This window comes from Hydra vulgaris, chromosome 01 (genome assembly GCF_038396675.1).
Source record: "Hydra vulgaris chromosome 01, alternate assembly HydraT2T_AEP".
NCBI lineage: Eukaryota > Metazoa > Cnidaria > Hydrozoa > Anthoathecata > Hydridae > Hydra > Hydra vulgaris.
The window spans coordinates 71,206,499-71,278,587 of record NC_088920.1 but is presented as its reverse complement, the minus strand read 5'-3'; the positions used below and the strand labels follow the sequence as shown (position 1 = coordinate 71,278,587).

At 27.9% G+C, this 72,089-nt stretch overlaps 3 protein-coding genes and 4 long non-coding RNA genes across 9 annotated transcripts; 6 read left to right on the top strand and 1 right to left on the bottom strand.

Moving 5' to 3' along the window:
• The first annotated feature begins 6,120 nt into the window (after positions 1 to 6,120).
• Positions 6,121 to 6,609, top strand: LOC136074690 (uncharacterized). The gene has a single exon (XM_065787030.1). The coding sequence runs from the start codon at positions 6,121 to 6,123 to the stop codon at positions 6,607 to 6,609; it is 489 nt and encodes a 162-aa protein (XP_065643102.1).
• A 7,186-nt stretch (positions 6,610 to 13,795) lies between these two features.
• LOC136075573 (uncharacterized) lies at positions 13,796 to 15,244 on the top strand. The gene is made up of 3 exons (XR_010636021.1): positions 13,796 to 14,441; positions 14,641 to 14,737; positions 14,933 to 15,244. It is a non-coding gene; the product is annotated as an uncharacterized LOC136075573 (long non-coding RNA).
• Positions 15,245 to 18,894: 3,650 nt separating this feature from the next.
• LOC136074689 (uncharacterized) lies at positions 18,895 to 21,111 on the bottom strand. Its single transcript, XM_065787029.1, has 3 exons — positions 20,374 to 21,111; positions 19,054 to 20,263; positions 18,895 to 18,965 (listed from the first exon to the last, which is right to left on the bottom strand). Exons 1-3 carry the CDS (start codon positions 20,791 to 20,793, stop codon positions 18,895 to 18,897), a joined length of 1,701 nt encoding a protein of 566 aa, XP_065643101.1. The 5' UTR covers positions 20,794 to 21,111.
• Positions 21,112 to 21,628: 517 nt separating this feature from the next.
• LOC136075572 (uncharacterized) lies at positions 21,629 to 22,636 on the top strand. Its single transcript, XR_010636020.1, has 2 exons — positions 21,629 to 22,062; positions 22,424 to 22,636. It is a non-coding gene; the product is annotated as an uncharacterized LOC136075572 (long non-coding RNA).
• Positions 22,637 to 45,978: 23,342 nt separating this feature from the next.
• On the top strand, positions 45,979 to 48,450 carry LOC136074688 (uncharacterized). Its single transcript, XM_065787028.1, has one exon. The coding sequence runs from the start codon at positions 45,979 to 45,981 to the stop codon at positions 48,448 to 48,450; it is 2,472 nt and encodes an 823-aa protein (XP_065643100.1).
• Positions 48,451 to 49,533: 1,083 nt separating this feature from the next.
• Positions 49,534 to 50,735, top strand: LOC136074972 (uncharacterized). 2 transcript variants are annotated; one of them, XR_010635618.1, is made up of 5 exons: positions 49,534 to 49,670; positions 49,757 to 49,837; positions 50,026 to 50,097; positions 50,271 to 50,434; positions 50,607 to 50,729. It is a non-coding gene; the product is annotated as an uncharacterized LOC136074972 (long non-coding RNA). The 2 variants fall into 2 exon arrangements; XR_010635617.1 differs by having other exon boundaries at positions 50,271 to 50,735.
• Positions 50,736 to 54,998: 4,263 nt separating this feature from the next.
• On the top strand, positions 54,999 to 60,380 carry LOC136075571 (uncharacterized). 2 transcript variants are annotated; one of them, XR_010636019.1, is made up of 3 exons: positions 54,999 to 55,499; positions 55,575 to 55,755; positions 59,959 to 60,380. It is a non-coding gene; the product is annotated as an uncharacterized LOC136075571 (long non-coding RNA). The 2 variants fall into 2 exon arrangements; XR_010636018.1 differs by lacking the exon at positions 59,959 to 60,380 and adding an exon at positions 57,705 to 59,200.
• The last annotated feature ends 11,709 nt before the right edge of the window (positions 60,381 to 72,089 follow it).

The following is a 72,089-nucleotide window of genomic DNA, read 5'->3' as shown; positions in this document are numbered from 1 at the left end:
TTTAGGTAGATAAAACCTAAAATCTAAGACTTTTACAGGAATGGCTCCCTAATTTGATTGGTCAAAATATTTGCTCCGATCTAAAGAATATATTCATAATATTTCACATGTTCCATATATAACATATACAAGTCACGATATCCGGCAAACGAGAAAAAATGTTTTTCGGAGTTTGTGAAACAAAATTTTTTCATCCAATCAAAATAGGGAGCCATTCCTGTATTTAACGGCTCCTCAATTTAAAACCTTTTGGCACTTACGAACCAGGCCTTGTCGGGTTTTGTCAAGAACCGAAACCGCTCGCATTTTAAAGCGATTTGTAAAATACGTAAAACTGCTGAAAGCATTTTACCGCAATTGTGAAATAATTGATTTTTAGTTAGAAAAAAAAAGTTTAATAATTTTTTTTTTAATTAAAAATGATTTCAAGAAAATAAAGTGTAAGTTTATCATAGTTAATTAAATGTTCATCGTAGTTAATTAAAAAAAATACACAAAAAAAGAACTTATGATTAACATAAACTATTTAAGTTAATCATAAGTATTTTTTTGATTAAAATATTGCCTGATCATCGATTGGCAAGACCCAGGGCCGAATTCATGGGTAGTGTGAGAAGGGAGTTGTCGCCCTTCCCGCAACCCCCATCCTCCTTAAGAAGAGGGAAGAGTCAACATTAGAAATGTTGACTCTTCGCTCTTTTCAAGGACAAAAAGTCAAAAAAAAAAACTTTAAAAATTATGAAATAAATTACTGTTTAGGGTCAAAGTTGCTTTTTCGAAGTTTTTCTATTGTCAATAATTTTTTTAAATTGATCATAAAAAGAACGTCGATTAGAAATGTTGAACACGTTTATGAGTAGTTGACGAATATTTTACCAAAGTCAAGTTTTTTAAGGTGGTACCAGTGTAAAAGCAACTTTTTTAACATAAAATTGATAACTATCAATAGACTTTAACTCTTTTATATAAATAAACAAAAAAAATATAAAACAGTACAAAAAAAAATTTTCTCTTAGTGATGATGTCATTATTTATGCGCATAATTAGTGTTATTTTACCCCCAAAACTGCCTATTCTCTTATATAATATAACTAACTCAAAAATTATCACAGCTGATTGAAAATTTGAACATGAATTCTTTAATGTATTTAGAATGTTGTCTATGAAACAGAGTTTTTTAAAACATTTTAAATTTTACCAGGTTGACAATCAAACTTTAGGATTTAAAAATTAAGGGAAGCTTGGGATCAAAACATGATAAAAAGATGTGTTTAAAAAAAAATTTTTTTTGCTTCATAGACAACATTCCTAATATGTTCATCTTTAAACTTGCAAAATTTTAGCCCATTATCTATTTTCAGTGAAAAGTTATTTTTTCTGAAAAATGAGGATTTAGCTAGAAAAAAAAAATTACAAAAAAGCTAAAAGAAGTTTTAAAAAGTAATATATTGTAGTTATATGGTAACATAAACTTAAACATAAACGTACAGTTTATAGCTTAATATAATGTTTAAGAAGAAGTCAAACGTCTTGAGCGTTGTTTAGCAAAATTTTGAAGTCAATTGCTTTTATGGTTTAGGAGATATCGGAAAAAAAGCGCTGCTAAGGTCGTTGTTAAGATCTATAAAATGGGGCAAATTTTATTAAAATTAAAAAGATTTTCAACTTTTTGCAGAACGCATATTGAAATAGGCAGATTTAGAAATTCAAAACATTCATTTTAGTATTTTTTCAAAATTTTACCTAAAATAGCCATTTTATACCCTGGTACCACCACCAATAATTTTTTAAAATTGATCATAGAAAGAATGTCAATTAGAAATGTTGAATAAGTTTGTGAGTACTTGACGAATATTTTACTAAAGTCAAGTTCTTTAAAAAAAAAATTGTTGATAGTTATTTAGGTTTTGCTTAAGCACTGTTTAAAACTGTAAAGCAGTATAATATTGTAGTTATAAGTAAAACTGTAAAGTAGTATGAAGTTGTACTTATAAATAAATGAAACTTGTAACAACTATTAGAAAGAAACAAAATAAAATCAGATCTTTTTATTGCTTCTAATTTCAACCCAAAATGGCGCGATGAATGATGATGAATGATGAAAATTAATATCCGGGTCAGATTGCAAATTTAGTGGCGTGAAAACGACTGAAAATTTATTTCCGGGTCAGATTGCAAATAATTGACCAGATTTGGTTACTCAAGTATTTAAACTCAAATTACCTCCTTAATGATATTTATAAAAAATTATTCAAAAATATAATATTTACAACAAATACTTAAGAAAATAACGATACTATTTAGCATAATTAACTTTTTCTTGTTTCTAAAAATCTTTTCCTGTAATCACGATGATTTTATGAATCTTTCTTTGGTAACGGGAACTGTAACATTGCTCACAAATAAAATGTTACTTAGTTAATAACTATCGGATAAGAAAATTTCATACAGGCTTCATTTGGAAATAAAAATTAAAGACACATGTGGCTGCAATATTTACAACTTAACATAAAATAATTATTACACTTAGTAAGGGTGGCATCGTTCAATCCGCCTTAAACTTGTTTCTAGACTAAAATTTCTTTAAAAAAAATGAAAATGGCAACTTATTTTTAACATTGCTTATGATAGTTAATTGTTATTTCCTTATGACATTTTCTTTATAAGGGGTTTTATGTTTACTATGGTTTCCAACATAATAAATATTTAATCTTTCTATACTTTTTCTAAATATCATTATTTATCAAATGGATAACATTTTGAATAAAAACAGAGTCACTTTGAGAACTTTCAAAAAATGGAAGCATAAAATAACCAAAAATAAATTGTATTATATTACAGTTTAGTTTTGGCTTATTAATAAAGCAAATAATAGATTTTTAAAACGTTTTATAAAAAATAATTATAATCTATTTTAAAAAGTTTTTATTTGTAACTTTTCTTTTACTGTTAAAACTGCAAAAAGTTAAATAATAGAAAGAAAATATTATTTTTATGATTCTTATCGCGGTTTGAAAATAACAATTCGGTACTTGAAACTTCTCTAGTATTAGTAACTTAAGTTACACACAAAAAGTTTTATTGTCATTTTTTGTGTAAAGCATCTCATCTGTTGCAGGCAACAACGTCAAACGCCAAAGAATGAGTAACTTCGGGACTGCATTTTGCAGTCCCAAAGTTACTTATTCTTTGGGATTTCATTTTGCAGTTTCGTTAGGTTATTAAGTTTAAATTTTGTTCAATGTTTTTGTCCAAGCTATTTTTAAAAGAGTTTGTACTTTGCTGCATGACAACATTATCTGGTAGTGAATTCCTAATCGAAGCAACTCTATTGTTTAGGAAATGATACTGTTGAGCACTGTTCTTTATGATTTCTCTGCGGTATTGTAAACGTTGAAGAGACCTTCATAGGTTCATTGTGCCAGACTACTTTATTTTTAAAATTCTTTAGTTTGTATTTTTGAATTAGAACTCCCCGTTGGCGTCTCTTTTCTAGTGATGAGCATTTAATTGCAGAACAGCAAATAGAGTAATTAAGGTTATGAAAATTGTGTGGTATCTTTGAAGCACGTTTTTGAATTTTTTTTTCTAAAATTTTAATACCTTATTTATAATATTTATTTATCGCATGCTCTAAATGTGGTGGCACATAAACTTTATACATTTCACTCCATATAGTAACATTTCCAGATATAAATGTATTTTTTAGAATTCCAAGCATTCGATTAGCTTTATACAGAGCCGTACCAAGGGCGGGGCCGGCCGGGCCGCGGCCTGAGGCGCCAAAATTGGGAGGGCGCAAACTTTAATAAATTACAAAAACAATAATCAGTTTATGAAACTAATTTTCACGGCGTCGCTGCTGTTGAACAGAAAATTAATTAAAATTCCGCCTCTTGACACAAACTCTTAAATATTAAAGCTCATATACTGAACAAAAAAGCGCCCTATAACACTAATATACCGTTGATAACTTTTGAGCATTATAATTCTATTATGAGTCGAACCCAAAAGTTATCTGGTGCTGAATTTAAGAAGAAAAGAAAACAGCGCCAAGAAAGTGACGAGAAACTACAAAACTGTTTCAAAAAGTGGTTGGTAACAAACTCAGTGGAGAAACAAATTATTTCAGAGGATATTTGTATTGAAATTAATGACAATTCAACAGATCCTATAATTGACTTTAATTGAGTTCAGATCATCATTTGGAATTAATTGAAGAGGAGATTTTCATCAGCCAAAGTCAAGAAGAATTTTGCACAACTGATTCAGAACCAACCAGGGAAGATGAAAATGCCTAGCTTTCAGGCCCAGCTGAAATGGACGAGGATGAACTTCATTCAGAAATCTCAGAAATTCCAGTGGCCTCGGAAGAAAATTTTCAACATAGGGATCCAGCAACATAGCCTAAAATAACGGACAAAACAAGATGCTTTTTAATTGAGCATAGGTCAGAGCAAGACAGAAGAGAATTTTTCCCAAACACGCTGTGTGATTTTGACAACAGAATGCGACACTTCAGCTCAAAATGGTATGAAAAAATTCATCCCAATGGTAAAAAATCTGTTCGCACTTGGCTGCAGTACAGCAATAAAAAAGATTCTTTATTTTGTTTTTGCTGTTTATTATTTTTAACAACAAAAACCAACAATTTCTTAGAAATTTCTAAAGGGTTTTGTGACTGGAAAAAACTAAACCCAAGAATTCCTGAGTATGAACACAACAATGAACACCAAAGATGCTATTCTGATTGGAAACTCTTGAAAAAAACCTCAAGGAAGGAAAGACCCTGAATTCTGATCTCTAGAGAGTTATTAGTGGAGAGATGAAAAAGCGGAGAGATATCTTAAAAGTGATTGTTGATGCAATTTTTTTCTGTGCCAAGAACAATCTTGCCCTTCGGGGAACAACAGAAGATATTGGTCAACAAAACAGTGGCATTTTTCTGAGCTTAATTGAGTTGATTAGCCATTATTATCCTTTAGTGGCTGAACACATTGCGTCCGTTAAAGCAAAAAAAACCACAACATCCTACTTTTCTCCTTGAATTCAAAATGAGCTGATTGAGTTACTTGGGCAGAAAGTCAGGAAAGAAATTTTGTCAAACATCAAAGAAGCTAAATACTACTCTGTTCTGTTTGACTGCACTCCAGATACCTTCCACAAAGAGCAGATGACTCAGATCATCAGGTATGTCCGCATCAGTGATGAAACCTGCACAGTTAAGGAAAGCTTTGTGGACTTCATTGAATCTCACCAAAAAATCGGAAGAGGTCTTGCAACAAAAATAAGTGAAAAATTGGAGAAGGATGGTCTAAGCATTTCCGATTGCCGGGGCCTAGGCTATGACAATGGAGCCAATATGTCTGGAAAATACAATGGCGTCAAAGCTCACATCCATTCTCTTAATGAGTCAGCAAGATTTGTTCCATGCGCAGCTCAACACTTTAAATCTTGTTGGTGTTCATGCTGCTGAGGTTTCCCCACTCATGATTACGTTTTTTGGAAAGATTCAAGCTATCTTTAACTTTTTTTCAAGCTTCACGTCAAGATGGGAAAAACTGATGAAAACGTTGACCATCTCATTAAAGGGAAATAGTGACACAAGATGGTCTACCAAAAAAGAAGCAATTACACCATTGCACAGACAAATCAAAGATGTTCTTCAAGTTTTGGAATCCATTATCCACAATCCCATGACAAATGCTGTCATAGTTAGCAGTGCAAAAGAACTTCTCATTCATATTGATTTCAGTTTTTTGTGTTTGTTGGATTTCTGGTGTCATATTCTTTCTCTAATTGACCGGAAAAACTAACTGCTTCAGTCAAAAACCATTTCAACTGACATTGCCGTAAAAACAATTAAATGGTTGAAGGCTTTCATTCAGAATTTTTGAGATGTTGGGGTGGACAAGATTATCAAAGATGTCACAGAAAAAGCTAACCAGAGAGGAATTGATGGTGGCTTTCCAATTAAGAGGAAGCGCAAAGTGAAGCGAATAGCACTTTGTGAAACTGAAGATGACTCTCACCTTCTCACAGCAGAAACAGAATTCGGATCTCAGTGCAACCTTGTGTTTGACAGCATTATTACACAAATAGAGTGGCGGTTTGAGGCTGATGTCTGCTGTATCCTCTGATTTTGGCTACCTCAGTGGGCATTCACTCTCTAAAAGTTCAGTGGATGAACTCAAGAAAAAAGGTGCAAACTTATCTCAAATTGACAAGGCAGATTTAGATTCTTCCGATTTCCAGTCAGAAATGGCAAGCTTTAAATATCAAGCTGCCGCAATGATGGACAACTTTGAAAAATCTAGCCCGATCGACATTTTGCAGCTCATTTATAAATATTCTTTGACCGATGCTTATCCCAACACAACAATTGCTATTCGCATCTTCCTCACCATACCAGTCACAGTTGGTAAGTGTGAGAGAAGTTTCAGTAAACTTAAGCTCATAAAACACTATATGAGGTCAACAATTGGCCAAGAACGTTTGTCTAGTTTGGCTATGATTTCAATTGAAAATGAAGTGGCAAACAACATTGATTTTGATGATGTCATTAGTAAATATGCCTCAAGAAAAGCCAGAAAAGTGGCATTGAACTAAAGTTTGTGCAACCATAATGACAAATTTTACTTATAACTTGATGTGATAAATTTTGTGATCAATAAATCATTTTTTTCGTTTAATTTTCTTCTTTTTTTTTTAAGGAGGGGGAGGGGGAAGGGAGGGGAAGAGGGGGCGCAATTTTCTTTTCTTGCCCGAAGCGCAAAATTGGCTCGGTACGGCCCTGGCTTTATATGATGCTTTTGTGACTTGATCATGAAATTTAAGATCAGATGACAATACCATACCTAAATCTTGTTCAGTTGTTATTACTTCAAGTTTAATTCTCTGGTGTGTGCTAAGGTCATTTATATAGTAATCAAATTTTAGTAAATTGGAACTCCCTAAAATATGCATTACTTTACACTTGCTTTTGTTGAGTTGCATTTGCCACATTCTTATCCGTTCTGTAATCTAATTAATATCACTCTGCAGTCGTTCAGTCTTTTTTGCTTTCAATTGTGGCAAGTATCTTTGTATCATCAGCGTACATTTTACAAACGTTGTTAATCTTATCAGGCAGATCATTAACGTATATAATAAACAAAATAGATCCCAAAACAAAAACCTGAGGAACATCGCTAGTGACAGGAACCCAATCAGATATTGTTTCTCCTAAAACAACGCATTGTCGACAATTTGAAAGGAAAGAGTTTATCCATCAAGAAAGTTTACCTACAATTAACCGTATTTTTCCAGTTTAAATAATATAGGTTTATGGGGTACTGTATCGAAAGCTTTAACATAATCAAGGATTATGACATCTCTCGATTTTTAATTTGATTTTGCAAAGGCTTTTCAAAAATTTTGCAAAAAAAATCATCAAAAAATGCAAATAAATCAAATGTCACAAAAAAAAAGATATTTTTTTGTGACATTTGATTTATTTGCGCCAAATCCGTGTTGACAGGTAGACATAAGATTATTATGAGATAAATGTTCTGTAATTTTATCTCTAATTATTTTCTCAAGAATTTTACAAGTAACAGAAGTGAGGGAGACTGGTCAATGGTTTGCTGGATCTGTTTTGCAGCCTTTCTTATATAATGGAGTGACATTGACTGATTCAGTAATCAATGCATTAATAGGGCTTGATGATGAACGTTTAGAATTAATATAGTTAAAAAGCTTTTTTGGATTGCGTCTATCGTTTGCTAAATATTCTTCAAAGATTCTGATTGCTGAACGAGTATACTTTTTGAACTGATTGCGAACTGTATTATAAAGATTAACTAGATATGGAGCTTTCCATTTTATATTTCTATTTTTGTACCATAGTTGTTTTTTTGTTTTACTTAACTTAATAATGTCAATTGTGATCCAAGGTTGATGTTTTTTTTGTGTGTTTTAATATAGGAGGTATGAATTTAGCACATAGTTCATGATATATCTGTCCATTTTTTGTAGGAATCAATAATACTTAAATTTTTAAACGTAGCAATCCAATCATAACTATTAAATCATATAGTTTTGCATAGATACCTTTTTATAACATAGTGTTCAGAAAATAATTAGGGTTAAGTAATTTGATTTTTCAATGATGAGATTCCATTTGAGCAGTAAGTGACCTTGTATTGCATATTCAAGAGGCGGATCAAAGGTTATTTTACTTATTTTATTTGGAGAGTCTGTTATAACAAGATCCAATGTGTTAATGCATTTATCTTTCTTAAATATAAATGTTGGTGAGTGTATGCATTGATACAAAAACTAATTATTGAGTGTGTCAATAAAATTTGCTTCAATTGGTTTGCTTGATCCTTTGAAGTTTGTCGAATAGTCATCATTCCAAACAATGTTAGGATAATTAAAATCGCCTGTGAGTAATAGTCCCGAATAATCAGTTACTACCGATAGAGAGTGTAATATGTGAGTAATAGTTCCGAAAAACGGTTACTATCGATAGATTTTTTAGCTAAAGTTGTACAATTGTTAATTTCTTTAGGACATTTCTAAATCATTTTTGGACGGTATATACAACCAATCAGCAACTTGTTGCTTTTACCGATTAGGAGTGAAAGCCATAGTTGTTCAGAATGTTTAAAAGTAAAGCAAGAATGAATTTGAGAAAAGCTTAATTCAATTATGTTTAGGCAAGTTCTTGAATAAATAGCAACTCCTCCTCCATAACCATTTCTGTCATGTCTGAAAAGATCATAATTTTTATACTCGGAGATGATATTTCATTAAACCATGTTTTGGTAATAAATATAATGTCTATAGATGTTGTGAGAGCAGTATAGATAGTTCAAGTAATTTTTCTTTGTTTTAAAGACGTAGAATTTGTATAAAGACATTTAAGCTTGAGCGAGTGATTATCATTTGAGCAGTTATTATTATTATTGATAGAATTTATAAAACGTTGCTTTTTATTGTTTACTGTAAAGTTTTTGCTAAAGGTTTTGTAGTTGTTAAGGTTTTCGAGCGTTCGCTGCTGTTTTGGTATCAATGAATGTATGTTTTTCTTTTCCGTTAAATAAACGGGGATCTGTGAGACATCAACTCAGTGGACCCGGTCACCGCAGATGACAAATCTAAAGGGCTGATCAAGAATACCACTTTTGCGTAGATCTTCATTAGCCTCCTGTCTTTTTTTAAATAACTTAATAAATTCAGCTTGTTCAGCTATAGATCTATCAGGTCGAATGTAGATGTTCTTATACATACCTTTACAAAGGTATTTAGCAGCTGCAATTACTTGGTTGCGTGCATTGTTATTTTCAAATTCAACTATATTAACTGTGATTTTACACTTATTTTTCCGTTTGAACTAAAAACTTTGACATTGGCATTGAGACCTAGTGAATGTTAGTGAAACTTCTTGAACTCTCTTTTCTTCTTTTTTTTTGAAGTAGATTACTTTTGTTTGATAAGATGTCAGCAAATGTGGCTTTTTTGGATTTATTTTAGCTAATTTTTGAGTTTTCTGATACTGCTTTTATAATTGATTTTTGAGTTTTCTGATACTGCTTTTATAATTGATTTTTGAGTTTTCTAATACTGCTTTTATAAAAGATTTTGGGGTACCAGGTTTGGTAAATGATGATATCCAGATATGAAGGTCACGTTGATTGAGCGGTACATTTCGCTATCTTCCTATTTTGATATTTTATTAACAAAAATACTGTAAGAAGTTTAGATGTGTTTTTTTCCGCGAAGCAATTTGACGCAATGTGGCGCAATTTAACTTTTAACACTATAAATTATGTAAGCTAACCCAGTCGGCATATCTAGTATTGTAAATACTCTGAGTATTGATCACGTATAACATACCGCCAGCATATTTTGAAACCCTATACAGACTCAGAATAGGCAGAGATATGCGCAATCTGATTCGCTGATTTTGAAAGAGAGGCTTTGGCGCGTATGTTCAAATCAAAACGAATGTCAAAAAACGTATTGAATAATAAAAGTGAATTTGAGCAATTTCATAAAAAACCAAATAATAATAGCAAAAAAAAATTATGATTTTTCTATCCAATTTTGTGCAATATAGTACAAATACTTATACAAACCCTCACAAATTAAAACATCCGTGATTTTCAGAATTTTCTCTTAAAAATAAAGATTTTAAAAAAATAGTTTTTTTTTCTAATTCTATGATATAAAAAAGACAACCATTGTAACAAACTATAAACCAGATGGTGAAACATGATTATGCTGTGATTCTCATACGATAGATTTTTTAAAAGAGTTTTAAAATTTACCTACTAATATGAATAGACTATTATTAACTTGGTAAATTTTTTTCAAATTAAGTTCCCATTTATCCAATCATTTAGCAAGAAAAGTATTTTGAAAAAATAGCCTAATTTTTTTTTAGAACTTTACACTTATTACTCCCATATATAAATCATATACAACACTAAAAAAATTTGAGAGTATTGCTTATTGGTTGTTATAGCTACCCCAGATGATTTGCAACACTCTTAAATTGAAAGCAATAGTAAGCAAGAGCAAATTTAGATATCCTTTGGTAATGTATAGTAATAAAAGATCACAAAGCATTGTAGCATAATAAGCTATTAGAAAAAATCTATAACCTGATGTCCACAAGTGTGTTTTGATATAGTAAACTAATTACCAAAAGCAATAACTCTCAACTTACCACACCTTTATGAAAAACTAAGTATAAAAAGGTAGAAAAAAGAAAGATTGCTAACATGCAAGTTAATGTTGTTGTTTATTTCAATTTCAAAACTCAATACATGTTTGTTGATATATAGCTTTTAACCTGAACAAAATAGTCGTTATTATATTCTATAAATAAATAGCAACTGATGGTAAATAATATTAAATAAAGCAGCAAACTTTGATAAATTTTATATATTTATAATGCTAATAATTTATTTTACATTATATACTCCAGAAGAGAAAGAAAATATGTCTGCTTTAAAAAAATTAGAAAAAAAATCTTAAATAAAATGTACTCCGTATTTAAAAATTTTATTTATAGTTTTATTATGTAATTTTTAATATAACCAATAAAAACAAGTGTTCTTTTTTTAAATTTCTGTGAATATCTCTTGTTTATTAATATAAAATAGAAATGCGTTATGTTTTATTTTGATGTAATATTAATAATTTTTTTGAAAACTTGCTTCTTCAAATGTAAAAGCTAATTTTGATGAAGTTATTTTTATTACAAAAATTGCCATAATTCACCTTTATTTGGTTAAACTTTTTGACTTTAATACTCAGTAAAGTTTTAATGTTCAGTGAAAAAACAAATATCACTTTTTTTGTTAAACTTTCCAATAGATTATTATCCAATTTATTATTCAAATTATTTCCATTAGATTAATATCCAATTTTCATCCTATATAATATATATAAAGAAAAATATTGATGTACGCCTTATCAGCCTTCTCAAAATTTAGGTTGAACAGTAACTTCTTCAGGGTTCGTAGATTAATATGAAACATGTAAGCTAGTTTGGCAAAACATCTGTAAAAATTTTCTTTTTCCAAAATTTTAAATGTTAAACTGTTTATAATTAACAAGTTGGTATAAAGATGCAGTAACGAGCTTAGAACAACCTCTACCTCAGCTTAAAATTTATACTTTGCATATTTTAAGTACTTTACCAGTAGTCTGGTGCAATTGCATATAAACTTTGTATTGAGCATGCTTTATAGAACACGGACATTATATTTGATGAGAAACACATTAAGAAATCTTACAAAATTGCACACATGCAAATTCAAGTGAAATATTTCAAAAGTTTATACATACAAAACACATTTTATAATAGCAAAAATATTCATAGCATGACAACTTATTTTGTTCTTTTTTTTGATAATTTTCTTTTCTTTTTTTAATTACTCTTTTTTCATTAAAACGATCGATTTTAATCACTTGGTTTAGTTTTTTAAATTTTTTTTTTTTTTTTTTTTTTTCAATTACTGCAATACAAAAATGCCACAATCATTTACCATAATCCACTTTTATTTATGCCATAATCCACTTTTGTTTGGTTAATTTATTTGACTTCAATACTTTTTCTTGCTTTTAATGTCAGTGTTTATATGTAACTGTACAAAAATTACTGCTCTGTAGACAAACATAAATATCACTTCTTTTGTTAAATTTTAAAATATTTTATAACTTAATGCAGACTGCCAAAATTTTTATAAATTTAAAAAAAGTTTTTAATGGTTTAACACGATGTTTTATTAAAGTTACGTAATAAAAAAATATATCAGCCTCCTCCAAACTATGGTTGAAACAAAGCATGAAAACAAAATCTCCTCAGAGCTCATATATTGACATGGAACATGTAAACTAGTTTTGCAATTAGTACAAATTTTCTTTTTTAAAAAACTTTAATGTTCAACCCTTTATAATAAACATGTAAATCAGTTTATAAATAAAGGTCTTCACCAGTAGTCACGAAAAACTGCATATAAACTTTGTATGCAAAAGTGCTTCACTATTAGTCTCGTACAACATATTTATATATTTTAATTATGTATTTGAGAATACTTTAAGGCCAAGAGCATATTTTAAGAGAAACACATTTGTAGATTTTTTCAACAATTTACTTCAACACATTTTTTTTTTTCGTTTCTTAAAATTAACAATATAATCTTTATCACCAAGATAAACTTTATTTAAATTTTTACGAGTGAAAATTCTCTTGTACAAATAGATTTTGATACATTTTAAATACTCTGAAGAGTACTAAAATAAAATGAATTTCCTGTGTTGATAGTAACACATGACTTGTATTGATAAACATAGTATATCATTACTTTGAAATTTATTTCAAAAATCTGTTTGTTTTGAATTTCATTATAATTTTTAACAAAATCGCACTTGCCTCTCTTTCAAAATCAGCGAATCAGATTGCTCATTTTTCTGCCTATTCTGAGCCTGTATAGGGTTTCAAAATATGCATACCGCCATTGATACCAGAAAAATGCGCATTTAGTTTTAAGTTTCGAACTCGAGTTCAATACCACTTATTTATCAAAAATACGTATTTATAATATTTGATCAAAATCGGATATGATATCGAATCCGATTTTGATCAAATATTAACAAATAAGGGGAAAAACGAAAATCTTCGCTTATAAAGCGCATGCTATTTTATTGACATTTCTGTTATGCTATTACCTTTTTTGTTCTGTTTTAGAAAATTTAAAAAAATAAGTTAAAATTTTGAGCCAACACTGACACTTTAATTGTTGCTAAACGTTAAATTTTGTTATTAGGATTGCAGTTCTTTTATCTGTTTTTTGTTCTTTATTCAATAATTATTTGATTTAAGTTAGATATGATTATAATTTGATATTTTATTACGAGATATATGTCTTTATATATAAATATATATGAACCTTTTTAGATATTTTCATGTTATTTTTAAATTTTTTGTTCACACAATTCAAGTTATATATGTTTATAGTTTGCATATGTGTTTATATTATGTTCAAAATTAAAAAGTTTTTGATAAATATATGTATGTGGTAATATGTGTTATATAATTGTTTTATAAATGAATTTTTAAAATAGTATAAAATGTATCTATTGTGTATATAAATATTATAAGAAGTGTTTATATATGTGTTACAAATTTAAATAAATATATTGTGTTTTATAGTTAGTATTTATGTTTATATTATGTTGTTTCCATGACATAGAAACAACATAATATAAACATATATACTAACTATAAAACACAATATATTTATTTAAATTTATATAACATATATAAACACTTCTTATAATATTTATGGACCATGTTTTCAAAGTGTGTGACTTGGCTAACGTGTTGAGCAAGATTTTGCATAAAGTTGTTATTTATGTTACTAATGTTGTTACATTTGGCTTACCTTTATGTTGGTGTCTATTGTTAAAAATTATAAGTGGTTTTATTATTGAAAGTCACTGCTTTTAATCATTCACTAAAAGCCACTCAAGAAAAGTCATTTTGCCACATATACATTTTGTTTATATCTTAATTTGAATTTTTAGAACCATGACGTACCAACATGAATTGTTTTCTAAAAGCTAACATGAAATAACAATACTTAACAACTACTACTCTCTTATCATGACATCTTATCACTATCTGTTATATTGATTTGTGATTCATATATGTTTTTCTTTGTATTTACTTATCCATTACATTTTTTTATTTCAGATTTATCATATGATGGATTTATGCAATATAAAAGAACGAATATATGTAAATTTTTATGAATTTTTTAAAAACATCTGCTAATAATTAGTCCAGTCAACGTTCAAACTTCAATTTTGCATATGTCATCTTTAAGTAGTTTCTAGGCTTTTCTAAATGTGTTTCTTATTCACATGGTTTTACAAGCAAGGTATGCAAGCAAATTTGAGCTGAAAGTTTTTTTTTAGCCTTTAAGGAGAATTGGCGTTACACTTTTTTAAATTTAATTTGTTTAAATATAGTAGTTTTAACAAATAAATGTTTGTTTGTTCTTTGTTTTTTTACTTATTTGTTTTCAGATTCTTAAGAACTTGCCAACTTATCTAAGTAAGTTTTTTTTTTCTTTTTAGTGCAATTGGAAAGAGCTGAAAGTTATTTTTTAAAGCAATTGAAAAGAACTGAAGTGTTTTTCAGTTACTTCACACGGTATAACTGATACTGATTTGAGTAAGTTTACTATTTTGTTTTGTTTTATATTGGATTTATTTGATATTTGATATATGTTATATTTGATATATATTTTATGTATTTAACATGGAAAACTGACTGTAATTTGTTGACACAAAAGTTTATAAACATAAATCTGCCTATATTTCAGTATATTTTATATTTCTCTGTATCTTTATAAATATTCTTTCTTAGAAAAAATAACAGACTAGAAAAAATAAATAAATTTCTTTGAAAGTAGTTGAAAAAAATGATGATGTATTTCCATATTTCATTGTGTAAAGTGTAATACCACTTTTTAAAGGTATGTGAATAGATATATAGGGGAACATGGGGCAAGATGACGACTGTTTCGAAAAACGCCTGTATCTTAGTCTGTCCAAAAAATAAAATTTACCTTTAGCTGGTGATGTAGCGATGTAATAAATCAAGTCAAACGAGGATAATAAGTTTTTTTCTCAATGTCAGAAAAACTTTTTTAATACTTAGCTTTCGTCACAAAAATAATATTTAAAAAGAAACCATTGATAAATCTAGTAAAATTAATCTACTTCCCTTTCAGCTAAAGTCAACTGTCATATTTAGTTTTGCTTAAGAGATAACTGTAGGTTGTCATCTTGCCCCATTCGTCATTTTACCCCATGTTCCCCTATATATATATATATATATATATATATATATATATATATATATATATATATATATATATATATATATATATATATATATATATATATATATATATATATATATATATTTAAATAATTAATTTAGAGTAAAATATACTGATTGGCATTGCTTCATTTTTTTATACAAGATTGTGCATTTATTATTTTTATGCATTAAGGTAAAAATAATTTTGTGCATTGTAGTAAAGATTCTTTTTTAATTAAAAATAATTGATGTAAATAAATGTTGTTTCATATTTTTGATAAACGACTAATGTATGTAAACATATAAAAAGATATGGATTTCAATAAATCTTAAGTTTAAATAAAGTCTTTGATTAGAAAAGATCATAATTTGTAAGATTCTTTTACGTTCATTTATTCAGTTGCAACAATAGTAAGATTACTGGTAATATGTTTAATGATAATAGTTAAATTGAAATAGATAGTATTAGGCTCAACAAAGTTATTAATGTAAATGCTTATAGGCAACTTGAAAATAGTAGTCAAATGAAAAAAATAGATCATTTCCAAGAAATATTTTACGATTTGCTTGCTATTTTACGGTATAATTGTTTAAATTGTTTAACTATAATTGTCCCTCGATTGTTCAAATATTGTAATAAATAAAATCTTTTCAGTCCAATTATTTAAGTTAATAAAATATTTTATTAAGTTGTGGTGTTATTTGCCAGTGTTACTACATTGTGTTGTCTAGCCTTTTTATAATCTTTTTTAATTATTCTGTAGTCACGGAATATATATTTTCTGTTATTATTATCCTAATTCTACTAACAATACAATGCAAATAGTACTTTTGTAATTAAAAATTGTAATTTTTTTTTTAATTTTATTTTTTAGGTATTTTCAGGCTTTCCGTTTCTGGTACCTGTGTTGTGACAGATTTTAAAAAGAACTCAACTGCCCAGCTAACACATGCTTAATTGGCCCAACGTTGGGTTAACGTTGGATTGGATGACTAACGTTGGCCCAACGTAGTGCCAACGCAATGTAGATTCAATGTAGACGCAATGTAACTCGACGTAGATTTTCATCACATTGGCTCTACGTTGGGCCAACTTACTTTGAAAAACCTACGCTTGCGGCTTATCGAGCTATTCACGCAAAGCATTTATATATAGCATTACAATCTCCATTTTAAAATAGTTTGCTTTTTATAATGGCATCGTTGTAAATTAATAGAAAAAGTAAAGTAATTTTTGAGTGTTCTGCAAAGATATTAGAGCGTTGCGTGCAAGAAATTGTGCAGCTACACTTACAAAGGATTCAATACAATATCTATAATATTATTAGTTTCGTCATAAATCTTAAACCAAGATTTCTGTTGTTTTTATCAAAAAATTTATTGTTAATTTTAGATAATATTATGATCTATTTAGACTAAGTTTTAGTATATTATATTTATATATATATATATATATATATATATATATATATATATATATATATATATACATATATATTATATATATGTATATATGTATATATATATAAATATATACCTATATATTATATAGGTATATATATAATATATATATTTTATAGAATACATTTATAATTGTTGTAATAAATAAATAAATATATATATATATATATATATATATATATATATATATATATATATATATATATATATATATATATATATATATATATATATATATATATATATATACACACATAGGTATATATGTATATTATAGTATATATTATTATGTAGGTATATTATATACTATAATATATATGTATATATATATATATTTAATATATATATATATATATTTATATATATATATATATTTATATAGTATATATTACTGTTACCCGCAGTATCAGGAATTTGCTAAATGCTAATATTTATATTTATTATTTGCTATTTATATTTGTTATATAATATTATTTGCCAAATAATATTATATATATATATATAGCAAATAATATTATAACTATTAGCATTTAGCTAATTCCTGATACTGCGGGTAAAAGTAATATATACTATATAGCTCTAGTTTATGTATTGAGCACTCTTTAAAATATACATAATTATACATGATAATATAAAGATACTATCTTTAATATTTACATATATAGGCTTGCGTATATATATATGTATATATATATATATATATATATATATGTATATATATATATATATATATATATATATATATATATATATATATATATATATATATATATATATATATGTATATATATATATATATATATATGTATATATATTGTATATATATATATATATATATATATATATATATATATATATATATATATATATATATATATATATATATTAGGGGTATTCAAAAAAAGTGAATTTTCAAATCTAAAAAACCATACCCCCTAAATTTGGGGCAAATGTATAAAAAATGAGCCTCGCAAAGTTTGAGCGCTGTCCGATCACTTTTTTCCCCCCCTCAAGTTAAAAATTTAGGGGAAAATTGACCGAAAAGTGTTAATTTTCGGGCTCCTTGAGGGAGGGGTAATTTTTTTTTTTTTCAAATTTTTTTTTTTCTGCTATATGTATATAGGCCTATATTTTTGTTTAAAAATATATGGTTTTCTTCCTACTTCTCAAAAACCTATGTTTGGTGGTATTGAAAATCTGAATTTTTGTAGTTAAAGTTAGATTTATATATATATATATATATATATATATATATATATATATATATATTTATATATATATATATGTATATATATATATATATATATACATATATATATATATTTATTTATAAGCCTTGTGTGTATTAACATATACACACAAGGCCTCTCTAACTATTCCCAAGACATACCAGAGGGAGCAACCAACTTCATTTTGCCAGAAAGAATGAACAGTTGTTGGTTGTGACCTCAGCAATGTTGTTTATCTATATTGAAAAAAACACTATTTATCTATATTGAAAAATCAAAATGAGCAAGAATAAATAAAATTATAAATTTATATTCAAGTTTTATAACAGAAAAAAAATTTAAAAATCTAATAATAATCAAGTTTAACTCTTTATCTTTTTTCGCATCACACCAAGTCCATCATTAAACTTAATCTTTGAAATTGTACCGGATTTTTGTTCTTGTGATCTGAATACAGATCGAACTTTGTCCACAGTTAGCAATCTGTTGTGCTTTTCAGTTTCATCAGAATATCTATGAATATACTGCCCCATCATACCTATTGACCGTTCTGAATGGTCATTTACAAAAATCAAAGTTTCCGCATATTTTTGAAAACTTTTGAAGCATGACTGAGTATGCCAATAGTTTGGTGGAAGTGAGAGCCAGTCTTGAACTCGTTGCTTATCAAACCCAATCATGTCAAAAATCAGGTAAGAAAAAACATCAACCAAGGCAGACAAGGATGGTGGTTTTTTCCCAATTTTTGTATTCATTTTATAAATTTCCTTGATATCTTGCTTTACTTTATTCTCAGGCTTATAATAGTCAGAGCTAGGCAAATGACAGAATTGCTGATGCAATTTTTGCCTTCTCCTCTGATGCTAACTCATCATCTAGCAAAGCTAAAGGTATCATTGTTGAATCCAAATACCAACAGTGTTTATACTGAGACTCTAATACAGCATCGACAGCTATTGGGTTTGTACATACCTTCTTGTACAGATGCATTTGATGTATGGCAAACAATAAATTCTGTAATAAGCTTAATTTCAATTTTTAGTTTATCATTTTCCTGAACAAACGTAAGTTGATTGGATAAAAGCCGAAGCTTTAGATAATAAATTGCTTTTCCTAAAAATCTTGCATGATGAATAGCACCAGTTTTTCTTACTTTATATGTTATAGGGGATAAGTACGTGACAACTAATTCTGCAAGCTCACTTCTATCATCTCTTATAATACCTGGTTTACTAACGTATGCATTGCAAAATGTTAATGACTTCATAGCTGCCTTTTCTAAAAAACTGCTTTTAACCTTATTCCAATCAAACCGTAACAGTAGAACTGAATTATAGTTAAAATTAGGTTCTTCAAAAATATTTTTAAGCTTTTTGAAAAGAGGATTATCAGGTCCACTAGTTTCTTCATTGGTCACTAATTTCCAAAAGTGAAGCATTCTTAATTCAGTCACATGATGCCTACATGCTATTTGGAGGAGATACTTATCCAGTTCTTGAGATATTCTGGAAACTGATCCTTTATTCGTCCCAGTGTTGGATGATGTTGTATCAAAGCATATTCCTCTAGTTTTTGACATAAGTTGATACTCCTTAATTAAGTTCATTACACCTAAGAACTGATCTTCACCAGTGGATGATGCTAGTGGAGGTACTCCAAGTAGGTAAGTCTGTCCATTGATGTTAACTAAAACAGCCATTCTATCCCTCTTTAACATTTTTCCTTTGTTTAGCTCAAACAAGGTCTTCCCATCAAAATGAATTATACATGGATATGGAGATGCGTCTATGGCTGCTTTAACATCTTCTTTTGAAATTTTTGCCATGTTTTCATTTTCTTTTTTCATTTTTCTATATGCGGTAGATTGACTGCTTTTACCTTCTTTAAGATCAACACCTGATTGATATAGAATTGCATTTGTTACCTTCTGTAAAACATTTGGTGATATATCACAGGCTGTAGCAGTAAGTGAAACATTACCAGCAAAAACATCTTTTGGAATTTTTGCAATTACTGTGTCTGGGTTTTCAGAGACTTCTATATGATACCAATCACCTGGCTCGAAATCAGATTCAATTGAAGAATCATCGCTTAGAATTGTGTCTATAAGTTCAACGTTGGGTACATCATCACTCAAAATCTTAGGCTGTAAACGATTTTTCTTCCTGATGCTTTCTTTTGCCTAATTAACAGAAGAAATGTAGTTTTAGTTTTTAATTTTAAAATTAGTGGAAAAAAGAATTAACAGAGCTTGAGAAAGAGCTAAAGTAATTAATTAAAAGTATTGAATACCTTTTTTCTATATTTAATATCCTCTGAACCAATAACAAACTTTCTTTCATTTTCCTGATCTTCAAGAAATTTTAGATCTTCAATCTTGTCTTTTAGTGATCTTTTTTTATCTTTACTGATTGTGTCTTTGAGATTAGAATTACCAGCCCAAAAAAGTTTTTTTATTTCAATCTCAAACTCGTTTTGTTTAGCCAAATCACCACTATTTCCCCTTTTTGCATTTTTTTTCAAGTTGGAATAGGACTTATGCAATTTAAAAAGTTTTTTAACTAAACTTAAATCAGTTAACACATCAAATCCAGCTTTAATCCAGGGTCTCTTGATTTTAGACAAAATACATTCACAACAACTCTCCGAACATCTAGAAAAATTTTTTTTAGGGGACAAGCAATAATACTTGATATTGATACAGATCGACATTGTTGGTTATATATTAAATGTTGAAGTATATCCAAGCCTGTTGGAAGTTGTATATCTAATTAGAAAAATTTATATTTTATAAATAAAATAAATTTTTTAGCAATTAATGACTCATTATAATTCCAATATTAATAAAAATGTTTATACCTGATATAGCTGGTTTTGCCTCTTTTATAATAAAAAGTTCCTTTTTCATTGACCTAAGTTGTGCTTCACTCATTTTTAATGTTTATTGTATGTACTAATCTGTATTTATTAGAAAAATTCAAAGTTTTAAACTATCAGAATTTACACGAAAATATATGTATATAACATTAGGCATAACAGATAATATATTTTAAAAAATACCAATTTTCATGATTTTCAATATCACCAAACATAGACTTTTGAGAAGTAAGGAAAAAACCATATATTTTTAAACAAAAATATAGGCCTATATATATATAGCAGAAAAAAAAAATTTGAAAAAAAAAAAAAATTGCCCCTCCCTCAAGACGCCCGAAAACGACCACTTTTCGGTCAATTTTCCCCTAAATTATTAGCTTGAGGGGGGGTCAAAAGTGAACGGACAGCGCTCAAACTTTGTGAGGCTCATTTTTTATATATTTGCCCCAAATTTAGGGGGTATGGTTTTTTAGATTTGAAAATTCACTTTTTTTGAATACCCCTAATATATATATCGTCGCTGCAAAACAAGACTCATTCAAAGTTTTTAACGTTTGTTATATTTACTTTTAGTTAGTAATGTGAGTGAACAACAGAATAGCAATTTGCCTATGCGAAGAATGTCACCTGGTTTATTAACATTAATATGTCTCGACGTAAATAACATATTTTTTGCTTTTAAATTTTAAATATTACATATTTTTTAGTAGTCATTATTACACTGTAGAGTATAAAAAAAGCCTCCAAAAAATACTAGATCTAGGCCTATAAAAGTATTAATCCACCGCTGCGCTCCTCAGATGTTGCTGTGGTGTTAACTGACAATATATTTTTGCCATTGCATACCATCTTTATAACATCTTTAGCAGGTTCTACTTGAAAGAGCTTCAGTGTACTTTTAATAAAATATTTTATCTGATCTTATGGGTTTATTTTTAAACTTTTCAGATTATTTATCTTGTTTTGATTGATGGACGAGTTGTTGAAGAAACAGTGAGCAACATTTTCTGTTAATTGATGGCTACAGAAGTGGATCAACAAAGTAAACAGTGAAGGTCGAGGAGGACAAAGCAAGGGATGAAAAACATGAATCTATTGTTTATGGTTAGTGATCAATAAATATTAAACATGATAATAGTTATGTTGTATAGGGCCATTCAGTTATAACATAAAACAATTTACTTATACACATGTAAGTTTTAACTTATACTTAAGTTATAACTGAATGTAACCCTATTTAAGGTTTTAACTTTTAGGAAACCCAAGTTGGCTTTACGAAAAATAGATAAAATTTGGTTTAAATGTAAATAGAATGTAATTGGTTTCATTTGTTGTCTTTTTAATGATTGCCCAACAAATTACTTTTAAACTGTAGTTAATCTATTTTTTAGGGCTACTAAAGTTTTTGAAATGTTTTAACACAAAGTTATTTAATAATATTTAAATGTATTTTTTTTACGACAAGGTGCAAAAGATGTTTCAAAAGCGGAAGTAAACGATTAAATGAAGTCGTGGGTTCGTAAATTGTACGACCGAAAAAAGTCAGATGGTGCGAGGATTGATTATGCATGCCACTCGGAACTTTGGGACAAAGGCAGTGATGCAAATGGCGAAGATAATGTCTAGATTATTGTATAACAGTTTTAATATTATCTGATATACATTTCATTTTATTGAATATGTTTTGTTTTTCACCTTGAAAATAAATTTAGCTTGAATGAAATAACAAACACATTTCAGTTTGCATTTGATTAAAACAATTTAAATAGCTTTAATAATACGTCGATTGCAATTGGAATCTTTTTAATACATTAAAAATAAACAAATTTAAGAAATTTTATGTTAACAATGACCTAACTAACTGCGTGCTAGTTACAAGTAGCGTTTATAATTCACTGAACCTAATAAAATATATATAATAAAATAAATGCTGGCTAAACTGCATTGGGCCAATGTAATCGGGCCAATGTATGCCCGGCGGCCATCAAGGAATCGGCCCAACGCTGGATGCCAACGTTGGGCCAACGTTACAAGAAGCATTGGGCCAATGTTGGCCCAACGCTGGTGTGTTAGCTGGGTGATGTTAATGCGGTCTTCGTCGTTAACTATAAGCAATGACGTTACTGAAAGGGAGTCAAAGTTAAAATATTTATAGATAAATTTGTATTTAATTTTTTAGATAATATATCAAGTTATTAATGTGTTTTTATTGTTATTAATGATTTAATAACTCATAACCCGTATTATGAGTTGCTTACTGCTAGTCATTATCATTATGTTATGAATTCATATTAGTTAATAAAATTGTATTGAATATTCTCTGGTTATCGTGTTTTATACGTGTTTAAATGCGAGTTTGATACTCAGTAGGCGTCGTATTGTATACCTGTCTACGCATCTGATGTCGTATTGTATACTGTCTGTATACGCATCTGATGTCTATTTTTAATGCGCGTTTGACACGATAAAATAGCTAACAAATATTCGTAAATAATGCGTATTCTGGAAAGTTTTAAATGCGCATGTAATACCAGGAAAAAATCGTATTGAATATTCTCTGGTTATCGTGTTTTATACGTGTTTACAAGAGTTTCAAATGCGAGTTTGATACTCAGAAGGCGTCGTATTGTATACTTGTCTTTATACGCATCTATTGCATATTTCTAATGCGTATTCGACACGATAAAATGGCTAACATACATACCACATCGATACGTATTTAAACGAGTTTCTAATGCGCATTTACAACTAAATTTGCCGACTGGGTAAATTTCGCAAAAGTTTAAAAAAAAAGATACCGTCGCGCACAAAAGACTGATATTAAAGTTAAAGGCATATGGAATCACTAGTCTTATTTTAAAATGGATTGAATCAATCCTAACAAATAATCAGCAAGTAATATTTAAAGGTGAAATTTCATCTAGCTGGGTCGACATTTAAAGTGGTGTGACGTAAAGTTCAGTTATTGGTCCGTTCCTTTTTGTTATTTACATTAACGACTTACCTATGACAATGAAAAACTTCACAAAGTTGCAAATGATACTAAGATTTTAGCAAGAGTGGATTCTGATCTGTGCGTGAGAAAAATTCAAAATGACTTAGACAGAACCTTCAAATGGGCTAAAGGTTGGCTATTAAGATTTAACGTAAATAAATGCGTTGCCATGCATTAGAGTTCAAGTAACAAAATAAGTACCCGTTCTATTAATGGTGTTAAACTGCTGAAATCGAAATCAGACAGAGGTTTTTGTATTATTTTCAATACAAATCTTAAACGAGAGGAACAAGTCACCATGGCAATCGGTAAAGCAAATCAGACGCTAGGTCGTGTAAAAAAATAATTTGCGAGATTTTACTGTAAACTTTTACGTTTCATTTATTTTACATTCATTCGTCCTCTTTTAGAGATTGCTATTCCAATTTTTTCTCTGTATCTGAAAGGAGATTGTGATGAAAGATTGCAATGTAGGGCAAAAAAACTGGTACCTTCAATAAGTAGCCTTACATATTAAGATTGTCTTGTTTCTTTAGACTTAACCACTTCAAATATGAAAAAGAGGTGACTTGATTGAATTATATAAATTTGTTCATGGCATTTAAAATACAGAAATAAACAAAAACATTTTTTATTTGTAAATAAAAACTTGAAAGGAAACTGTTTTAAGTATTATAAAGAATTTGCCAGACTTTGATCAAGAAAATATTTCTATTTCAATAGAATTACAAATCTGTGGAACTCGCTTCCAAATGAAGTTGTATCTGCACAATCGGTTGATAATTTTAAAGTAGTTCTTGATTGCTGGTTGAGGAACAAATAAGCATAACAGTTGTCAAAGGGTGCATGAAAACACACTCTCTGGCTTTGCCAGCACAGCAAAATCTACTACTAACTCTGAATCTGTCTTTTTATCTATTTTAAACATTAAACAATGAGGTTTTTGTGAATTACATCCTAATGATTTTTAAAAATTCATGGTATATTTATTATATTATTAAGTTTTTATATATAAATAGTAAATCCAATGAAGAAGTAAAGAAACTAAACTCAGGTAATTTTTCAAATTATTCTAAGTATTGCGCAATAAAGACTTCATAAATGACTTAAATTGTAAAAATATTGGAATAACGTTTATTTTTATATAAAACAGTTGTTTTATATAAAAATAAACGTTATTCCAATATTTTTGGAAGTGAAGAAACCTGACTTAGATCTATTTTTATTTCTTTTAACCAATGAGGTTTTTGTGAAAAACATATTATGATTTTATTTCTTGTAGTATTAAAATTTAATTATGATTAAATATACCATTAAAAACTGATGTCCTTACTGATATATGATGTCTGATGACTTCCTAACTTAGATGTCTTTTTAGTTGGTTTTTGATGTTATAGTTAAAATGAAATGATTAAAAACAATATCTTTTAACACTGAGAAATTAGAAAAGAATTTTTATTATTATTTCTTAGCACTAAAAAATATTATTTTTAATGCTAAGAAGTCAGATAAAGTATTGTTAAAGTATGTTTGATAAAGTATCTTGATTTTAAGTGACCGCATACATGCCACATATGGCATATATTTTTCTATACCTTTTCTTTTTTCATTTTCCTCTTTATTTTGAATCTTTAAAACCATGCGTTTAAATAACTCCACCTCCATTTCTTCATAATATTGTGTGCTATGTGATGAAGATTTTGACCAGTCATTAGTTTGTTATATACATCATTTTTTAGAGAAGAAAACTGTTGTCCAGTTTTTCGAAATTTCTGACAGTTCAAAAACAAAATGTGATATTATGAGCTTTATGCTTGCATCAAAAAAGACATGTTCACAAATTATTCCAAGTTAAAGTTAGGAACCTTTGCTGAAAATGTCTGGGAAAATAACTTGTTTTGTTGTGGGCAGGTTGAACTGTCGCTCATAGTGGTGGTCAATAACACTAACTATAGAGTTTAGAAACTAGCTATAAATAGTACTTCAGGCAAAAGCCAATAATTTAAAATAGTATCAGAAAGTCAATTATTTAAAAACTGAACATTTTGATTACCTTCGAATAAATCTGCTTTTAACGATAGGACTGTTTTCTTTGACCTTATAGATATGAGACTGTTACTAAAGTTCTTAACCTAGTGCAACATAAAACTTTAAAACTTATTTATTTAATACTTGCTATTTATGTAGTTATTTTATTTCACTAAACTTTAGCAAGGCGTCCTTCATATAGTACATAAGGCGTCGTTCATATTTTACATAAGGCGTCGTTCATATAGTACATAAGGCGTTGTTCATATAGTACATACTCCAAAATTGCCGGATTATTATATAGAGTTATTATTACATTAGATTATTTTATTACTACTAGTTTTATTATAAACGAATATGTTAATAAATTTGATTATTTGAAAACATAACTAAAATATGAATATTTTGATATTATTTTTTAACATGTTGAACAACATATAACTGATGGCAATCATTTAATTAAGGAAATTGAAAATTTTTAAAAAAAGTTGTAATTAGTTTTAAAGTCTTTTCATGTTCCAAATTAAGTTGAATGTAGTAAATTACTTACATGTAATAAATCTTTTTTCTTTTATGTTTAAAAAAAAGAGGCAAATATAATTCAAAAACGACCGAAATAAAGGAATAAATAGTGAGAGTGGATAAAATGAAGAATGAATAATCCGAATCATAATCATTTTAAAAACGATAAATATCTAACAAAAACTGTTGTTTAATATTTTTGATGCACTAAATAAAAAATATTTATATTTAAATTAATAGTGTTTTTTGCATTTCATATTTGTATGATTAAAATTTAGAAATTTTTCATTAGTTTTTATGGTAGGTTGAATGTCTCCAAGCTATCTTAACGCTTCTAACGTATTTCAAAGAGTAGACGCAATAACTGTGTCTACTCTATTGTTCATTGCAATTTGCAATTAAGTTCTGATGCAAAATGATTTTAAACATTTTTGCATCTTAAAACTAAATTTTTTTTTTCAGATTCTTTAAAAAGTCCTTGGCCTGATCAATACTATGCAGACTGCATAGCATTGACAGAATAATGCAGTAAGTACCTTAATTTTTTGATTTTATATGAACATAACCGTTTTCCAAAACGGGTTAAAAAAGAAATACCACTTTAAGGTGAATTTGAACATTATATAATGTTTTTATTTCTTAGGTTTGCCTAGAATCTAGTTTTGATATGGAACTTTTGTCTTTTTTTATGTGTGTGTTATTAAGAAATACTGGGGGGGAAAATTTAAACATTAAGAAATAAATGTTTTTCAATAAATACGTATTAAATTCGTCTGAAAACAAGACTTTAGGACGTCTCAAAGATTTTATTTAAATAACGTCCTAAAAAGACGTCGTTTGGCATTGCCATATAGCATAATGTCTGAACGTGTTTTGATTACGTCAAATAAAAGATGTCTTAATAACTTAATAAACTTATTTAAAAACGCCAAGACTTGGTTTTACGACGTTAATTTGACGTCTATAATAATTTATTTTATACAATAAAATATAACTAAATTTAGTTATTTATTAATTTTAAAGCAGCAGTGGTGCAGTAGTTAAAGTGTAAACCCATAACAAAAAGATTCGAGGTTCAATGTCGATTCAGCTCAATAATCGACATAGGTCAGGAAAGAGGCGCAAACTTCTTAATTAAATGCTACTCTGCGCTGCACTGTGATAACAACCTAACTGTCTTATCCCAGTTTCTGGTTGGAGCACCTTTAAAAATATACGCCCGTTTTAATTAGAAAGCAATTTTTATTATTTATGGTCTAGTAAGTAAGGCTTGTTTAATACATTTAGAAATAAATATTATAAAAAAAAAATGTGTATGCTATATGTTGCTTATATGTTTTTTCTGTATTTTTATTTTATCTTTATTTAAATATCGTTCTAGTTTCTTTAGTTTTTAATCGCTGTTATTTTCGATTTTAATTATTCATTAACAATCTATCAAATATTAACTCGAGTTGCTATGCGCTGCAATACACTGCACTATATTGAGTACGCCATAAGTATTTTGATGTTGTATATGATTTCTTAATTTGCGTATGTGTAAGAATCTAATTTAAAATATAAACATACTTACACATTGGTCAAATAATAAACAGTTTTTCGAATAAACTAGAAAATCTACTTCTTTTTTTTTCTTGCACTCTTTTACTATAAATATAAGTCATAGAATAAACATGATTAAAATATAAAAATCAAAATAAATATATTAATATGTTGCACAAATATAAATAAAAGATCATGGTATTTTTTTTTTTACTACTATTAGATTGGCTAGCAACTTTTTTTTGGGTAATATAAAACTAATTTTTGATTACTGTAACAGAGTTATAATTTTCCTGTACTTTACTATGTTTTTTATAACATGGATAACGGATAGTTGTCACCTCTGCTTGAGCTATTTGCGACACCATGCACAGCAGTAGTTATCTATACATTGCTCTTTATTCGTAAAAAAACCGGAAGTATGAAACAAACAACCACAATCATTATTGCAATCAATCCAGTCAATTAATGAAACATTTATCGGTGGTTCGTCAGCTCCACATAAAAAAGCAAATGTTGTCATTTATGTTTTTTTTTTGTTTTAAAGTCCTTTTTTCCAGATATATTTTTAGATTTTTTTATTTGATTTGCCTTTTCTAAAGTTTGGTCATATCTGCTTTTGATTTTAAAAGGCCTTGCACGTGTTAAAGCTGGTTGTCCAAGGAGCTTAGGAATTTTTTGAAAAACCATTTGACTCAAAGATGTTATTTGTTAGCATTATTGTAGCTACTCTCACATGCCTGCTCGTCTGCTTTTGACGTTGGTTGATTATGGCCTGCAAGAGGTGGTGAAATAATTTCGTTAGGTGGTGCTAATCGTTGTATAAGTTTTTCTTCTGATATAATTGGCTATTTTTGTAAACCTTCAACAGGTAGTTGTAATTTTGCAACACTATCTAGTGATGTTTGCGCTGGTAGTGCAACAATGAGTGTAGGTTGCGTTTGTGGTAGCAGTTCATGCATAAGAGTTTGCAGACCAACATATAAAGCTGTAACATTTTGACACATTAGCAATGTTTTAATTTTTTCAACGGCAGCAATATTTCCAGTAAAAGCTGCACTAGGTTGGCCAGCAATAAGAGAGGCCAAATCCTTAAGAACAACCATTGCGCTGTTGAATCTTTCCACTTGAGTTGTTTTAGGCATTGCAAATATTGCTTGTGTCACTATACTAGAGACAGAAGACACAACCGTACAGTAGAAGACTCGGCAAAAACTCTCTTTTCCACCTATAAAAATATGCGCAGAAATGGGATGCTTAATTAATATTAGGATATAAAATTATAGCTTACAATATTTTTTTTTATACGTCTTTATATAACCTACAAATTTTAAAGAAATCAAATTAAAAATAATAGTAAAAAATAAAAACTGTTACAAGTTATGCATACCTGGATAAAACTAAAAGTGGTTCATGTAAAGGTTCGTTGTTAAATTTCTATAAAGCAAAGAGATGTCGACACGGAACTCCCACTTGTTTTGGCATGCCACAGGAACATTTTCAACCTTCTATAGTGTAAAATGTTTGTGAATTTTTATTATTTAACGACCACTTATTGCTGATTTTAACAACATTATTATTTTTAGAATGTAGAAGTTCTATTTCTTTAGAAATTATTCCTGTGGTGTGGTCTGTACAGAGTTTGTAGTATTCGGAAACGTTTGGTTGAATGGTTATAGGTGTTTTCATAATCATTTCAAATTGGCGATGACGAGTTTCAATCGAACGAACTTCCAATATGATCAATAAAATTTTATGAAATCGTGCAATGATAAGTGAGCATATCCTAAAACACGTTTCAGCGTGCTATGAAACCATTCAGTTTTGTTATTTTTTTTGTTTCCAAGATGCATTGTGTTGATTCACCAAATGATATATTTTTTTTTTTAATAGGAACCCAATTTTGCAAAATATAGTCGTGGAAGTTATTTGATATTTGTTTAATTTTATCAATTTCGTTATAAAAATCATTAGTTGTTTTTGAATTGAATAAAGTTTCCTAGTGATCCATACAAACTTCTTTATTGTGTACTTTATTTAAACCGCAAATAAATTTATCAGCAGTCTTTAAGATATGAAAGTAACAAATATTATCATGAATATTTGGAAAAATTGTCTTAATAGCGTTAATTTCGGCTAAATCTTAATCGACGATAAAACATTGAAACCCAGTTATATTGTTGAGTTCAGAAAATATTTGAAGAAATTTTTTTAAACGAGATTGGTCTTCTTTAGCAAGAATATCAAATCCAACTGGTTGCCCCAATCCATTGTTATTCTCCACTAATAAAGTGTAAAGAGATTTACGCATTTTATTTGTTTTATAAATTGCGTCCATTTGACTCACTTCTTTAAACTTTGAAAATAACATTTGCTGGTGTACAGTTTGAAAAAGGAACACTTCGAAAACGTTATCTTTTCCTGAAATTATTCGACTAATTAATCTGGGTTGTGAGAGTGCACTTTGAAAAGCTTCATTAATAGAGCCAACACCTTTTAAAAGTTTTTACTTTCTATTATACAAATCTTTTACACATACATGAGAGCCTTTTTTGTATAATACATTAGAAACAAGTGTCGGATTGCTATGCATTAGAAGCATGTTGTTAATTTCAGCTTGTCGTTCAAGTTTTGGTTTGCGATAATCGTGGTTTAGTTGATATAACTCCGAAGATTCTTCATGATTACTCTGCAATAATCAGCTCTTGTAACAACAAATTTTTAAAAAGCCGATTATACGTTGCTGATATTTTAAACAAACATCCTGATGCAACGACGTGTTTCCTTTTCTTCTTTCCTCGGGTTTTAAAATCACCAAAATGTGTACATTGCCAATTAAGTTGCCAATACTTATTTTCCTCCGGCAACTAACTATCCATTACAACCTGTAAAAGAATGATAATTAAATTTAGGGAAATTTTATTAAAAACTATACTGTTATACTTCATAATGAAAGTGAGCCTAGTTTTGGGCCTGAAGTAACTTAGAAATAATCACAAAAAACTTATCATAAACATCTAAATATATTATAAAGTAACCCTGGCTTAACTTGTGCTATAATGTAATAAACACACTAAAATTGCTAAAAAACGCTTTGGCATACAAATTAAAAGTTTCTCAAACATGAAAAGATCAAAAGTTTTGCTTTTAATATAAATAATTTTTTCTTTTCAAATGGTAAATATCTAAGTGCTTTGGTGCACAAAAGCTTTTCCCATAAAACGCATTGTTGCGTAGTTTAAACTCTAATCTTATTGGAGGTATATGCTCGTTAAATTTAGGTTTATTTTTTGAGTTTTGTGTTTGACTTTAGCGGATGATGTTGGGGATTAGTATGGTCTCCAAAAATGCAGCAATAGCGGGTGCAGTGGGTGCTTGATTGCATTTGATTTTATCCAATAATGTTGGCAACTAGTATGGTCTACAGTGACACTGAAATACCGAGTGCAGTGGGTGTTTTTGCATTATTTGCCTTGCAGAGATGTTAGAAATAAGGAATCTCTGTTAGGCAAGATATCTTGTACTTTAAATCTCAATAAGTACAATGGGTGCAAATAAAGCGTTGAACAAAAGTTGTAAAGTGCTTTGTGTGTCAATTCAAAAAAAGAAGAAAATAATTATTTTAAAACAAGGTAATTTACTTAAAAAAATTTGTTTTAAAACATTTTAATGACATTATGTATTTTTGAAAATACATAATGTCATTAAAATAAAAAAAATTTAGTCAAGCTAAAATAGGAAAAAAAAAAAGATTTTTTTTGGATGGATATATAAAACATTTATCAGATTTTAATTTTGGTGTTCAAAGTTAATAAAAATATTTTTAAATTTTAGATGAAAAAGTCATTATTTATTATCATAGATATATTGGCAAAAAATGCATTTTGACAATTTTTTCGATGATGAGCATAAAGGTATCTATTGTTACTATAACTATCATAACGTTGACTCAATGCAAAAAAGGTTTTAACTGACATTTAGCGAAACCTTGTTTTGCAAAATTTTTTCAGCAAATATCAACAAATTTTTGATACGCATCGATTTATGTAAGACAACTTGACTTTCAAACTGTGTTTTTCCGTTACGTAAAAATGTCAGTTAAGTAACAACCTTTTTGTTTAAAGACCGCAAAATGAGGTAGTAAAGTGCTTGCCTCCTACTCAAAAGATTTCAGGCTTAAGGTGGTAGACCACTATTAAAAATCGAAAAAATCATTCTTTCAATTTTAAAGTTTTTAAGTAATATAATTATCGTAGATTACGAATTTCATATTAGTTTTAAATAAAAATAAAGCTAACCCTATTAAAAATCAGTTTTTAATAATGCGGTTTAGGCATTTTCATAAATTTGTCCGTAGCAACAGATTGTTTATTCCGTTGCTATGTAGCTAAAAAGGAAGTTATCCCACAAAATACCATAAAAATTAATACAAAAAAACTTCATTTGTGGTGACTGCTACTCTAAAACTACTTTTTGTTTATTATTAAATGCTTTTGGTGCAGTGTATTACATGGTTTTCAACGGATTTCTTTATTAAATGTCTAATTACTTTACAACGACCACAACTTTCTTAGGCTAATTTTCTGTCTTCTATACTTTGGTTAAATAATAACTAAAATAATGGGAAATAAAGATAAAAGAAATAAAATAAGGTATAGCAAGAAACGTAGACTCTTCAGAGGAAACCAACATAAATCATCAAACGTTGTAGCTGAAGAAAATCTATCTAATTTAGAAGAATTACAATTCAAATGTAGCTCTGCAAAAAAATGAAGATATTGTCATCCTGTTGCAGTAGTAAATCTTCCGTCAATATTGTAAATAATGACTTTGTTAATAAAAATAATTTTTCTGCTAATGATGATCAGTCCAATGACTGCTATATTTTTATGAACACTAACATTTTAGAAGAAATAATTACTGCCATAAGCTGCTGTCCAAAATGTTCTGCAAATGTTAATTTTAACCATGATGCTAAACTTAAAAAAGGTTCATCACACTGTATTTTTTTTTCATGTGCATCTTGCCAATGGGAGCAAAAGTTTTATCCTAGTAAAACTATAAAACGAGTCTTTAAATGCTTTAGTTTGGAAACGTTGTCTAAAAGATGTTTTTGTTGGAATTGATGTATAATATTTAGGTTGCTGTTCTGCAATCATTAATTTTAATGATCGACTTAATGGTATCAATAGAGTTTTTGAAAAACTTTATTTAAAACCAGGGCATTATTCTTCAAGTTTTTTGGCATCGTCTGATTTGAAAAGAGTTAGAAATATGGAAAAAAAATGTAATGAAAAGGGAAAAAGCAGGCGAAAGCAGTTAAGAAGTATTCGTAAGGGACAAAGATGAGGAAGAAGAGAGTTTCTGTTATGGTGCATGAGAATTTTAGTCTTTTTTATTTATTTACTATAAACTTTTTATTTATTTACTATAAATAAATATTTAATTAAGTTTATAATTTTTATAATCGCAAATCAAAAGAAAAACTTTTTTTTTCTAACTGAAATACTACTTTAATAATAGTATTGTTTATTAATATTATCACTTTTTTTAAACATATTTTATTTTAATTTTGTGTTAGTTTTACTCCACAATACGTTTATAATAAGATAATAATTTTCAATAGGTTTTTTTTTTGTGTTTTTATATTTTATTTGAAGTGTTTAATGTTTTTTTTTTGTTTAAATGTGTTTTTCTCAGTTCTTTAAATTTCACGACTTTGCGGTAATTATCTCTTGATTCTCTTAACTGATTTTCCTAAAATTTTCAGGAGTTGTTCCTTTAGTTATTATGGATGTCCCCTACCACTTTTATTGCATTATGATAACTCGATAAAAAGATATTAAAGTCCAAATATGGTCAAAAATGCCCCATTTTTGTTTTCGAAGTGTTTTTTTCATTTAAAAAAAAACTGTTTAATGTTTTTCTTTTGTTTTGGTACAGGATCTTTTTCATTATATTAAAGGCAAGTCTGAAAAATTTCAAGTTGATACCATACATAGTTTCTGAGATATTCACCGCAACGAAATAACCCTATTTTGGGGTTTTCGGGACCAAATTTCTCAAGCCATTTATTAATCAAAAAAAAAAAAAATGTCATTAAAATGTAAATTTTAATCAACTTATATAAAAATAATTTCTAAAATGTAATTTTTGAAAGATTTTTTTTTATTAGTGGTCTACCACCTTAATCTTAATGTATGCTACTGGAAGTAATGAGCTTCATTTGTTTCTCTATGCAATAATTTCGTTTAACAAAGTTTGGATATGGAAGTTGATGAATGAAAAATGAATGAACTTGGAGGAGTATACTAATGAAGAAACGTTTTTACGTACTTTTTCATTGCTTATATTTTTAGTAATTTTAACATCAGTACTTTTAATGTAAATAATATTATAGTTTAGAGCGGTAATAGCCACTCGGCGCTAATCCATTATGAATCTGTGCCATATGTTTAAGTATATCACTATGAAAAGGCACAATAAAAGAGCTGAAAAAATTATTATACCTAAATATTACCCAATACAATATTTTTTGATTTGTTTCCCTGCTTTGTTTCATATTTTTTATATATTTTAGAGTTCCTTTCTTTAGGTGCTATTAGTAAGGATCAAATTGCACTAATTTTAAGATCGGAACCAAGTTAATCTAGGTTTGGAAAAGAAATAATAATAACTGTTAGATTTGCTTGATGAAAGAAAAATCATGTAACATGATGGTTTATTAGTAGTTTCTGACTACCATACCGCATCATCATCATCTACCTTCTCGTCTTTGTTGTATTTATTTTGATGACATTCTTGTGTAAAAAAAAAGTAAAATAAGCTGAATGGTATTAATTTGGTTATAAATCAACTTTAAATAAAGTATTATTCTGATTCTATTTTTTTTTTCTTTTTTTTTTAAAAAAAAAAGCAAGATTCTTTATTAAAAATTGCGGTAGCGAAAAGAAATCTAAGAATAGAACTTTTTACAACAATGAAAACTTATGAAAAGTTAATATTTATTATAAAAGTATTTATCTAGAAAGTTTTTTTTTTTTTAATACTATTCATGTTTTTTTGATCGACAGCACTTTTTAATACATTATAAAAATTAGCAATATTTAGATGTTTGAATAAAATAATCTTATACGTAAAAATTTCGTATAAACCGTCATTAAATACATCGAATAGCATCCGCCCCCAGACCTAATAGTTACTTCAAAGATGAAAAACAAAGTAACGTCTAGGGCAATTTAATGTTATTTCGCCCACCCCTCAATCTCTTTGATTGCTTATATGTCCGTTAACACACACGCTTCATCATCACAAAGACATTTATTTAGAGCAGCAAGTCAACCTTTATCAGCATCATAACAACCAACCTCAGAGGAACCGTAAATAAAGAATTATCACTTAAGGAAAATTTGTTAATTTTTGCTAAGTTTTTGCTACCTTCAACCTTGCCGAATTCAAACCAGCTAATGCGACTCTACCGAATTAATTAGTTATTGTGCATTTGAGATTATAATTTTATTTTGCTCTCCACATTTAATTCTCTAATTGTAATAATATTTACAATCGTTTGAAATAATAGAATATGCATAAAGTCGTTTTCTGCTCAACCTCCCAAATTAACTTTTTCTCGCCCACAGAATAAATATTTTTTTTTTTTTTTTTTTTTTTTTTTACAACAATCATTATTATATATTTCAAAAACAAATAATATTTACATGTCTCCAGTTTATATAAATGTCCACCACAAATATTTACAATACCTACCTTGTATACACACGACGTCTTAAAAACGTCTAAAAAACGTCTTTTATACGTCTAGACGTCTTAAAGACATTTTTTAGACGTCTTTAAGACGTCGTGTGTTTACTAGGTAAAGAGCGTTAAAAATGCTGTTTTACGCATGCGCGTTTGACATTTTAACTCATGCGAGTTAAAAAAATAAACTTAAAAACTCGTGGTTTATAATATAAAGTGCTGGATATTAACCCATGCATTTAAAAAATATACGCAAGTCCGTCGCACCACAGGGCTACTAGGAACTTGTTTGTCGTTGTCGTTGAAGATATATATTATTTGTTCAAAATATATATTAACATATATTAGTAGTACTATGTAGTTGTAAGGAAACTCGCAGAAGACTAAGAAAAGTGTTTTTTTGTATTTTAAAGGTTCTCGACTTTTCATCGAGAACCTTTAAAATACAAAATAAACTAAAAATTTAAAGAGTAAATCTATAAGACACACATTAATTTTTTGAGGTCTACTGTTCAGTAATATTTTACTAATTTAGTTGCTAATAATTTTTATTTATTTATTTTTTTTAATTTATGTTTTATTTCTTTTTTATTTATTTGCATTTTGTTTTTACATTTTATTATATTAATTGTTCTCTTATATTTAATACATAAAATTGTTCTCTTATATTTAATACATAAAATTGGTTTTGTTAATTATGAGATCTTTTAGTTTTTTCTTCAGGGCAATAAGATTATCCAATTTAGTAAGTTCTATATTTTGAGGTATTGTTTTGTTGTATAAATAGGGGCCACGGTATACAATTGAAAATCTCTAAAATTTTGTTGTTTTTTTATGGGCAACGTAAAGTTTCCGGTTCCTCGTGTGATATATCTGTTGGCGTTGGTTTAAAAAAGTTATTAGTAAAATGAGTTGGGACAAGTCCGAGTTATATTTGAGCATAAATTTTAGAGCATAAATAATATTATATTTGAGTATAAATAAAACATTTTGGTAGATGTTAATTTGATAGATATTTAAAGCATTTAAGTTTTTAAGTAAAGGATCGGCATGAGTGAATTTATCTTTATTATAAATCAATCTTGATGCGTGTTTTTGGTGTGTATATAGAGAACTTAATTTAGATTTATTTGTACTTCCCCAGGCAATATTAGCATATGTTAGATAACTTTGTATATAAGAAAAGTAGAGAATTTTCAGATTCTTCTGGAAAAGTATAGTTTTGACTTTGTAAAGTATGCCGATACTTTTTGATATTTTTGTATTTCATGTTTTTATATGGGCTTTCCAAGAAATCGTTTCGTCAATAATTATCCCAAGAAATTTAATAGTTTCAGTTCTTTCGATGTTTATGTTATCAATTTTTAGTAATTGTAGCATGCTTGGTATTTTGTTTTTTTGCTGGTTGGAATGAAACAAGATATATTTTGTTTTTTCTTGATTTAAAGATAATTTATTTATGTTTTATTTATTATGTTTTATTTATTATTTATTATGTTACCAAATGTTTAGACCCTCAAGGTCATCATTTGCAGATTAAAGAAGATATATTGTGTCATCAGCAAACATTATTGCATCGAGTTTTTTTAGTGATTGTGGAAGATTGTTAATATAAATTAAAAATAAAAGAGGACCAAGAATGGAACCTTGGGGAACTCCACATTTTATTTTAAGTAATTTAGAGTATTTATTATCGTTCGAAATAACACGTTGTTGTCTGTTGCACAGATAACTTTTAAACCAATCTAGGCTAATATTTTTTATTCCGTATTTTTCCATTTTTTTTAGTAAGATATCATGATTAATTGTGTCAAATGCTTTGGATATGTCTATAAAAGTTCCTAATACAAATTGCTTTTTATTAAAAGAATCACTTATGCTATTAACAAAATCTAAAATTGCATGTTCTGTTGAATGTTGTGCTTGAAAGCCGAATTGCTTTTTATTTAAGAATTTGTTTTGAATTAGATATTCAAATAATCTATTGTAGATTATTCTTTCAAGTATTTTAGAAAAGGTAGGAAGTACTGAGATTGGTCTGTAATTGTTTATTAGAAATGTTTCACCGGTTTTAAAAATAGGTACAATTTTAGCTACTTTTAATTTATCTAGTCAGTTCCAGTTATAATTGATGATTTAAATATTTCGAAAATAGGTTTGCGTATCTCCGAAAATAGATTGGCGACGATATTACTGCAAATGTCATCTATACCTTGTTTGTTTTAAGAGAGTTTATTGCATTTTCGAGTTCATCAATTTTTAGTTCTTTAAATATTAATTTGTTGTTGACACTAGTTAGATAAGTTTCAAATGAGTTGTTTGGACAATTGACTTTTGAAGCTAGATTTGGGTCTATGTTGACAAAAAAAACTATTAAATTTTTCTGAAATTGCATTATTATTGTCATACTCTTTATTATCTATGACAATTTGAGCAGGTAATCTATTAATTTTGCAGGTTTTTATCCCAATTATTTCTTTTATGATATCCCAAGTTTTCTTAATATCACCATTTTTGTTTTTTATTTTATTTGAGTAATAGTTTTTCTTTGATTTTTTTTTTAATTTTTTCAAACAAGTTTTTATACTGTTTGTAAACGTTTAGGTTTGCCTCATTTCCATTTTTTAAGTATTTAATATAAAGTTTTTTTTTTGTTTTTTTTTGAGGATTTTTTAATACCTTTGGTGATCCATGGACATTTTAAGTGTTTTTCTTTTATTAATTTTACTTTAATTGGGAAATGCATATTATAGTTTTTTAGGAAATATTTTTTGAAGTTATTATTAGCAGAGTTAGTGTGCCCAAGATTGCATTCTTTCAGCCGACATTGAGTCTATAAATTGTTGAATAGCAAATTTGTTGATTTTTCTTTTATAAGTTTTAATTTTACAAATATTATTAGATTTTATATCTTGTGTCAAGGAGAAGAAAATAGGAAAATGATCAGATATATCTGCCTTTATTATTCCTGCCTTTAGAAAAGTATCAAATATTGAATTAGTTAAAATATTGTCTATTGCAGTGATTGAAGTTGGAGTTACTCGAGTTGGTTTGTTAATAATTGGGAAGATGTAATGTTGAAGCATTTCGTCAAAAAAAAGTTTAGTATTGGCGTGTTTATCATATTTTAAACAATCTATGTTTATGTCTCCAATATAGAATATTTTTTTTTTGCTCATTGTTGTTTTTTATAAAAAAAATTTTTAAAAGATTGGAAAATTTAAATAAATCACCTTCAGGTGGCCGTTAACATGTGGAGACTAGTATGTTTTTTGATTTGTTGCTAGTTATTTCAATTGTAAAAACCTCACTTTCGGCATCTGAGATCGAAAGGTCATCTCTTATTTTGGTAACTTGATCATTCCTAATATAAGTTATAATTCCACCTCCCCCTTTTGTTAGTTTATCTTTCAGATGATAATAATTTGTGGTTAGGAATTTCTAAACTTGAATTTATTCTGCATGATTCGTCAGAACACCACGTTTCTGTTAGGCATATCATAATGAATAAATAATCGCACTCGATAAGAAAATGTTCTAGCTTATCCATGTTGCTATTTATACTTCTTATGTTATATAATATCTAATGATTCCTTATAATATCTAATAATTCCTGTTTCTTACGAAATGGCTGAATTATATTTGCACAATCTAACATCATGTGCAATCCTGTCCGCTATCTCTATGCTATCTATCTAACACTATTACTTCCATCTTTTGCTCTAAGATAACTTCGTTCTTCCAAAACTCACTTTACTCTCGGCCGTAAAGCGGTTATGACGCTCCTTCTTGGGGGGCTGAACATGTCTTTGCGTGCCTTGGTATGGTGGTCTCTGTATGGCAACTAGCCGGAGGAGAATAAACCACAATACCTATACTTCTTATGTTAATGTGTATTACAGTAAAATTAATCTTTAAGGTTTTTAGTTCACTTTTAAAAGTTATTATTTCAATATAGAAATATCATTAGGTAAAACATTTGCTGAATTGAAAACATTAAAGCGTAATTTTTCAAAATCTATTGTTAAGTTAGTCATTATTTAAAATCGTTAAAATAGCGCTTCGCTTAATAAAACTTCGCGCGTTTACTTTCTAAAATCTCTACAATAAATTTTATCAAATTTAATAACTGCAAATTTACCTTCGTTTTGTAACCGTTTAACTTCTTCCCAAAGCTTCTTTCTTTCTAACATCGTTTCTTTTGCATAATCTTCATTAATATAAATGCCGGTTCCTTTAAGTTTATTTACTGAGCCTAATATTTTATTTTTATCATGATAATTCAAAAGCTTTAAAACGATCGATCTTGGTGTTTATTATCTTTAACTGCACCGACTCGGTGCGTTCGTTCCACAACTACTTCACTTACTATATTTAGTTTTGTTTTAAAGATGTCTTTTACAGCCTTCTCACAATCACTCCAGTTTTCTTCAGGGTTTTCTTTTATGTCATCGATACGTAAGTTATTACGTCTCGAGCGATTCTCTAAGTCAATAGATTTTGTTTTCAAAATCAAAATTTCATTATCATATTTAGTTTTTATGTGAATAAATTCATCCCTAGCTTTTTCTTCTTGGAAATTTAAGCTGACTTTTATTTCATCAACTTCATTTTCAATTCTTCTGATATTTAACTTGTTATTGTTTATTTCAGCGTCCATTTTGTCTAACCTTGCTGTTATAATTTTGAAGTTCGAACTTATTATTGTAGTGAAGTTTTTTTCATGATCTTTGAGTAATCTCTCCGGTTTTTTTTGCTCTTCTAGTTTGCTTGTGATAATTTTTTCTATATTTTCAATATTTATTTCCATTTTTATTGTAAATAAAGTTATTCTCAAAAAAAGAATACGTCTTACTCGTCTTGTGCCGCAAACGTAAAAAAACAAATGGTAGAAATGTATGTCATAAGAAATTTTCATTGAAAGGTGACATACCCATGTCCTCATATTGACAAACCTAAAATATTTTTATCTAAAAAATTAAAATTACTCACAATAAATTTCATTTAAAAAAATAGATTGCTAATTTTTTTTAGTAAAACAAGGTAAAGCAGCATCCCTCTGCTGACTTAATTATTTACTGTATTATGTTTTTAATTTACTTAAAAAAAAAACTCAATAATAAGCAACTTATTAGATATTTAAAAAAAATCATTTCATTCATGTTTAAACAAAGTAGAAAAAACAACTATTGCTTGTTGAGCCGTTGTATTGCAAAGAACATGGAATAAAATTTCAATATATCAAAGAAAGTCTAAAAGATATTAACAATTAACTTCACATAATTTGCATTCATAATAACGTTTCTTGCTGTTATTTTTACAATTTCCACATATCCACCATTGAAAAGTAAAATACTGAATCCAAGCAGGCCCAATGAAACTTTTCCAGTTGCATTTGCATACTTTGCAAGTTGCATTTGCATACATTTGCATACTTTGCATACTTTGTATTTTGTTGTTCTTGGTTGATAAGCATATTTTTTACAGATGAATCAATCAAAAAATCTGCATCAGAGTCTTCTGTTTCTTTCATTTCTTTTCAATTTTGCTTTTTTGTTTTTTTGTTTTACTTCTACCAGCTTCAAAACTTTTACTCTTAATTATTATCTTCTCTGAAGTTTTAGTTAATATAGTACTTTTATCCTGCTGTCTTCTTTTTGTAATGTCTTTTCTTGAAGGTGCTTTAGGTTAGGGCTGTGTGGTTTCTGGACTAACTATTTTAACAGATGATTTGGAAGAAACTTGTTATTTTTTTCATACAAATGTTGATTCTTTATTTTTTGAATTTCTGGAAGAGGTCTGTCACCAACACTAGAAGATATAAAATCACTTTCCCCAAATATTTGTCTATTGAGTGGATAAATCCCACATTTATTGGATTATTGAGTGGATAAATCCCACAGTTAACCCACTGCAATTTTTTTTTATTGTGAACAACAGAGTATATGCTTCACATGCTAACTGAGGTAAATTATATATGTTCATAATCCTCCCTGGATTGGAAGCCAACTATTCATTCTGAGCTATTCTAAAATAAGATTTAAAAGGCCCAAACACTAAAACATCTAAAGGCTGCAATCTATGACTACTTTGTGGTGGAAATGATAACAGAATCAAAGAGTTTTCTTTTGCAAATCTTATTGTTTCAAATGAAATGTGGCTTTCATGGTTGTCCAATAATAACAGCACTGGATGCTCCACAGATGGCTTAGCATGGAAAACAAAGTGCTTCATTGCAACTAAAAAAGTTTTCAATTGTCATTCAACCACTTTTGTTACACAACCCTAAGCTTCCAGTTGGTGCTCCATTTATCATAAAATCTTTGTAGTTTACTCTTGGAAATATAAATACAGGTGGAACTGTATTACCAATAGCATTCACAAAAGCCAACATAGTCACCAATGCCCCTTTTTCTGCTGAAACAGCTTGACAAACCCTCTTAGTTCCACGAGTTGAAATAATCTTTGGAGGATCTGTTACTGTTAACAACCCTGTCTCATCTGCATTAAAAACACATTCTGGTTTGAATTTATATTTTAATTGAACTTCTAACAAGTTATCAAAAAACATGGACACTGTATGTTGATTAACGGCAGTTGCACAAGCAAGACTAATTTTTTCTGGCTTACATAGTGATAATTTTGGATGCCGTATCAAAAAACCATCCATCTATTGCTTTCCTGCCATTTTATTTGGGTGCCATGACTCAGAGATATTTTCGGAATTCAATGCAACACCATACTTGTAAGCTGACTACCAAGCTTGTAATTTAGTTAAACCGTACCACATGTTTGAAGACATATGCAAATCTACAATAGTACTTTCATCAGAAGCATGAAAAGTTTTTCTATTTCCAATGTCTGTGACGTGTTCAGAAAAGGTGTTGAAGTTGTTGTGGGGAAAAATGAAGTGCATACACGTTACCCATAGATTTCCAAAGGTATGAGAGTGTAAGACCAAAAGTGAAGATGATCAATCATCCAACTTAAGATTCTCAATATTCGGATGGGCGGTGCAATTATCAATATCCAAATCTACTTTTCAGCCTTCTAATGCAAACTTTCTGCTGTTTTGTCTAACCCACTCCTCAAATAGTTCATCCAGCTTCCAGCAATCCTCAAATAGTTCATCCAGAGGTCATCCTGCTTTTTTTTTTGCGAACGGTAATGACAGAGTGCTTTTAATTCCTTTAAAGCAACGGGGTTTGTTTGATTTCCCAATAACAAACATTGGAAGTTTTTCTGCACACGTCAGCTGCAGCAAGCGCAGTTATTCGCATCTTGCAATTCTTACCTCCACTACATTTCTCACCTTTCAAATGCATACTTTTTTTTGGAAATGCTTCATAAAACAAACCAAACTCATCTGCATTGAATATATCACGCGAGTTATAACGAGACAATATTGTCGGCAAAGTTTTTTCCCTCTAAAGAGCGGTCATTTTATTAGTAACATCTTGATTTTCACCTATAAAAAATAAGAAAAGCAACTTTAAAATCAGCATAAATTTTATTAGCTATGGTTTAGGACTTTATTTGCTTTTCATGCAGCGAGTGGTAATAAGACAAAACGTTGTAATGACTTTAAACAATTTAAATCAAAAGAATTGGATTGATAATTTATTGGTTTATGGGTGATGGAATAGAAATGAGAGCTCCATGTTTGTTATTATTTTTTAGACAAATGACTGAAAAAAATGTAAATATCAATGAAAAAATAAATTTATAAAATACCTGATTTTGTTTTAAACTATACATTGTTTCTTTTTTTCTATCTATCAAACCATCCATCGGATGCTTGAAAGTTGTCACAACCAAGTTCTTTTGCAAAATGCAAAGCTTTGACTTGAAAATGGTTCCATACACAGGAATGTTTTGGTGTCGGGTGTTTAAAAACCACATACAACATGCTTAAACAAATCCTCATTTAGGGAGACACGCATCCGCACTCTTTTCGCAGAAGTTTTAGTTTTTTCATCTTCTGAATATATTGTGTTTTTTTCTTGACCATCCAGACAATGTTTACTTTGGAATGCCATATTTCTTTGATATAGATACAGATGATTCTCCTTTGTCGAGTTCTTTTAGTATTTTGTATTTTTCTGTTATAGTTCTACTTGACAGCTTTCCTTTAGCAACCTTCAACATTGTAAATAAATGCTGATTGAAGTATAACCGAATCAAAGATATCACTGAAAATGTTTTGTTCATTGAATTATGTTTGACGCAAAAGTAATTAATGAAAAAAAATAATTTGAACGTTCAAAGTTTTGAATTTTAATTGGTATTTTTGAATTTTTAATGTAATAGTTATTAATAAATAGAATTTAATCAAAGCTTAACTGAATCAAAAGATTTCCGTGAAAATGTTTATCTATGTGTAATTACACGCGAATATTTGACGCGAAAGTATTTTATTTTCGAGCGTTTAAAGTTTGGAATTTTTATTGAAATGTTGGAAGTTTTGTTATTATATGCACTTATATGCAATTCAAAATAAAAGTCCTAGTTAAGCGAAGTTTTTTGCCGAAAAGACCTCAAAAAACAGTACGAGATCACGAATAGTCCGAATTAAGTGTATGATATATATATATATATATATATATATATATATATATATATATATATATATATATATATATATATATATATATATATATATATATACATACATGTATTAATTCATATACTTCTACATTGTATGTGGATGTATATAATAAAAAATGATAATTATATTATAAAAAAATAGTCCCAAAAATTATAAATGTATTGTAAAAAAACTTATCGAAAAAAAAGTCAGTAAAAATACACTTTTTCCATTTTTAGTTTAGAAACTCCAGTTTTCATGCTTTGAATCTAACATATTTATTTTATTTTTTATAAATAATATTAAGAACACGTTATATGTTAAAGGATCTTGGGGGACCCTTAAAAATATTTTTTATTAAAAAAATTTTTAAGGGAGCTCTTAAAAATATTTTTTATTAAAAAAAATTTTAAATCAAGTGTTTTTTTTATCATATAGAACACATTAAGAAGTTAGCAGCATATATATTTCAAATATAATGTTTTTTGAAACACCCTTGTGAATATATATATATATATATATATATATATATATATATATATATATATATATATATATATATATATATATATATATATATATATATATATATATATATATATATATATATATATATGTATATATATGTATAATATATTATATATATGTATGTATATATATATATATATGTGTGTGTGTATGTAAATATAAGTATATAAGTTTATATATAGTATAATATAAACTTACATACTTATATTTACACACACACGCACGCACGCACACTAACATATATATATATATATATATATATATATATATATATATATATATATATATATATATATATATATATATATATATATATATATATATATATATATATATATATATATATATATATATATATATGTATGTATATGTTAGTGTGTATATATATATATATATATATATATATATATATATATATATATATATATATATATATATATATATTTATATATATATAGTATAAATTTATCTTTGTTTTACAGCGTTTCGAACAATGTTTCAAAACCTCTTCAAATATATCAGTGGAGAAAATGATCAAAACGTTAAAATACCAATGACCACACCTGTTCTTGTCTCAGTAAAATCGTTGCCGGAAAATTTTAGGGACATTAAAATGCATTTTTTTGTTCCTCCTACAGGCTTAGATATACCAAAACCTACTTCAGATGCTGTGAAGCTTGAAAATTATCCTAAATTTTGTGCATACACGGCAAAAATTTGTTTCGTTAACTTAACCAAATATGTTTGGTTAAGTAGTTTTTGTAAAAGTTACAAACCCGTTTGGTAAAATATACCAAATCTTTTGTAAACTTTACCAAATCGATTTTGTTATTTTAACCAAATTATTTGGTTTGATTATGTTTTTGCGTTTTGTCTTCACGCAAAGTTTAACAAATTTATTTGGTTAAATTTACAAAATTATGTTTGTTATTTTCACCAAATGCGCGACGGGATGGCAAATAAAAGGAGAAAAAAAAAAGATTTTCGCCATTTTTTATATTTATAATAGTCAAGCATCGTTGTTTTAACTGAAAAGAAAAATTTTAATTATTTCACTGTAATCATGATTAACTGTGCTTATTGTGAATATACTGCAAGCACCACCAACTCTTATAAATGTCATTTAAAAGTTTTTCACAACAAACATAGTTATCGCGAAAGATTAGTTTGCAGACAGGATGGTTGTCCGATGGAATATAATTCTTTTCAAAGTCTTACAAAACATATTGAAAAATCTCATCAAGAAGTTTTTCAAACACCTAATTTAGAAGAAGTAGATATTACGCAACGATGTTTATATTCAAATAACTTGTCTTTAGCTGTTCACGATAACGAACCTGTTTGCACAGATAATATGTCAAAGTTTTTTATTAAATTTGATGAAATCGATGGTATTTTTGAAGATTCCGCTTATTTTATTTCTAAACTAAGAAGTTATTCTAATCTGCCCCTAACCACTATATTAAAAATTGTGGATGCATGTTCAGACTTTGTGTCATTAATTGTAACAGGAATTAGTAATGAGACTCAAGTAATTTTTGACAAACACGGGCTCCAAAATGAGGAACATAATTATTTCTTTGAAAATATCTCACGCCTCAAAAAACCTTTTCAAGGTTTAGAAAGTTTGCATCAACAAACAAATTATTTTGAAAAGAAAGGATATTATATAAAACCAAAATCATATCCAATAGGTCATTTTATAAGCACTCAAAGAACATCTAAAGGAATAGTTTGCTCAACTTGTGTTGCAACAGGGCAATATGTTTCATTAAAGCAGTGTCTTGAAGTTTTTCTTTGTCTTCCCGGTGTACTTGATGAAATAAGAAGTAATTTAAAACCGTCTACTAATGGTTTAGTTTCAGACTTTAAAGATGGAGAGTTGTGGAAAAATCATCAATTACGTCTTCAACATGTTCATTCCCAAAATACTTTTATAATTCCAGTTTTTTGTTTTTTTGATGATTTAGAAACTGCTAATCCATTAGGTTCACATAGCACTGTTCACAAAATCGGAGCTTTGTGTACAATTCTAAAATGTTTAAAACCACTACATAACTCAAAACTTGAGAATATTTTGTTAAGTGCAATTATTTATTCTTCTAATCGCATTAAATATTCAAATAAAGATGCATTTTCTATATACATCAAAGAAATGACAGAATTAGAAACAAAAGGCTTTACTATAAAAATAGATGGTAATGAATTTAAAATATATGTTGTTCTTGCTCAAATTCTGAATTCCATAATCTTTGGTTTAAATGGAGTGTTAGGTTATGTGGAAAGTTTTACTGCCACATACCCATGCAGAATATGCAAAATGAAGCGTAAAGACTTTGACAGTATTTTTGTTGAATCTGAATCTCTTCTTGAGACTAAGAGGTACAATTACGATGTTTCTTTACATAATTGTTCCCTCAATGGTATAAAGGAAAAGTGTTGCTTTAATAAAATTCCATCATTTCATGTTAATGATAATATTTATTGTGATATTATGCACGATTTGTTAGAAGGCATTTGCAAATATGTTTTTCAAAAAATGTTAAACTATCTAGTATTTCAGAAAAAATTCTTCAGTCTAGGTGACATAAATAGCAGAATGAAAAAATTTTCATACGATCACTCATCAATCCCTTCATGTCCCACTGATAATCAAATAAAAAATGGTTCAATTAATATTGGTGCAATTGAAATGCTAAATTTGGTTTTAAGCTTTCCTTTGTTAGTTGGAGATTTAGTTCCTTTCGATGACAATGTTTGGGTTGTTTTTTTATTGTTAAGACAAATTGTCCTTTACTCATTTGGTTTGCATTTTAGCAAGCCTGATTTATTGTATTTTGGTTCTCTCATCACTGAATTTTTACAGGAATACTGTTTTGTGTTTAAGTGTGGCTTAACATTGAAGTTTCATAACCTTATTCATTATCCACGTATTATTAAAATGCTTGGTCCGCTAAGTCATATGTGGGTAATGCGTTGTGAAGGTAAATTAAGAGGTTTTAAGCGGACTGCTTCATCTGTGGGAAATTTCAAAAATGTTTGCAAAACAGTAGCTATTAGACACCAAATGGATCAGTCAACTCGGTTCATGGCAAAACATGGCTTAAAAAATAATGAATTTTGTGTTGCTAAAACTGTTCCTATTTTACTTTGCCATGTGATTGATGGACAAACTATATCAGAATTGATAGGTAGTTATGGGTTGTACAGAGAAATTTTCCAAACAAAGAGTGTTTCTGTTAACTTCGTTAACTTTAAAATTGGTGATGTCGTTATTTATGCAGTTGAAGAATTATATCTTGCATTTTGTGTAATCAAACAAATTTTCGTATCTGATACTAATTTATTTTACTTTATTTGTCAAAAGTTGTTTATTATAACTGAATGCTATCACTTGCAAGCTTTTGAGGTTGACATTGAAACAGAGTTAATTGTTTTAAATTGCTCTCACTTTGATAACATTATCTCACCTTGGCCATTAAAACTACGAAATTTAAATAAAAATAAATACGTTTCATTAATGCACAAAATATAACTATTGATTTTGTAGCATTTAAATTTTTTTAATTTTTTTGTAAATAAAAAACATTTATATAATTATTTGATGTACTTTAGGGCAAGATTGAAAAGTCTTGTTGTTAAAAAGAGAAATGACTTTTGCAAACTAAATTGGAAATTAAAAAAAAACTGAAAATATTCAGATGGGGGCAATAATACTTTACATATAAATACCTATAAACAATATTTATAGGTAAACATTTAAGTTTATAGAATTTTACATTTTTTTGTTACTAGTTTATAACGTTTCAATGGTTATAACTTATAACCATTAAAACTTGTGCGATTGAAGGAATCTATTATTCTTTCTGTGACACAAGTTTTAAATGACTATAACTTGTAAAATATATAAATTTTAAAATTCTTCAAACAATGTCAAATGAAAACAATGAAAATTTTAAAATTCTTTAAACAATGTCTTTACTTGAAACTAAATAGGTATTTGTAGGTAGTATGTAAGGTGTTATTGCCATCTGAATCCATCTGATCATTTTTTATTTATTTATAATTTAGTTTACAAAGCTTATTTTGTTTTTAAAAAAGCTTTCAATCCTGCTCTTTATTTTGTTTCTTGAAGTTTTAAACAAATATATATTTACTATATAAATGTATTTGTATTTTCTGTTTTTAGTGAACTGATTTTATGTTTTCAAAGTACATCGACACTGCCGTGTCAACATGCTTTGAATACATAAAATCAGGCATTGCAGGAGCAATTGCCCCATGCAATGGCCCCCACCGGTGTTGACGGCCATGGTATTTATTTCAAAACAATCAATTACTTTTTTGTATTACATTAAATAATTGACTAGTTTTCATTTACTATTTATTGGTGCATTTTATATTATAATATATAACCCTATACACTATTATAGTATACTATAAGTTTAACTATAACTTTAAAAAGGATAAATTTTCATTATTTTATTTTTCGGCTTTTTTTAGTCATTTAGAGTTATTTTTTCCAAATAAATTTATATAAATGATATAATGTAATACAAATTTCTAGTAATGACTTTTTTTTTTCTTTTACTTTATTTTTCTTCATTTTTATAGTGTCATTAAAAATGAAGGATGAAAAAAGGGAGAAGTAGAATGCAATGTCTCAAACCAGGTTGTGATTGTGATGAATACACAAAAAAGAGAAAGACTTTGATTTGTGTGCCTATTGTGATCATGCACCAGTTTTACATAAAGGTATTTTTAACAAGTATTTTTATATAATAATATTTCTTAATAATTATAGAAATATTACATATAACACAATGTTTTATATACTTTAGTGGAAGACAATTTCAATCTTGTTGAAGATATTGAGTTAGCTCATTTCTCTAAGAGCAATGCAATACAGAATACAATTTCCAGTACAGTTATTATTTTTATAATTTTTTGTCATGTGTTTCAAACTTCACATAGCTACAATAAGCGATGAAAGTAATGAAAAGCAAATCATTATAAACTCAAATTACTTGTTACTGGTTTTTAGGTTTTAAATATTACATAAACAAGATTTTTTCAAAAATATACCTAATATTTTATAAATAATATTTAGCTTCTCTCAGTATGTCTAACATGTTAGTTGAACCTCAAAACTGTACAAAAGAAAATGGAGATGCTACCTTTGGTATTTGCCTTGCATATTAAAAAAATAAATTATTAGTGGCTTTAACGTTTTTAAATATTTTAAAAGAGTATACTTAAAACACTTGATTTTTTTATGTAATAATGTTTCTCATTCTCACAGTACTAGTATTACTGTTTGCAACCCATGTCAATAATGATATTATTTGATTATAGAACCAGCTATTTTGAGCCGAAGCGAAATAGACTTCAATAACAAGGTAATGAGCCCGATGAAAAAGCAGTGCATACAGCAAGCTAAGCCATTCCAAGATTCAACTGGTAAAGTAGTTTCTGTATCAAAAACTGTACTTCATCATAAAAGCAATACTCTCTTTGAGGTTTGACATATTTTTCTTTATATTGTTTAACTATAACTATATAATTTCTGTGGAAGAAAATATTATAATACTTAATTAGCATTATTGTTAACATATCATTAATCATCATAATTTTAATTATAAGTTATATTTTGTTTAATTAACACTGAAATATTATTTATGAATTTAACAGAATGGCTTAGCCCCGATCCTAAATTCTTGCACAGATGGAATGATTGTGTTAAGTGCTTCAAATCTAACATTTAGTTTACGCAGCAAGTTGGCTGGCATAGTAGTCAACCATATCATTCAAAGGAAAGGTTTGCAGTAAGTAAAAAAATTATGAGATTTTAAATATTATTTACAACCCTCGGAATTAAAAAAATTAATTCAGCAATAAATTGCCAGCCTTAAACTGTTTAAGGTCGGCATCAGGTTTGCAAAAACATTTATTTACAAAGGTTTCACCATAAAAAATAGAAACAAGATCGGCATAAGATCGGCGACTTAAATCACTTTAAGGTCGGCAGATAGGCCAACTCTAATTCCGAGGGCTGTATTTATATATATATATATATATATATATATATATATATATATATATATATATATATATATATATATATATATATATATATATATATATATATATATATATATATATATATATATATATATATATATATATATATATATATATATATATATATATATATATATATATATATATATATATATATATATATATATATATATATATATATATATATATATATATATATAGAATGAATATATATATAGAATATATATATATATAGAATATATATATATATATAGAATATATATATATATAGAATATATATATATATATATATAGAATATATATATATATATATAGAATATATATATATATATATATATATATATATATATATATATATATATATATATATATATATATATATATATAGAATATATATATATATATATATAGAATATATATATAGAAATCTTCCAACTAATGCAGATGTATGTGTATCAGCAAATGCCATTATTTCACATTTTCCTTCAGAAAAGATTGTAAGTAACTTTCAGAGTTATGTGTTAAAGTGATCTGTATGATTTTTAATGAAATTGTAGTTATAGCTATTTATGTTTAATTCGTTCTTTGTTAGGAAACATGGTATACTGCTCCTACAAATAAAAAAACTATAGCTGGTGGAAAGTTGACAGAAAAGCTTCGCAACACATGGCGAAATATTAAATCAGTTGGTATCTTAAAAAGTTCTAATGACCAACAATTAGTTGAAGAACATGATATTAGTGATGGTATGCTTTATATGATTTAGTTATTATAAATAGTAGTGATGTACCGATAACACTTTTTTGGCCGATGCCGATACCGATGCCGATGGATAGGAAAAGGCCGATACCGATGCCGATACCGATGAATTAACTAATTATTAAAGTTTTGAAGATATAAAGTCATAGAGCTTTAAATTGGGTAAATTTTTTCATGGAATCCATACTGGTAAACAAATACTTAGACCCAAATAAATAAACTTGCCTGTAAACAAAGTCAAAATAAACAATTTTTCTAAAAATTCTAAGCGATGCATAAAGTTTAGATTATTTATTATTTAATAATTATCAAAATGCAGGATAAAAGTATTAAAATGCCATCGGTAATGCATATCGGTAAATTAATAAAAAAAGGCCGATGCCGATACCGATACCGATTGCTCCAAAAAGTGGCCGATTAAGCCGATGCCGATGCCGATTAATCGGTACATCACTAATAAATAGTATATTATGTTTTATATTTTTAATAAATTTTATATATATCTTTATGAAGATGTAAGTCTTTTTTTTTTGGTTCTTGTTTTATTTTGCCAAAAAAACGTTATTTGGCCCAAAAAACTGAGGGCTTCGTTTTCTTTTTTTTGTGGGTATTTTTGGGGTTTTGCCTTAAAAACTACTTTTTTTTTTTTATACATTAAAATGATTTTAAATTTTATTTTTGGTGATAGTTATTAAATACTTGTTTTATTTCCTCCATTTAGCATATCATATTTTCAGTGTTGTTTTAGTTTAGCAATTGTTCAATTACTTACTTTATATTAAGTGAAAAAAGAAAATTAAAAAATTAATTATAAAAAATAAATTTAATAATTCTTACAAGTAAAGAAAAATAAGTAAAATTAATAAAATAATAAAAAATTTTTTTTTTTTTTCAAGAAAAAAAAAAAAAAGGCAAAAATCTAGAAAAAATAGTTAGCAAATAAATAACTGTTTAGCCATTTTCTCATAAATTCATAAAGATAAAAAATTTCTTACCTCTTTGGCTAAACACTCTGCTTACACAAAATTAGTAAACAAATATACCACAAGAGTTGATAAAAATCCAAAAAACCTACACCAAAACCCAAAAAATGCTTTAAAAATGGATGAAAAAAACACAACAGCAAGAAAACAAGTTTTTTTGCAACACTATATCTGTATCTATATATATAAATATTATATATCTGACAGATTGACAGTCAGAAATTTTGTTTGATAATTTATGATTTGATAAAATGATAGCATAGATAATGATAAATGATAGCATTCATCTTTGTATTATTCTATATCATATAATTAGAAACATTTTTAGTTTTTTATTAAACATTTAAAAATTTATATAGAAGAAGAAATTCAAGATGACCTTAATTGGCTTAAGTTTAATAATCAACCATGGACTGAAGTGTGCCATAAATGGAAATCAACTTCGAAATTTAGGTTGAAAAGTTTTCAATTAGGCACCAAAGACATTCCGAATTTTAAACTTCTTTTGGATCTAAAAGCAGATGCATTGGTATACTTTAAATATTGGTTATATTTTATTACATATATCCATACATTACTGACTATATGTTACCACAGAAATACAAAATAATGTCTTTTATTATAGGTAAATATCGATTTTACTGAGTTGAGCATGCAAAGAAACAGGAGCATTGCAACAACTTTATGTTAAAAAATCCCATTACATGCAAAAAAGTTGATAGGCCTAGTTGCTAAGAAACATTCTATGCAAGATGGTTAGTTTTTTATTTTTTATTGAAATTTATGATTAACATACATATATTAATGCCAGTTCAGTTAATCTGCAATCTGACAGATTGACAGTTGGAAAATTACCAATGTACATCAAACTGACAATAATAGAAAAATCGTATTTATACATTCATGTGTGTGTGTGTATATATACATATATATATATATATATATATATATATATATATATATATATATATATATATATATATATATATATATATATATATATATATATATATATATATGTATGTATGTATATATATATATATGTATATATATATATATATATATATATATATATATATATATATATATATATATATATATATATATATATATATATATATATATATATATATATATGTATATATATATGTATATAATATATAATATAGGGGTAGAAGAAGAGACTGCTGCTCTTTTGGCTATTGTGCGATTGACATGCTGCAAACGTTCCATATTTATGTAAAGAAGCAAAGAGAAAATCCTGGACTCCTAGTGTTAAAGAATGTGGCGAATCATTTCTTTTTTTAGCCAATGTATGTATATTAAATATAAATAAACTACTAAAATTACAAAAATGTGATTAAAATAATCATGTTACATTTCTTAACTATTATTTGTTTTTTTCAGTCAGTTGAAAATGCTGAGCATTCAATTGATAACATTAGAATATTGTATAATGACCTGAAGCTGACACTTCAACCTTTAGTTTATGCAGTACCACCAAACATTGCTGTTGTTGTGTACAACAACCACAGATGGTCATTTGAAACCCCCTTGAAAGCAATGGATTTTTCGTTTAAATTGATTCAAGTGAGTTTATAGACGATGTTTTGTCTGACTTTTTTTTTCTGTGAACTTCGGGAAAAAATTCACGGAAAATATGTCAGACGAAATAACGTCTAGTGAGTTTAATGTTATTACTGATATTTGCGTTCTTGCGTAAAGAATTTATTGATGATTATTTATCATTCTCAATTATTTGTCTTTAGATCTTGAATAAGGAATACAATACTGCGAGTTTTCCAGCTTGGATGTTTTTACAAAAATATATATATTGTTTTAATTGCCCAGATTTTGACGTATCATGTCCGAAAGCAAGTGAATTGGCTTCGTTTCTTATCATTTTCTTGGAACACTCAACTAAACGACCAACTTTTTTATAAGATTCTATTAATGAGGTATTTTGAGTAGCAATTAAATTAAATCAAAATGAGATATGTTAAAAGTTTTTTTTAAATCTACTTTTTTCTTTTCTTTGATTTTTTTACAATATTCTATTCCATATAATTAACAGAAAACAACACAATTTTGTTTCAGGTTAACTTGGTTCAGCATTTTAGCAAAAGAAACAGTCTGTATGAATACTTTTGTGCTGAACTTTTTAGTCATGGCGTTCTTGGTTGGCGTGTTCAAAAACCATCTCTAAGCATATGTGAACAATTACAATCATGAGAACAGGAATTTTCAAGTAGGTTTAAAGTTTAGTTTGTTATGCAAATTATTCTCATCATGTGTTTTTTTTCAATCAGAAAATTTGACAAATGTAAATAATTCTGTCATTGTCGTCTGTTAAACCAGCTAATACAAATGCTTGATAATCCTGATTTCATCCCGGAAAATATTTTATTAAACAAAAAAAACTTATGGATAGTTTAATCTCAAATTAAATGTTTTTGAGTTAACTTTAAAATCTGGAGTTGAAAGATATTCAGTAGTTGCTGATTCATGTGCTTTTGTTATAATTTTTGAAATTTCAAAATCATCTCGCAAAGTAATAAAATGTCATGATTCATTATGTCAAATATCTGAAGGATGTACTCGTCAAATTATTAATCTACATAATGGTTGCTTATGTCCACATCTAAAAGTCTTAAGAGAATATTTTTATCTTGTTCAAAACACAGTAGAATCATTTTGTAATGACAAAGATAAAGTGATCTCTTTTGATTCTGAGTTAGAGGATAATCTACCAAGGGATAAGGTTTTTGTTGTTTAAATTTTTTACTTATTTTTGGCTTTTGTGTTAATTTGTTATGTAAATTCTTGTTTTTATTAGTGGGAAGATGTTTTTGATGTAGCATCTGGTTTGTGGACATTTGGAATTAATGCCCTAAGTAAAAAAATTTTCCAATAATCAATTTAATGAAAAATTTAGCAATGACATTGTAAAAAGTCAGTCCGCTACCAATGGATATTGTTTTATGCCTCCTATTGTTCAAGACAACTGTGACTGTGGTGTAAGAACATTTTTTTAAAGTTTTTTTTTAAGTTAAAATAGTTGATTGTGATTAATTTAATGAATTATTTTTACAGATAAAACAATTTTCTTTTTTTAACCAATATAACACTTATTACATATATAATACATTTTACATATACAGTACATATATATTATATATACAGATATATACAGATACAACTCATTTTTTAGATACAAACATTTTACAGATATAACTCATTTTACAGATATAACATTTCAGATATAACAACTTTTTTCAAAATTTTTTTAAAGGAATCTCTAAATACAACCAACATGCTTTAAAATGAAAGAGCATTTAAAAAAATATTTTTATTGTTTTTTTTGCTGAATTTTAATAAATAAGTTCATACTTGCAAAAAATAGTTGCAAAATTGCCTCAAAAACAATGCCATTTTAATGAATTGTTTTTTACATCAAAACTCCATTAATAGTAATAAAAATGATTCTTCGTTCATAACTTTTAAATATTAACTTTAATTTTTTCTTTAATGTTTAAAATAAAAAAAATTTTAAAAGTTATAACTAAGTTAAATTTTAATTAGTTTTGCAACAAAAAAGTATAAACAATATCATTTAATAGAAGTCATTCAAAATTATAATTAAGTTGAATTATAAGTGCAACCAACATGGTTTTTACTTTACAAACTTTAAAACTTTATTTTATAAAATGGAAACAACAACTTTTATTTTTAATTTGAAATTGGTGTAACATATTTTGTATGCACAACTTTTATGAACAGATCTAGATGAGATAATAAAAACAGTATTAAAAAAATAAAAATAAAATAGCATGAAATAGAAAATATGATATTTAAAAAAAAAAAAAACCTTAATATGTACACATTCATTATGTTTTTTTTTTACTCTTCCATATGAAAGCATATGTTAATAGTACTTAAAAATCCCTTGAATTTTAATTTTAAAATTTTTAAAGTGCTGTTATAAAATTATCCCAATCATGAGTATTTAAATATTAAATGAGGTAAAACATAAGTTTTATTGTCAGGTCACCCTGCTACTGGTAACATGTAATCAATTATGACCTACTTTGAGGCTGGTGAGTCTCTTCTAATGTAATAATTCCAGTTTGAGAATAGGAGATGCTCTAAAACCTTGGATGTTTATCTTTCTAGTAGTACAATCAACTCGATATCTTGAATACTTGATCTACAAACACATGATATCTCAAACTCTCTGTTTCAAACTTTTTTCAAGTTCCCTTAATAATGGAATTTTTTTGATCTCAAACTCACCATATAATAGACTTTTTTACCAGTCCCCTGAGAGTTTCAGATATCAAGAGTCAGGAGTAGTATAACAATAATAATAATACTCTGTCCTGATTTGCAAAACATACTAACCCCGGAATGGGCATCCATTTGTATTGCTTCAGTATTTCAATTCTTCATTCTACTGCAAAAATTGCTTTAATTTTTCCACGATTAATGATAATTTAATGATTGACAATGATTAAAATTTTTTTTAATGATTGTCAATCATTAAAAAAAATTTTAATCATTGTCAATCAATAAACAATCATTAATGGTGGAAAAATTGAAGCAATTTTTGCAGTAGAATGAAGAATTAAAATACTGAAGCAATAAATATGGATGCCCATTCTGGGGTTAGTATGTTTTGCAAATCAGGACGGACTGGGTGGGTATCAGAATCTGTTTTTTACTGGTTATACAGAATTTTACCATAAAATTAATATGTACACAGATCGTGAAGTAATTGAGGGTGATGTTTTTATGAGAAAATGTTTATCCAATACTTGTACAAGTTATTGGGATGTGAAGACTTTTTGCTTTTTGCTTGTCTAAATCCACTTGTGCTGGTTATGAATTAGGTAAATTTTCAAAAAAAAACTATCCTTTTCATTTGCTTATTAACTGAGTTAATTATTTGAATTTAAATTTCTTTCAGGTTGGGATTTGTTGATTTTGTTTTGTCCAAAGGAACATTCAGTGGTTTTGTCAATTTTTATTCAAACAAATACAAACGTAGAAGTACCTCTTATTTGCCATTTATGTCTACACAAACATTTATTGATTGGTTTTTTGCTTGGGCCTCCCACATGCACATTGATTTTAGAGAAAAATGTCATATGTGTCCAGAAAATCAACAAATACCAGTTTTGGCTTGTGATGCAACGAAAATAGGAATTAGCTTTAAAAATTCTCTTGTAAAACCTTTAGAGTCAGCTGAACTTTATTAGATTCCAACACCATTACGGCGACTAGATAGATTGTTTATTTTTAATTCGGAAAAATTAGATTCTAAACAGTTTTCAGAGGCTAGAGCTCATTTAAAAAAGATTTGTCTTTATATTCTGTCTGTTGATAACTCTAATTATTTCAACTTTGATGCTGATACGTTACAGTTGAATTCAGTTCTTGTGAGTTATATTCCTGCTGAATGCGTACCGTCATTTCAGCTAATGATTTCTGAATCACCTGTTCCAAATACTTTGCCATGCTTCTATGCCAAAGTTTTTAAAATACTAGCTGCTGATAGCTCCCTTGGTTCATTAATTCCATTACGATTCACTAATGAAATTGCTTGCATATGTGAGCAATTTTTATCTAATCTAGGTGATTGTGAACTTGTTGTTAAGTTTTGTTATTAATTGCGTCGCTTCTCTCCAGAGCTAGCTAGATTAGTGGAAATATCCTCTAACTACAACAATGCACCTTCTGGAGATATTTTGTTATTAATACAATACTGTAACTTTGTGAAAAAAATTCATATTAGTGATGTCGAACCAAATAACACAGAAGTCATTGAAGGCACTTAGAATCCACCGCAATATGGTAGAGCATATTATTTTGAAAAGCATGGATGCCAGATAAAGAAAATGCGAGCATTTTCTGCAGTTCCAGTAATAACATGTTTGATAATATTCCATCGGAAATCTGCAATTAATTGTTTCCTCAAGTATCTAAAAAAGGTGTATCTTTCCTTTTTTTATGGTTTTGCCCTATACATGGCCATTGTTACGGATTCCATATTATTCCTGGGTCTGAGGGAAGAAAGGAACCAAATGCCTCATTGTATACACATCTTGAAGTTGCTCCAGAAAATATTGTGTATGACTTTGGTTGCAGCTTGTCAGAGTTTTGTCACAACCGTGAATCTGGATATTTTAAAAATACTTCCTTTTTTCATGACGTATTTCATGGCTACACACATAAATGTGCTGATGTTTTTCGGTGTAATCGTTTGGGGAATTTTTATCCAATAAATTCATCTATCTGCGAACAGTTTAATAGCTTTTTGCAGAATATAAAATATTCTGCTAAATTAATGACACAAACACATTTTTGTTTTTATCTACAATTTTTTATTCATATTTGGAATCAGCGTAAAGAAAACTTATTTGAAAAAAGAACTATTGTATTAGAATGCACTGGAGAATAGCTATTTTAGAACATTATAAATAATTTTGAATATATATAGAATAATATAAATATTTTTGAAAATCTTTCACATCATAAGAAGATATAATATTATATATGAATCGATGTATACAAAAACGTTGTAAGTCATAAAAACTATTTTTAAGTCTGACAACTTTAACTATGTATAACGCATAAATATATCACAAATTTTTATATATATTTTAACAAATCTAAAATTTAAAGATGTCAAAAAGCACCCAGATTTTTTTTTTGAATTCATTAAAGTAATAATTTTGGATCTAATAACTTTTTTCTCGTTCCCCGAAAAAATGGTTTTTAGAACTTAGAACTTAGAACTTAGAACTTAGAACGTTTTTGTATACATCGATTCATAAATAGAATAAAAAATTGTATGCGGACTGATTGTCTCTTTCAGTTCATTCCATTAATGGAATACTGAATTAGACATTCAGATAGCTCTGTATCAACATGCTACTTGCAAATGCCATATTTCACACAGTACGATAACATACTAAGTCAGTCAAATAAAAAGGTATGATAAATGTCCTTTACTAATTTATTAATGTTAATATTTTAAGAACTTATTTTCTGCACGCAGCAGCCTTGTTTGTCAAGGTTTCGTATTTTAAAGTTTAAAAGTTGAGAAAGGGTTGTAACCACAATTAAAAAAAAAATTATTTTCATTACACCTCAGAGGTGAGTAATAGAAAGAAAACAAGAATGTTGATCTTTATATTAAATGAAATAATTTTTTTTAGATTTGTACATATTATATAATGCAACTGCTAGTAACATGCTGACATTAAGCTATGTGGTTGTTTTTTTCGGTATATCGTTTATTACTGGATTAACCTCAAGCAGACAATCAGTCAGCAAAAATTGACTTTTCTTATGGTATAAGATGGCAAATTTACTCTAAATTATTTAATCATTTGTTGCAATACAATGTCGTAAGTTTCCTATCTTGTCTGTCCTCCTTTTTGAGTAACATTTAACTGGCAATTTTTATTTTTTTTTTATTTTCTTAACATATTATGATTAACATTTTTAATTTATCTGAAGTTTACATTTTTAATAAAATATTTGTAACTTTTATTAAAAAATTGTTAGTAGGCATTTTAATGGATAACAATTTTTTTTTAACTCTTTTTGAAGTTCAGTTATACAAGTAACTTTAGAACATTTCTAGCAGAATAAAGTTGAATACAGTTGTTTTAGTCTTTTTATAATAATAACAAGGAAAGAAAGGTTTTATTTAAGTCACTTTTTTTGGATATTTAAAAAAATAGCGTAATTACGTAACTTGTTAGACAATAACTTGAGTTGTTAGCTATGATTTTTATATTAAAATTTATCGTTATTTAATCAAACATCAAATAATATTATTGATAATTTTATAAAATCAAGTTTTTATCAATGTTCTTTTTTTAATTGTGTTAACAAATTTATGATAAAGTTTGAATATTGTTTATTCGTTTTTCTATATTCGATTTTGACTTACTTTTTGATTGTACCCCAACCAAAAATAGCTCTAAAAATATATAAAAAAGTTGTTCTTAACAAAATAAATAGTAACAAATAATTTTTAATACAACAAATATTGAGATTTTAGAAGAATTTCGTGCATATTATTTGTTTTAGTTTGAGAAATGAATTATTAAAAAAATAAACCGTAGATGTGAGCGTTTATCGTAGAATATAGGTTTTGCGTAAGTATCGCGTCTTACCTTGATACACTAAAATGTCGAAACTGTGAATAATTATCAAGGGATCGTCCATAAATTACGCAACGCAAAATGTATTTTATTAACTGTTGGAGATATTAGACTCTTTTACTCGGCGATTTTCATTAAACTTAATGGGCTATTTTGATTTCAATTCAAATAAAGACTCTGCGAGGGAAAACTTTTGATCTTTTTTGATGGAAGAAAAGGAGGAAGAGAATTTGGGTAGGGTTTAATTAAAATAGAAATTAAGTTTTATTAAAAGTATTTTCATAATTTTACCGAAGCACAGGGCCGTACTCAGGATCGCCCTAACTAAGAAGCATTAGTTGAAAAGTGTTTTGGATGTCGAAAAGCAGTTTTGACCCTTAATCGGTAAAATGTCAAAAAAGGGAGGGCTTTGTTTTGGTCGTGATTTGGAAAAAGAAACATTTTTCACCCTCTTTTTTTTTTTTTTAAATTTAAAGTAGTTTAAAATATCTCTAAATAACCATTCTACTGACACTCTGACTTCACTCATTCTCTTGTTCCAAATTTTCTGTTGTGGAGATAACATTGCACCTTTAAAGCCTGTTTGTAAATGCACTCTAAGAGGATATGCGCTATCACTATAAATACATAAGAGATTACCTCCAGTATCTAATGAATGCTGTCCTAATAAATTTAATAAGTTAGAGTCAGCTAACATTGCACTATCGTATTTCTTTTCCTTAACTGGTCCAAATAAGTTAGCTATAAGGCCATTTGGAGCAACTACAGATATAACATACAAACTCTTGAGGTAGTTGAAGTACATTGACTGAGCGATATATATATGACTATGTAGAAATATAAATTCATTTTTGCATTCATCATCAGACATGATTTCTAAACAAAATTGCTTATAACTCCAAAAAGGTAACTCTGAATTCTTAGACAAATTTAATTTGATATTTGATTTTAATGCAAATAATAAACTATTTCTAACATTTCTTAAAAGAGCCATTTTTAAAATTTTATTTATTTATTTGAAGATGTTTTCTTTTTTTTTAAACGGAAATTCGTAACTAACTTTATCTGAATACCGCAACTACAAGTCGCAACCGCTCAATTCAGACCTTTGTCGTCTCCGTTGCCGTTGCAGTTTTCATATCGTAAGCTCTCTATTTATTACTTAACTACAACTCAAATTAAGTTTACACATTAGCATTATTTTTTTTTTCCATTTTTAGGCCTTACATTTTAGTATTTTTTTGTTACTGTATTTTTTGGGTGCACTGATTTTTTATTTTTGTCATCGTATTAGTAAATTTTTAAATAGCCTTCTAATAATCTTTATTTTTACCTTGAAAACTGTCTAAGTATGCTTCGTTAGAAAAATAACTCTCCTCTATTCTAATGTACTTTATTTTTCCCTCAGGCGTTCACTGCTCGTGAGTGACCATTCGACAAATTTATATCCCAAATTTTTCAAATAACTTGTATAAATAAATACTTTAAAAAAATGAATGTCCATTGTTACTTTTTTTACGCATATATAAAACAATTGATTTTCAATTTCAATCAAAAACTCTTCCATAAAAATCTAATAAAAAAAATGCAAAAGCTAAATTCTAATTTTTCTAAACTAACTATTTCTATTTACGTTTTTAAGACACACTTATCTGTAACCATTCTAATACTTCATACCTCATACTTCATAGTTATCGAACTCAACATCAAATATATACATATATATATATCAAGTATATATATATATATATATATATATATATATATATATATATATATATATATATATATATTTATATATATATATATATATATATGTACATATATATATATATATATATATATATATAATATATATATATATATATATATATATATATATATATATATATATATATATATATATATATATATATACTACTCTGATCAAAAAGTAAGGTGAATTTTTAATTTAAACTTCCCGCCTTATTCGAATCGTCCAATCTTTTTTATTTTTAAGTTGGTAGGAATGCCATTAACATTTGCGCCAAATTACATGTCAAACTCATAATTATTTTTTTTGTTTACGCTTGTTTCTGAAGTACCAAAAGTGCATTCGGCGATTTTCACGATGTCTAATTTTGTTGAGCAAAGAAGTGCTATTAAATTTTGTTTGCGGAATGATATTTCTGCTGCTGAAACGTATCGAATGTTGCAAAAGGCCTTCGGTGAAGAGACTATGTCTCATAAAAATGTTTACAAGTGGTACAAAGACTTCAAAGAAGGCCGAGAACGTGTTGATGACTTGGAACGCTCCGGACGACCATCGACTTCGATTGATGATTGCCACATCAACAAAATCAAAGAATTGGTGCTTGCAACTCGTCGGTTAACCATTTGAGACCTTGTTGACATGGTTGGAATATCATTTGGGTCGGTGCAAGCGATTTTGAAGGATCATTTGGGCCTCAGAAGACTCAAATCTCGTTTGGTGCTGAAATTTCTCAATTTCTTTGAAAAAGAGCGTCGCGTTAAAACGTGTGAAGCAATGCTTTCTGACTATCAAGACGTCTACAAACAAATTATTACTGGCGATGAGACTTGGGTCTACGCATACGACCCTGAAACAACCGACCAATCGAGTGAATACCGTGAAAAAGGCGAGCCGAGACCGAAGCAACCACGTCAAAGTCGCTCAAAAATCAAGGTCATGTTGACTGTTTTCTTTGATTATTGTGGTGTCGTCACTACCAACAGAATTCCTTCCAACTGGCCAAACTGTCAACAAGGAATATTATTTAAGCGTTATGCGACGTTTGCGTGAAGCTATTCGCAAAAAGAGACCGGAATTATGGGCCAATAACTCTTGGATTTTGCACCACGATAATGCGCCTTCGCACACAGCACTGGTTCTTCGTGAGTTTTTCGCCAAAAACTCTACCCATGTTGCTCCACAACCACCGTATTTGCCCGACTTAGCACCGTGTGACTTCTGGCTGTTCCCAAAGCTCAAGAGACCACTCCGAGGAAATCGTTTTGAGTCCATTGAAGAGATCCAACGTGAATCGGCACGCGCATTGAAGGCTATCCCTACCGAGGACTTTTCTGTATGCTTCGAAGACTGGAAAAAACGTTGGCAAAAGTGCATTGGGGCCGGGGGGGATTATTTTGAGGGGGACGATACAGATGTGGCAGAATAAATAACGAATTTTCATTTTATAAAAAAATTCACCATGCTTTGTGATCACAGTAGTATACATATATATATATATATATATATATATATATATATATATATATATATATATATATATATATATATATATATATATATATAATATATATATATATATATGTATATATACAAATTAGTAAAAACACTTATCTATATTTCGTCTACAGTCTGTCTCACCTTTGTCAGGTTCATTAGGAAGGCTTTCTGATGAACCCGGCAAAGTTTATATAAGTGTTTTTACTAATTTATTATTGGTGGCAGACGGCTAAAAAGGTCAGAAAAAAACGATTTTCCGAAAGTTGCATTATTTTAAACAGTAACTGTTGCAGAGTCTAAAATATATTTTTTTATTTATATCACGTTTAAAATGTTTTGAGAAAATTATATTAATCATTTATAAAAGTCTTTGTATAATGTAAGGAAAATGAAATTTTTAATAAAAGTTACAACTATTTTATTAAAAATGTAAACTTCAGATAAATTAATAAAGAAATAATTTTTTCTAATTTACTTGTATGCTTTATATGAAAACTTTTATTAATGAATATATAGTTTCTCAAAACTTTTTTAATATGACTGCCATTTTTTCACGTGTACTCTTTATATATATCTTTACACGAGAAAAGAAAATTTAGAAAAAAAGATTTATTTTAACAGAGTTCTTTCGTATTCACTAGCCATACTCATAGCAACGGCTAGTTAAGGTTAGAAATAAAAAAGAAATTAAAAAACAAAAAAAATAAAATAACTTGGAGCAACTAGGGAAGGGTTCGATGATAAAAACAATGACAAAGAGAGGCAGTATATTTTGGGATTTTAACCTGTTTGTATAAGTTTGCCTGTTCAATATTTTAAATTTTATATATAAAATAAAGACATTTTCAAAAAAATATCTCATGACGTTTATCTACGCGAAAGGAATGAAATTGCAAAATATTATAACTTAATACATAATACTTTTTAAGATATCTTTGCCAAGATTTTAGCATATTTTAGGCCTAAAACCTGTTTTTGCTTAAATTTCATAGGAAAAAAAAAGCGATAATAAATTGTTTGATACAATAAAAAATCACTTGAAATATTGTCAGATACAAAAATAATTTTTTAGCAGTCTACCACTTTAAGAACACCCACACATATTTATTTATATAATAAATATATATAAATTATATCTTGTTAAAGTGCTCTAGGAAGTCCTAACCTAGGATTATAAGTCTAATGCTAAAACCACTTCAATCGTTAAATTTGCACTTCTAAGAATAGCGTAAAGCAATTAATTTAAAATAAAATATCCGCGGAAAAAAGAAAACGGACTCCTACTTTTGCTTTTAAATTTAAATTTTGGAATATGTATGCTATTGACGCCCCTGTAAAATTACGGAAACTTAAGGGAGTTAGTTAAGGGAGTATTCCAAAAATTCTGGGAATTTGTTCAATTTCTGCGGAAAACCATCTATATAAAACAACAGCTTTTATATCCAAGGTAACATTTTGTGATCCTAGGTAACATTTGCTTATACTCGCCGTATTTAAAATTAAATTTAGCAACATTTCCAATAATTGCCAGAAACCTATTTGGAACAAAAAACAATGTTTCACCCCCAGACACAGACGAAACTGCAAATAATATTTTAAACAATATGATATATTATACAAAAGATAATGAAATTTTCAATATCAATGTATGCTTGAAAATCTTCTTACAATCTCATTGTATTCAACAACGATAGCTCTTAATTTCTCATGATGAAAGTTTTCATCAGACACAACAAACGTTTTCTGTTTAGGGTCTTATAGACTACTTCATATGCTCTTATGTAATCGATGCATATCGATGTACTTTTCTAGATTGAATTTGATTATAAAAAAATCTTTATTGCAATTATATCTTGGATATTTAGTTTAAATGGAAAGATGGACAAACACAAACACAAAATCTATTTTCTAACAGAATATACCAAGCTTCATTCCAAAATAACATTCAGCATCTAAATCAAACAATGGTTAACCTAATATTAAAATATTAAAAGAATAACACTAACATATTTGCGTATTTTAACATTATGTCTAGGGATCGGGTATATCGCCCCTATAATTGAAGGGCTTATTGTGAAACAATGGCAAGCCACAAAAACAAATATTTAAGAAAAATGACTTTTAAGTTTTATTTAAATCTATAAAATCAGTGCTTACCTATTATTCTCTCAAATTTATACATCATAAAAATACTAATGGATATTATATATCGGACAAAAAAAATAAATAAAAAATGCGTATACTATTTATGATTATAAAAATGATAATAACTCATTTTTGAAAAAAGTGTGGCTTGTCATTGTTTCACAATAAGCCCTTCAATTGTAAAAAAATGAATTAAAAAATAATCAGTTCCAAAAGCGTTTGAAAACTAAAAAATTAGCTGAATTCATTAAACCTCCTCATTATTTTGATATTAATTAATTAATTTAAAACATAATGATATTTATAGCGTTTAAAAATTAAAAAATCATTAAACCTTCTCATAATTTTAATATTAATTTATTTTAAAATATTTAAATAGGATTGCCAATTTCATTAAAAATAGTCAAGTGCTATCAATTAGAGTCCTGTAAAAGATAAGAAACAAAGATTTAAAACGTTATTCTACATATAGATTCTACATATTCAATTTGGTAATATCCAGTTGGCTATTGAAATTAATACTATCTAAAAAAATATTCAGTTGAGTCTATCAAAACAACTTACATTATAGCCGGTATGAGATTTTTACTCCCACTTTTTTTTACTCCCCAGTAAAAATCTGATATGAAATTTTTACCGCGGAGTAAAAAACGTGTATGAGATTTTTACTCTCTTTATGAGATTTTTACTCTCAAATTAATTTTAGCGAAATTACATATAAACAAGACATGCACGCCAGATTTGCTGATATATTTAGTTATTTAAAATATAAAACGTATCCAAAAGAAGTTTTAAGTAAAGGTGATAAAGCCAATTTTAGAAGACAAAGAAAGCCATTTATAGTTCATAATAATGAGCTATATCATTTAAATAAAGCTGCAAAGATATTCTATTATTTCAAAATGTTTTAAACAATTTTGTCATTTTTATCCTGTTATAACTAGAACCTAGTTATCAGATAAACACGAAAATTTATAACTAGATAAACACTAAAAAACTTTGTAGTTTTTATTCTTATTATATTTATGGTTTATAGCTTTTTTTTAGAGAAAAGTTATTTGGAGCAGAGATGAACAACAAAACATAATAAAGCTTGTTCATGAAGGAAACGATGTCTCTGTTGAGTCCAAAGCTTTATCTGGTCATACAGGTATTAATAACACTACACATCACATTCAAAGTAGATTTTTTGGTATGCAATGATAAAAGATATTATAACCTATGTTTCCGAATGTCAAAAGTCGAAAAACTGGAAACTTCAGTCAAAACCATTGCTACAAATGTTTTAATTCCAAAAGGTAATATGAAGCAAGTAGGAATTGATTTAACACAACTACCAGAAGTTAATGGCTATAAATATCTGGTCGTATTAGTCGACTACTTCAGTAAATGGGTTGAAGCAGAAGCACTTACTGATAAAACTGCTAGAACTGTGGCTTTTTTTTTGTATAAACAGATATGTCGACATGGTTGTTTTGAAATTCAATTAAATGACCATGGTCGTGAGTTTGTAAATGAAATTTCTAAAGAACTTTACTCTAAAACAGGAACAATTCAAAGAATTACGAGTGCATATCATCCTCAAGCAAATGGATTAGTAGAGCGACAGAATCAAACAATTAAATATACATTAGTAAAGGTGCTTGATGAGGCTGCTCTGGAATGGCCATACGTTATTGATAGTGTTTTGATTTCATTGAGAGTTAGAAAACATAAGTCTACTGGGTTTTCACCATTTTCATTGCTTTACCAAGAGGAAGCAGTTCTTCCTATTGATTTAGATTGCAATTTAATTGATTTTAATGATGATAACGCTCTTAGCAATGATGATTCCTCCAACAAAAAAATAATTTCAGAAACCTTTCATACAATGAATAAAGTGAAGAATGAACTTTTTGATGAAGCCTATCAAAATATAGAAAAAAGGCAAAAACTTGATTATGACAGGAGAATTGCTCCAAATTTTGAAATTAGTATAAATAAAAAAGTGTTGCTAAGAAATAGTAGACGTGATGATAGAAAAGGCGGGAAACTTGTAAAGCCTTGGACTGGACCATACATTGTAACATCCATTTCAAGCCCAAATAACTGTACCTTGAAAAATCTAAAGGGTCAAGTTTTAAAAACAAAGTACAACTTGACAAAGTTATGTTTATATAATGAAAAAATAACTGATGGTAAACAAGAAATCACATTCGATCAAATGAATAAGCAAATTTCTATTGATATGATTGGAAAATATGCAACTATTGAAATGAGAACTTCTATTTCTAAAAAATTTGGAATTGGTATTACCAAAAGCATATTTACTGCAGATATTAATCTACTTTCATGTCCAAAACAACTACACAGTACCAGAGGCAATGGTAATTGCTTTTTTAGGGAAATATCTTATATCATTACAGGCAGTGAAAGCAGTTATGAAATTATAAGAGAAAAAGTTGTAAGACATATCTGTACCCATACTAATGATAAAATGGCTTCATATATGAATCAATCGGTCGTAACATATCTAAATGAAAGTGGTATGAGTGATAATGCAACATGGGCAACTAATACAGAAATAATTGGGTGTGCCTCATTCTTGGGTATTGATATAAAAGTATATAGCAAATATGGTAAGGAATTAAAATGGCTGATTTACCCATGTAGTTTAACACTTACTCAGCTTAGTGAACATACTATATTCCTTGACAATTCAACTGCAAATCACTTTAATGTTGTACTGTTGTAAAAAAAAAATTTTTGCAGACAAGTAGTTGTAAATCATCCTCTTCATAACTTTAAGATATATGATTTGTATAAATATTTTTGATTTATTTATTTCTATATAACTGTTATTTACTATTAAAGGTTTGCTGACTGCAAAATACATATATATATATATATATATATTTTGACAGTGCCAAAGTTCCTTGAATAATTTAAATTTATTTGCTTTAATTTCTAGGACCTAACAAATAAATTATAATAATTTCTTTGTTAATATTTTCTTTGCGAGATATGAAATATAATAGGCGGTGTGAATAAAAATGAGCAATTGCTTTTGCTATGTGTTTTACGAGCAATTACGTTTACGTAAAGTGGAGCAATTGCTCCGAAAACACATAGGAAAAGCAATTGCTCATTTTTATTCACAACGCCTAATGTAATAATCAATACTCCTAGCATTTGCGCCCATATTTATGGTAAGATATTGCTCGCATCTGTCTAAAGAGCTCAGCATGTATTGCTCTTCGTCTTTCCGAAGAGCAATACATGCTGAGCTCTTTAGAGATGCGAGCAATGTCCATCCATGAACATATATATAGGTAATTGTGTATTAATAGATTTCAAATATGGTACTAACACATAAAAGCATTCGGCGGTCATCCAGCCGCTGTCACTTTTACCGAGTCCCCAACCTGGTGGTGCAGCAGCAGCAATAGTTTTTGGCATTCGAGCATACTTGTACAATGTTAATGATGGTGCAAATTCACCATTTGCATTTACGCAAAATAGAGTTGTAAGGTTTTCCTTATCGCTGTTGTTGAATTCATCATAAACATTTCTTCCTCTAATGTCAATTACTTTTCCAGTTTTTGGTGCTAACTCAAAATCAGTTTCGTCTAAATTAAAAACACGAGTTGGATCATTAAGGTATTGCGCATCATCGCCTAATAATTCATAAACCTCATTAAACCATTTTCTTATCGATGCTTCAGTTATAAGACCTCTAGCTCGACTAATATGCTCTGCTCGTTTTTGCGATAATTCCTTATGACGACGCATAAATTTATAAAACCAGTTTTTACTTAGGATATCATCTTTAAATGGTGTTTTTATACCTCGCCCTATAACTACTTTTTGTACCGCTTTAATTAATAACTTTTTTGTAATCGCAAAACCCATGTTAGCGCACTGCATTAACCAAGCAACCAATTCATTCTCTAATTCTTCTCCAAAATATGATTTAAAGCCAGAGTTTTGTTGTTTGGGTTGGCTTTTACCAGATAATTTATCGCGTAAGGTACGTAAGGTACTTTCAGGAACATTAAACTTTTTGCTGACACATAAAATTTTTTCACCTTTATTTAAAGCTCTAAGTGCTGCATGCAGTTATTCTTCTGAATACAAAAGCTTTTTTCGAATATTTTTTTTCTTTTTTGAACCTTGCATCTTTCTAATCGAATTCATTTCACATAATAAATAAAGTATAAAAAACATATCAAATAAATACTCCCTAAGGTAAAATTACATTTAATTGGTAATTGAGTTGAACTGAAATGGGTTTTTAGAGAGAAAACTTCACAAAATAAAACAAGTCCGAAAAAATATTTTTTTAAACGGTAAGTGCTAACTATTATAATTTTCGTAATCACCTACCGTGTAAAAGATTAAACAATGTTATACAAAAAATACTAATATTTTTTGATAAAATTTAAAATATTCAATGTTTTTACAACTATTTTAAACTTTTATCAAAAAAATTATATAAGTTTTAAGACGTAGAAAAACTAGACAAACTTTTTTTTTACTGTTAAAGATTTTCTTAAGAAAGCAATAAACAATCATTTGCGGGTAAAAAAGCATCTCAAATCTTTAAAAATGCATCTTTTTAAAAATTATTTATTAGTGAAATAAGTTAGTTTTGTTTAAAACAATACTAAAAAAATAAATTAAAAAAAATAATAATAAAAAATTTACTGATTTTTTCAAAAACCACGGTAGGTGCTTTTTCACGGTAGGGGGTGCCATGACCCTATATCTTTTGGCCTTATTTAGCAACATCTCACTATGCTTATTCGGTAACAAAATGGTTAAAAACCCAAAAGATACCATTTGTTCAAAAAAAAGACAATCCTGCAAACTTACCAGAAGCTCGTGTTATAGAGGATTATCGGGCAATGCATAAGCGGGATGTGTACAAGAATGGATGGTCTACAAATATTATATCAAAACTTGAGCGTCGGATTCGTTATTGTGTCAGTAGACTTGACCTAAATGCTGTACAAAAGCTGATACAAGGTATCAATACCAGACTTGATCAAATTTGAAGGTATGGAGTCTTGTGATAAATTTATTTTTATTTTCCTATTCTGCATATTTAATTCTAAGAACCTACCGAAAAAAAAATTTTTATTGTGTTAATTTAAGTTTTTATTCAAGTTTAAAGCCAGTCTCAAATTTTATGGAACAGGTGTTAATTCTGATTTTTTGTTTAAAAAGCATTCTTGATTTGCATGTGTAATTATTTCAAATTTTTCTTGTAGGCATAGTATGCATTTTTTGGAAATATTGTTATATGCAGCCGCTGTTAATAAAACTTTGTTAAGTGATTTACATATATATATATATATATATATATATATATATATATATATATATATATATATATATATATATATATATATATATATATATATATAACATATATATTAACGAAGTAAAAACAACTTTTTCTAAGGTACTTTAAGTTTCATGCCTATACGGCAATCCTCAGCCCGTGCATTCAAATTGAAAAAAAAAACAAAAAACCGCTAAAAATTACAAAATACTGTGTAGTGGGATCTTAAGGTCGCTAATACAAACTTGATGGCAACGAAAAAACAAAATTCGTTGCCATCAACTATGTCTTAGCGACGCTAAGATCCCACAGTATTTTGTAATTTTTAGCGGTTTTTTTTTTTTTTGTTTCTTGTTTTGTTTTTGAATTTATATCCAATGGCTGATGATTGCCGTATAGGCATGAAACTTATAGTACCATAGAAAAAGTTGGTTTTTTTTCGTTTAATATCGA

Bases quoted from the DNA above. Each gene is read 5' to 3' on its own strand.
- LOC136074688 (XM_065787028.1), top strand. From the start codon at position 45,979: ATGATTAACTGTGCTTATTGTGAATATACTGCAAGCACCACCAACTCT.
- LOC136074690 (XM_065787030.1), top strand. From the start codon at position 6,121: ATGTCTGCTGTATCCTCTGATTTTGGCTACCTCAGTGGGCATTCACTC.
- LOC136074689 (XM_065787029.1), bottom strand. From the start codon at position 20,793: ATGTCGATCTGTATCAATATCAAGTATTATTGCTTGTCCCCTAAAAAA. The intron at 20,264-20,373 runs GTATTCAATACT...TCTGTTAATTAG, and splicing joins ATATTAAATATAGAAAAAAG to GCAAAAGAAAGCATCAGGAA. The intron at 18,966-19,053 runs GTATGTACAAAC...TGATACCTTTAG, and splicing joins AAATGCATCTGTACAAGAAG to CTTTGCTAGATGATGAGTTA.